We start from the raw sequence: 72,089 nt of genomic DNA on the forward strand, positions 1-72,089 counted from the left end.
TTAGTGCAGCCAGGGATTCCTCTATACGGGGCAAAGGGTATGCATCTTTATGTGTTATGCGATTAAACTGTCTATAATCTACACACATCCTCATGCTACCGTTCTTTTTCCTGACCAGGACCAGGGGAGCTGCCCAAGGGCTACAGCTGTCCCTTACTACCCCTGCCTTTTTCATGTCACGCAACATTTCCTTGGCTTTCTGATAATGTGCTGGTGGTATGGGTCGGTAACGCTCCTTAATGGGTGGATGGTTACCGGTGGGGATGTGGTGTTGTACCCCTTTAACCCTTCCAAAGTCAAGTGGGTGTTTACTAAACTCTTGTTCATATTCCTGAACCACTCTGTAAACACTGTGTTCCTGATGGACAGGAGTGGCGTCAGTCCCAACATGGAGCTGTTGACACCAATCCTCCAGCTGAGCTTCGGAGTCGTTGTCCTCCACTGCATCTGGTGGGGTCAAGGATTCCACTGTGTGTATGGCATCATCATTCACAGTATACAATTTAGCAACAGTGGCATACCTTGGCAATTTGACTTCCTCCTCCCCACAATTTAGGAGTCGTACGGGCATCCTCCCATTGCGTACGTCAACTACTCCTCTAGCAGTTAAGAGTGTAGGTCTGTGCTCTGAGCTAATGGGCTCCAATACCGCCTGGTAGTTCTGTCCCTTGAGATCTATTGCTGCCCTACACCAAATCAGCATCTCACTCATTGGGGGAATCACAATGGGTATCGGGTCTGTCACCCGTACATTACAAATCGCACCACCTGTTAGCTTTACCTGTTGCTGTACAGGAGGGCTCGAATCTCTCTCTGGAGCACCTTCCTCTGCCCTGGTTTGGCAGTGTCAGCAATCTGTTGGAGCAAAAACAACACTTCTCCCAAACAGTTACCAACAATATTTGTACCAAGTATCATATAGTCTGTATCACCAGGGTTAGATTCTATGACAATTAGTCCTTGTTTCTTTAGTTCCACTCTCCCCACCTTCACTGTCACGTCCTTAACCCCTACTAGGTTAAGAGGAAGGCCGTTAGAGGCATACACAGAGAGGTTCGGGGCTGGCGGGTGGAGTTCATCTATGGACCAGTACCTTTTGTAGAGGACATCAGGTATGATCGTCACCTGTGAACCGGTATCCAGTAACGCAGGTGTTGCTATGCCGTCCAGCACGATGGACAGGAAAGGCCTTCCTCCTACGAACCGGTGGTACCAGCTTGATGGGCCTGGTTGATTTACTCCTGGGTGTCGGCCCTCGGTCCCAGGGTTTGCCCGTTTAAAGGACAGTTCCGCGCGGTGTGGCCTGCCTTGTGGCAGCGGTAGCAGATGAAGTCTCCTGGAGGGCGACGTTGGTCGTGGGTCCTCCCACGGGGTGGCGTTGTCCTCCTACGGGGTGGCTTTGTCCTCCTTCTTCTCCTGTCGGTGAGTAGGATCCTTCCTTCCGGCTCGGGCTCTGCCTGTAGCTGCAGGGTGCTCAGGACAGTGGCCAGGGTTTTACTCAGCTGACGTACTTCAGAGCACAGGTTGTCCAGCTCGCTAGGGGGCACTGTTTGCATCTTTGTTTCAGCCGTCAATGAAGGAGCAGTGGGCGCTGCAGCCACTAGGGTGGCCCCACCCTGGTAACGCTGGATAGCAGTTTCCAGGGGCTGTAGACCCTTAATAGCCATGTCCTTCAGGGTGTCAAAGGTGGCGTCTGGATGATCTAAAGCCCACCACCATACAGTTCTGCTCTCCTCCTGGGACCTCAACCCCTGGATGAATTGTTGGGTCAGCATTTTATTCTCATCTTGTATGTTGGCTGGACTAACCTGTTTCAGGGCCCGCAGGGCTTCCTGTAAGCGCCAGGCATAGTCCCGGATACTGTCCTCAGGTTTCTGGGTACAGTGGTAGAACCTCATCCGGAGATCTGTCTCAGTGCGGTTTTCAAAGACAGTTTGCAGTCTCTTAAAGATAGGGCCATGGGTATTAACGGAGTCACAACCCCTGCTGGTGGGGCAGCCGCTCCGGCCTGAGCAGTGCCGGGCGCAAGTTGAGCATCGAGAGTGTTAACCGGTGCTCCGGCGTCTTGCTGGTCGTCGGCCATGGCTGCGCCCCCCTAGTGAACCGTAGCCTACCTCCTGCTTCTTCAATCGGGTAGGCCGCAGCTCCGCAGACGACGGTCTCCTTCCAGGACCTGATGTTTCCTGGTGCTGCGTCAGAGCGCGAGGCGGGGCTTGAGCTTCACGCGCTTCCAGCAGTCACGCCTCTCCGATTCCCGCGGTTACGCGCCCCTTCTTCCCGCGCGGCGATTCGAAAATGGCGGACAATAGCGGGAAACAGCAGCAATTGGTGGGAAAACTTCACAACGGTATGCGACACAGTTCTTTAAGGCGCACAGTACCCGATGGCAACGGGCACGCAATTCTGTTCGTGACGCCAGGAAGAGTATGACGCGCCCATGGGATGGGGGTGACTCGGTACCCGGGCCTTTGCCTGGTTTTGGGGATGTTGTGGTGGTTGGCTCCCGGGCCCGTACCCTGGGGTCACTCTTGAACAAGGGGATTGAAACTTGGATAGAAATAAAAATAAAGTAAATAGTTCGTGACGCCACCTGTGGTACCTGGTAAGGATTACCAGCGCTGGATGGCAGCTGGGATGTTTCTGCTCGCCACAGGCGGAGCGGGCCCCCGGGGCAGTGTGGAGTTTGGTGGGTGGTGATGCTGGGACTTATAGTGCAGGCGGGATGGCACAGCAGGAGTAACTGACAGAGACAGGGGATTCGCTTCAATACCTTTACTGGTGCGGATGTCAGGTACGGTCCAGGGTACTCAGTAGGATGGGTGCACTTCAGGACTTCTCCCCAGTGAGCGGGTATAAGGCCTCCTGGTCCGTGTCTGCCTCTCTGTATGCTCCTGGCCAGCCTGCAACTGGGCCTAGCTTATGTGTCGTGCTGTTCCTTCACCTGTCGCTCGGTAGTGGGACCTTCTGCTGGCAACCATTATCCCTGGTCGCCGAGGCCTTCGTGGTTCCTGGTCCTGTAATGGGTCTAGCTTCAGGTCTGCCAGGGACTTGTAGTCCTCCTGGAATGCCGGTGGTCCCTACTGGGTATAAAGGACCCTGTAGGCGCGGACCCGGTGTCCAGTCTGTATTCCGGGGTGAGCCTATGATGCTCCTCTGACCCTTTCAACTCCGCTTTCCTCTCCTCCTTGCCGTTGGCAGCACTCGGGGCCCTCAGAACTCAGCAGCAGACGTGCTGCGTCTTCGCTGCTCTCAGCGTCAGCACGCACTCCAACAAATAACTGCACTGCCTAGCTCCACCCTCCATATATATATGTCCCTAACGGGCTCCCTCTGCTGGTATGAGGTGGAAGGGTGGAGGTGTTTGTATGTAGTGAGGGCCTCTTGTGGAGAAGTCCATCCATGCACCCTGGGTCCTGTGGTACCTGTGAACAGGGTGCCACACCAGCTCAACAGATACCTAGAGTGAGGGCCCTGATCACAAGCTTACAATCTATGAGGAAATAGGGGGGAGACAAAGGGGAAATGGTAAAAAGTGCTTGTATTGAACGGTCCAGCCATCAGTATAATACAATATTTAATACAACATGGCTCATTTCTAGTTGATAGGGACCCCCCTCCTTCTGGACCCTGGGGTCAGCTGCACCAGCTATATGTCTGCCCCTGGATTAATCCCATATCTGCAGGTAATAGCGTTTTCTTAACATGACAGGTTTCCTTTAAAAATAAAAATATATAAAAGCTGCACCTCCTTTTCCCCCATTTAAAATTGGAAACATTTTATAAAAACGCTTGATATCGTCATGACTAAAAAAGGCCGATCTATCGAAATATTAAATTATTCAGACAATATGTTAAATGTGAAAAAGAAAAAAAAATCAAAATGCTAGAATTGCCATTCTTCTGTCACAGCACTTTCCCCAAAAAAGTATAGCAAAAAGTGAAATGTTATATGTACCCCAAAATGATATCTTTAAAAGCATCAGCTCACAGCGAAAAATAAATAAGACCTCACCCAGCTCCATGGATGAAAAGTTGCAGGTCTCAGAATATCGTGACATAAACCATTTTATTTATATTTTTTCTCCAAGGTCCTGAATTTTTTTTAACTACTGAAATATAAAGAAACCTCATAAGGGTATGTGCACATGTTCAGTATTTGCAGCAGAAAAATCTGCTGTAAGTATTGGGGTATTGGCAGGAAAAGCACTGCTGAAGATGTCCATGTGGTTTCTCACCCATTCATTTGACTAGGTGAAAAATGCTCAAAGAATTGACATGGTGTAGATGTGAAACTGCTTCAAATCTGCAAGGAAAAAATAAGCAATGTGTGCATGAGACTTTAGAATATTCACGTTGCTGGTTTTGTAAAACGCTGCATTTTGTCCACGACAAAAACGTAGGAGACGGGCGATGGGTCTGGGCATTGTGTGACACAAAGAGAACTATTACTTTCCATCTTAAAACTGATCATAACGGAACCCAGAGGCCCCCAATATTAATCAGGGGGGTCCACCTACTTCAATTCATACCAGTTATGCAACGGATTCATTTTGGACATTTGGCCTATGTTCACACGCAGCTGTTTTTTTTGCTGCTTTTTTATGTAAATTAAAAGCTTCTTTTTCCAGAACCAGCAATAGCTATAAGATTTCAGAAATCTCATGCACGCACTTGTTTTTTTATTCCTGAGTGAATTTGAGAACTGCAGCGTTTTTGAAATCTGCAGCATGTCAATTCTGTCAGTTTTTCACCAATAGAAAACAAAGAGTAAGTGCAAAAAATGCTACAAAAAACCTGCATCAAATGGTTTTGCTGCGTCCTTGGTGAATAAAACTAATCGTAATAAACATGTGCTGTAGACAGAACACACGTGTAATCCGCACCCAAAATCGCTGTGGAAGAAAACTCATCAAAAACACCATAAATCGGGTGTTCTGAATGCAATGTTTTTACTGCCAAGAGAGCAGGTTTTGGCTTCTGAAAAAACACTGCATGTGAACATAGCCTAATAATTTCAGAATGCAGGTGAGAAAGTTGTCTATGATATTACATTTAAAGTTTTTGCCAACACGATGCACAATTATGTGGACAGCAGTTTTCAAGCAGCGCACTTTATTCTAACATGTTGCATGTATCTTCACACTTTAGTTTGGTTCTGTTGCCATGTATAATCACTGTGTTATCTGTGGTGTTACATAGGACTGCAGGTGACATCTATTAAAATATCTGTACTCAGTGTTATCAGTGGTGTTACATTTTTTTGTTTGGCGGGGGTGGTAGGCACATACTCTTATACTTCTAAAAAGCAGAGGGTCCGATTTATCATTTTGCTTTTTTTTACTATTGTTAGCATGTGAGTTCCTTACACTAAACCTGCATAACCTTTACTAGAATCCTTGCTGTGCCGTCATAGGGCCCAATTCAACATTGCATTTTTTAAGTCACTTTCTTTTTTATGTCTTTTGGAATCAGTTCCCTTTTTTGTGTCAAATTCCGCACAATTGCACACCTGGTCCATAAATTTTGCACAAAATCAAAAATGTTTTCTTTTTAACTTTAATTTTTTTGCGACTTTTTAGCATAAATGTATGATCGGCCGGGGTCCCGCACGCGGCACCCCGTCGATCAGCTGTTATCAGTGTCGGTGGAGGCCGGAAGTGCTTACCTGTGGTGCCTGGCCGTCAAGTTGCAGTGGCCGGCGCTTGTTATTGCACATCCGCCTCCTATTCAATTAAATGGAAGGCGGATGTGCAGTTACAAGCGGCGGCCACTACAACTTGACGGCCAGGCATCGCAGATAAGGACTTCCGGCCAGCGGCCGCTGATGGCACCGATAACAGCTGATCGGCGGGGGTGCCGCGTGCGGGACCAAGGCAGATCATGCATTGATGTCCTATCCTATGGATAGGGCATCAATGTCAAAGTAGTGGACAACCCCTTTAAGTAAAAATTTAGCAACTTTTTTAAAAGTCACAAATAATGAATCAGCCAGGAACCACACAATGATGAGTGAAAAAAAAGGGAACAGGCTTTAAAAAGGCACAAATTAAAAGAAGAATAAGGTGCAATTGAAAAACACCAAAAGCTAGAAGAAAGAAAGCCGCAAATGTGATAAATGCATTGGCCCATAGTTTCACAACAGTGCCATAATATGTAGCTTGTGTAGGAACACACCCAGTAGTGTAGCTACCGGGAAGGGGCAGAGGGGGCGGTGCTCTCAGGGTCCCACCCGGAGCTACGCTAGTGTAACTGTATAGGCGTATGCAGCACGCGGATACAGTTACACTCCAGGGCAGAGCAGGGAGACTTGATGTCCCTGCCTGGTGGCCACTGTCGGTCTCTTGACCAGGAGGGGGTCCCTCGCCCGTCACCGCAAGTTCAGTGATGAGAGAGGGAGTGCGACGCTCCTTCTCTCATCAGTCCCCCTCTGCGTCTGACGTCACCGACGTCATCACTTGAGGCCTGGCCAGCTTCTCTGTGATATGCGGGCTCTCGGAGCAGCCTGGAACGAGGAGGAGAGGTGAGTATTGTGTTTATGTATTTTTTTCCTATGGGGTGCAATATACTATAGACTGCCTATGTGGTGCATTATACTATACTCTGCCTATGGGGTGCATTATACTATAGTTTGCCTATGGGGGTGCATTATATTATAGTCTGCCTATGGGGTGCATTATACTATAGTCTGCCTATGGGCTGCATTATACTATAGTCTGCCTATGGGGTGCATTATACTATAGAGGCCTATGGGGTACATTATACTATAGTCTGCCTATGGGGTGCATTATACTATAGACTGCCTATAGGGTGCATTATACTATAGTCTGCCTATGGGGGTACATTATAATATAGTCTGCCTATGGGGAGTGCATTATAGTATATGGAGGACTATGGGGAGTGCATTATACTATATGGAGGACTATGGGGAGTGAATTATACTATATTGAGGACTATGGGGGTGCATTATATTATGTGGAGGCTGTAAAATGGCCACCGGACATTTCCCTGAAGGGAGATATGTATCGCTGAGGATGGTAACTTCAGCATGCTCCAGCACAAGTAGAGCTGAGAGGGTTAATTAGGTGTATCAGGGCTGTTTTTTACGAGCAGTCATAAGAGATGGGGGGGATTGGCTGCTCACATATCCCTACCCCAGGGCGTGTGTATAAAATGGATACCGAGTGTCTCATTTAGTGTCTGTGGCTGGAAGTGTGGAGACCTCCAGTGTGTCTGTGCTACAGAACACTGACTGTGAGCGGGCAAACCCGCAGCACTGTATGGACTGTCTATTTTCCTGTTTTGTTACTTTGTGCCAGACAAAGCTGTGTTTTGTTACTTTGTGCCGGACAAGGCTATGCTTCATTTACTTTGAAAGTGCGGTTTATGAAGTCCGAATAAACCTGCCATGGACAATTTAAAGAAACTGACTCCTGTGACTACCTCGAAAGTGGCTGAGTGAATACCTAACCCCTACAAGGCCTATGGGGGTGCATTATTCTATATAGAGTCTGCCTATGGGGGTGCATTATACTATATGTAGGCTATTTATACAGTGTGGGGATAACAGATGGGGTCATACAGTGTGGGAGATAATGTGAGGTCTTTGTATAGTGTGGGGGCCATCAAACAGTGTGGGAAATAATGTGGGGTCTTTGCACAGTGTTGGGGCCATCATACAGTGTTGGAGACATCAGTTTGGAGGCTACTAAGGGATCAGCATACTGTGTGGGGGGTACTATACAGTGAGGTGGTATTATACTGTGTATAAAAGAGCATCACACTGTGTATAGGGGAGCTGTACAGAAGGAGACTCAGAACATTATTAAATGTTAAGTGGGCACTTATGGTTATAGGGGAACTCAGGTTATTGTGACTGTCAAAGGGGCACACAGAGGGCATTATTACTTTATATGGGGCACAATGTGCGCACTGTTTTCTAGGACACTTACACACGGCATTACTATATTCTGGAGGTTTGTTTTACCATTTAGAGGGCACACAGTAGGTGCAGTAATAGGGACACATACTGCAACAGAGGCTCAGTATTGGGGTATCAGCAGGATGAGGCATTTGTGCAGGTTGGGAATAGATGGGGAAGGTACCTGAAATGTAAGGAGCAAAAATATGTCTTTGTTGTTATCTCTGCAGATGAGTCCTGGATGGAGAAGTTGTCGTGTCGGTCTGGGCCAGATGGAAAAGACGGGAAAAGTGAACAATTTTATCAGAAAGAGCGTCAGCTGTAAGTCACTATATATAACTGTGCTGTGATTTCTTATACAGTACAGACCAAAAGTTTGGACACACCTTCTCATTTAAAGATTTTTCTGTATTTTCTTGACTATGAAAATTGTACATTCACACTGAAGGCATCAAAACTATGAATTAACACATGTGGAATTATATACTTAACAAAAAAGTGTGAAACAACTGAAAATATGTCTTAGATTCTAGGTTCTTCAAAGTAGCCACCTTTTGCTTTGATGACTGCTTTGCACACTCTTGGCATTCTCTTGATGAGCTTCAAGAGGTAGTCACCGGAAATGGTCTTCCAACAATCTTAAAGGAGTTCCCAGAGATGCTTAGCACTTCTTGGCCCTTTTGCCTTCACTCTGCGGTCCAGCTCACCCCAAACCATCTCGATTGGGTTCAGGTCTGATGACTGTGGAGGCCAGGTCATCTGGCCTAGCACCCCATCACTCTCCTTCTTGGTCAAATAGCCCTTACACAGCCTGGAGGTGTGTTTGGGGTCATTGTCCTGTTGAAAAATAAATGATGGTCCAACTAAACGCAAACCGGATAGAATAGCATGCCGCTGCAAGATGCTGTGGTAGCCATGCTTGTTCAGTATGCCTTCAATTTTGAATAAATCCCCAACAGTGTCACCAGCAAAGCACCCCCACACCATCACACCTCCTCCTCCATGCTTCACAGTGGGAACCAGGCATGTAGAGTCCATCCGTTCACCTTTTCTGCGTTGCACAAAGACACGGTGGTTGGAATCAAAGATCTCAAATTTGGACTCATCAGAAAAAGCACAGATTTCCACTGGTCTAATGTCCATTCCTTGTGTTCTTTAGCCCAAACAAGTCTCTTCTGCTTGTTGCCTGTCCTTAGCAATGGTTTCCTAGCAGCTATTTTACCATGAAGGCCTGCTGCACAAAGTCTCCTTTTCACAGTTGTTGAAGAGATGTGCCTGCTGCTAGAACTCTGTGTGGCATTGACCTGGTCTCTAATCTGAGCTGCTGTTAACCTGTGATTTCTGAGGCTGGTGACTCAGATAAACATCCTCAGAAGCAGAGGTGACTCTTGGTCTTCCTTTCCTGGGGCGGTCCTCATGTGAGCCAGTTTCTTTGTAGCGCTTGATGGTTTTGCAACTACACTTGGGGACACTTTCAAAGTTTTCCCAATTTTTCGCACTGACTGACCTTTATTTCTTAAAGTAATGATGGCCACTCGTTTTTCTATACTTAACTGCTTTTTTATGCCATAATACAAATTCTAACAGTCTATTCAGTAGGAGTATCAGCTGTGTATCCACCAGACTTCTGCACAACACAACTGATGGTCCCAACCCCATTTGTAAGGCAAGAAATCCTACTTATTAAACCTGACAGGGCACACCTGTGAAGTGAAAACCATTTCCGGTGACTACCTCTCGAAGCTCATCAAGAGAATGCCAAGAGTGTGCAAAGCAGTCATCAAAGCAAAAGGTGGCTACTTTGAAGAACCTAGAATATAAGACATATTTTCAGTTGTTTCACACTTTTTTGATAAGTATATAATTCCACATGTGTTAATTCATAGTTTTGATGCCTTCAGTGTTAATGTACAATTTTCATACTCATGAAAATACAGAAAAATCTTTAAATGAGAAGGTGTGTCCAAACATTTGGTCTGTACTGTATGTTCTGCAGGACTGGTACCTACCACTATATGGTCACCATATGGCGGTAATATTAGTGCTGGTCTTTGTATAGAGATTATTTTCAGTAACAGCACGGTCATCTGCTGAGGTTCTCTTACATCTGCTATCTGGTTGCGCCACTTTAGTTGTAATCAGGGTTACATGGTTAGGGGCCCACTCAAAAGTTTCACCCCCCCCCCGAACCAAAACTCTAGCTACGCCTCTGAACACACCACATTAAAAAGGGGAACAGGACATCTAGTAGTTGGGTGGTCATACATTTCCAGGAACAGCACAATATAGAGGTCACAGAAGATACATGAACTATTGTTTCATAAAGAATATTTTCGAAAATGAACGTGCAGTATTTATATGATATAAGAGAGTCATTTACATGAGGGTCCATGGGGCCACAGCAAACTTGTGGAGGTCCAACAGAGCCTGATTTTCACCCTTTTCAATTTTCAAGGCATACTCCATTCATCGGCCTCAGATTTGTAGAGAAAAAATGGACAAGAAAATTTCATTAATGGCGGATATATAACGACTTCTCTCTACGGATAACGCACAACCTGATGTTACATTCCTCCATGTAGAGGATCTCAGATTATGTGGACACAGAGATAAAAAAGGAAAGGACAAAACAGAAAAGAAAAGAAAGAGATAAAAAAAGATAACGGGGAGAACTTCTTATCAACCAGGGTGAGAAGATGGGAGAAGACCTGAACTCCCACCAAGGATGCCTGTGTCAAAGATATCTTTTGCTCTATTTTCATCATCAGCTTTAATCTCCTCCATGCACATCAATACATTAACCCATAATAGCCTGAAAGAGGGTGATAAAGATTTCCATAGTTTGGGAAAAATGTATTGCACTGCAAGTATAAAGTGCCCCAATAGACCCCTTTTAATTAGTAGGAAAGGATCTAATAAGCTTCATTACTCCTACAGGTGAGCACTTGTCTATGTTTTCGTGTCACCTTACTATTGTTCTTTTTTGTTTGGAGCAATAGATGGCTCTGTGGGCTTTGGGCACACAGCTCTATGACTTCTTTTTCAATTGGGTGAGATTTTCTCTGTAGTAGGTCCAGGGTCAGCTCCAGGTTTTCGTGAGTCTCAGTACACCCCTGTACCACATACCACGATTCCCATATAGTATGGTATAGTATACTCCATACAGTATAATGGGCCCCATATACTGCTCCATGTACTATAATGGAACCCATAAATTGCTCAATTCAGTATAATGGGCCCCATATACTGCTCCAGTCAGTATAATGGGTCCAATATATTGCTCCATTTAGGATAATGGGCCAATATATTGCTCCATTCAGTATAATGGGCCCCATATACTGCTCCATGTACTATAATGGGCCCCATAAATTGCTCCATTCAGCATAATGGGCCCCATATACTGCTCCATTCAGTATAACGGGTCCAATATATTGCTCCATTTAGGATAATGGGCCAATATATTGCTCCATTCAGTATAATGGGCCCCATATATTGCTCCATTCAGTATAACGGGCCCAATATATTGCTCCATTCAGGATAATGGGCTCCATATATTGCTTCATTCTGGATTAGGGGCCCCATATATTTCTCCATTTAGTATAATTGGCCCCATATAGTGCTCTATTCAGTATAATGGGCCCCATTTATTGCTCCATTTAGTATAATGGGCCCCATATATTGCTCCATTCAGCATAATGAGCCTCATATATTGCTCCATTTAGTATAATGGGCCCCATATAGTGCTCCATTCAGCATAATTAGCCTCATACATTGCTCCATTTAGTATAATGGGCCCAATATAGTGCTCTATTGAGTATAATGGGCCCCATATATTGCTCCATTTAGTATAATGGGCCCCATATAGTGCTCCATTCAGCATAATTAGCCTCATATATTGCTCCATTTAGTATAATTGGCCCAATATAGTGCTCTATTCAGTATAATGGGCCCCATACATTGCTCCATTTAGTATAATGGGCCCCATATAGTGCTCCATACAGTATAATGGGCCCCATATATGAGGGTGTGAGAGGAAGAGAGAGAAGCCATGGTCTCCTGTATCGTAGCCACCTCAGATATTGGAGACGTAAGGGATAGGAAGCATTCAATAGGACCAGTTTCAGCCATGAGTGAAGGTTCAATGGCAAAGTTGTTGGAATAATACATATTAATCTGTATGTGTATTGCAACAACTACTGTGCTGTTTCATATGTTGTGCATATTGTGAGGTTGTTAACAAAGTTTAGTTAAAAAAAAACAAAAAAAAACCACAGACAGGATGCCCCCTCCTTCTCTTCCTGTGTTGTTGTTATATATGTATTTGATTTCCTCATGCTGCAGTAACACCAGACTCCATGCTGTGCCTATGCTGGATATGAATAAACCTACATTCTGTGTTCTAAACTCTGGATGTCACGCAGATTAATCCTCTGCTAACAGGTTTTGGGCCCAGATGTACCTGAGTCCCAGAGTCACAGATCCCCAGAACACAGAGGAAAGAAAAGAAAGAAAGACAGCAAACTGAGAAGAAGCAAAGATGGCCACCAGCAGCAGCTCCATGAAATTTACAGTGCCAAGTCTCACTAACCAGAATTATCAATCCTGGAAATTCAAAGTGAAAATGCTGCTGATAAGAGAAGGTACGTGGAAATACACACAGGAGCCTAAACCTGACCCAGTGCCACAGGAGTGGACAGAGATGGATCAGAAAGCGCAAAGTACCATATCACTCAGTATAGATGATGACCAGATTGTGCATGTGTGTAAATGTAATACTGTAAAGGAAATGTGGGAGCAGTTGCAAAAGGTACATGAGAGGATAAATTTAAGCAATAAGCTCTATCTCATGAGAAAGCTGTACCAGTCTAAGCTACAGAAAGGCCAGGATATGCAGGATTACATATGAAGTGTTCTGGAAGTTGTAAAATGCCTGAGAGGCATTGGGGAAGATCTAAAGGACTTTCATGTGGCCGCATTACTGCTTAGTGGCCTTCCAGAGAGCTATGATACGCTTGTAACCACACTAGATGCGCGTCCAGATGATGAGCTTACACTGGAGTATGTCAGGGGGAAGCTCATAGATGAATATAAGCGAAAGGCAGAAGGTGTAAACAGTAGGACATGCAACACAGAATCTGCTTTACAGACACAAAACCTAACTGATAACAGGAAGCACATAAAAGAAACACGTGAATGTTTTGTTTGCAAGAAATCAGGACATTTGAAAGCTGACTGCAGAGTCTGGAAAGCTAGAATGAATCAGCTGAAAAAGCAAAGCAGTCATCAAAGGGTTAAAAGTGCTGTATCTGGAGAAAATGATTCTGTGAATACTGAAACTGCATTTACTGTCAGTGCAAATACATCAAAGCATGCATGGTGTATAGACTCTGGAGCAACTAGTCACATGACTAATAACAGAGACTTCTTTTCTAAGCTTGACCAAAATAAATCAGAGAAAGTGATTATGGCTAATGGTCAGTACATGACTTCAGAAGGCATAGGAGATGGTTATATTGATTGTCAAATCTCACCAACACAAAGCAGGAAGATCCCAGTAAAGGATGTGCTGTATGTGCCTAGTCTTGAAAGTAATCTACTATCGGTGAAGAAACTCACAAAACAAGGAAATGAAGTTACATTTAAGCATGATAGTTGTATCATCTCAAAGGAAGGTCACACACTAGCAGAGGGAAACATCACAGATTAACTTTATCAGCTGAAATGCAAAGAGTGTGTGTATACAGTGCAACAAGAAGAGCATAAAAACTGTATTCATGTGTGGCATAGGCGTCTGGCACACAGAGACCCAGAAGCAATAAGAAAGTTAGTCCAAAAGCAACTAGCTGAGGATATTACAATTGATCTATGTAACCAGACAATGAAGTGTACTAGCTGCATCAAAGGGAAAATGTCTAGGAAAGCTTTTCCTAAGAGAATTAGTACAACAACAGCACAGCCACTAGATTTAATACACACAGATATCTGTGGTCCAATGAGCACTCTGACTCCAGGGAAGAAGAGATATTTTCTCACATTTATTGATGATCATTCAAGATATACAGTTGTCCACCTGCTTCACAGCAAGAAGGAAGTTCCAGAGAAACTTGAAATATACCTAGCTGAAGTATATAATAAATTTGGAAGAATGCCAAAGATTCTACGTGCAGATAATGGGACTGAATATACAAGTAATGAGACACAGAGCATTTTAAAGAAAAATGGAATTCTATTTCAGACCACTGTACCGTACAACCCAGAGCAAAATGGTGTCGCGGAAAGAAGGAACCGAACACTATGTGAAAGTGGAAGAAGCATGTTATTTGATGCAAATCTGCCCACAGCATATTGGGGTGAAGCAATCATGACAGCTTGCTATCTTCAGAACAGACTACCTACCAGGTAAAGCTACAGAGAAAACTCCATTTGAGCAATGGAATAGCAGAAAGCCAAAACTACATCACATAAGAATATTCGGAAGTAAAGCATTTGTACATGTTCCCAAGGAAAAGCGAACTAAGTGGGAATCTCACGCTAAAGAAGGTATCCTGGTAGGCTACAACGAAACCCAGAAAGGTTATAGGATTCTACACCCAGAAACAAACAAGATCACAATAAGTAGAGATGTAGTGATTGATGAGAACTTTGTATCACCCAAGTTTTGTGACATCACGCCAGTAGTCCAGCTGAAGTCACAATTACAAGACAGCAACATGGAGGATGTAGTGGTCTGGCTGGATTCTTCAACTAATGAAGGAACAACAGAAAAATCAGGTGAATCTGAAATCAGGAGATCGTCAAGATCAAATAAAGGTATACCAGCTAAACGTCTATCCTACATTGTCAAGACACTACCTGAGTCAGAGCCGCAGTCATGGGATGAAATCCAAGCACTACCTGTCCATGAAAGAACAAAGTGGATCGATGCCGCTAATGAGGAAATCAAATCGCTTCATCAACTCCAAACTTGGAAACTCACCAAGCTACCACAGGGCAAAAAGCCAATCAAGTGCAAGTGGGTCTTCAAAACCAAATATGACTCTGAAGGTAAAGTCCACAGATTCAAAGCAAGGTTGGTCGCAAAAGGATATTCTCAAAAGTATGGCGAAGATTACGATGCTACATTTGCTCCAGTCGCTAAACAGACCACGTTCAGAGCTTTGTTAGCTGTAGCTGCTGTACAAAAGATGTATGTCAGACATTTGGATATAAAAACTGCCTTTTTAAATGGTGACATTGAGGAGGACTTATACATGACTCAACCTGAAGGTTATGTAAAAAGAGGTGAAGAGAATCTTGTTTGCAAACTACAAAAATCTCTCTATGGTCTTAAGCAATCAGCAAGAGCATGGAACACCAAGATGAATAAAGTCTTGTTGGAAGAAGGATTTAAAAGAGGTCAAGCAGATCCGTGCTTATACACAAAATATACAGATGGAAAGTGGATGTATATTCTCTTATATGTGGACGACGTGATTGTTGTTCATCAAGACGACGCAGAAATTGGAAAAATGACTGAAATTCTGAATCAGCACTTTGAAACAAAAGACCTTGGAAGTGTGACATATTATCTAGGAATCCAAATCCAGAGAGAGGAAGATGGAAGTTTTCTTCTAAACCAAAGTGCAAAAATTAATTTGATTCTGAATCAGTTTAAAATGTCAGAGGCCAAAGGTATATCAACCCCAATGGAACCATCCTACCTGAAGCTGGAAGGAGAAGATGACCTGTTGCCTAACAATGAGAAATATCATCAGGCAGTGGGGGCACTTCTATACATATCAACTATGACTCGACCGGATATCACAACAACAGTTGGAATCCTTTGCAGATATGTGGAAAAAACGCGCCAAAGAGAGTGGAATGCTGTTAAGAGACTTCTCCGATATTTGAAAGAAACGCAAGATGTAAATTTAAAACTATCTGCAGCAGGAGATCTAGAACTTACCGGCTATGTAGATGCAGATTGGGCTGGTGATTCGCGTGATCGTAAATCCACAAGTGGATACTTGTTTAAAGTTGGAGAAAGTTCAATCTCCTGGTCTAGTAGGAAACAAATGTCTGTTGCCTTGTCATCTACAGAAGCGGAGTATGTGTCCGCAGCCTATGCAAGCCAGGAGGTTGTTTGGCTAAGACAATTGATGGACGATCTTGGCAAACTGACAACTCAGCCGACGGTGATTTATGAGGACAACCAAGGATGCATTAAACTTGCATGCAGTGAAAAGATCAGTGCTAGAACCAAGCACATTGACGTCAGACATCATCTACGTGATTTGATAGACCGTGGGATAATTCAGTTTGTCTATTGTGAAACTGATAAGATTCTCATAATTGACATTATGACAAAGCCATTGCCACGAGCTAGGTTCCAAGAATTGAGAACCACAATGGGACTAAGAGGATAAGTAGTTGTTGAGTGGGGGTGTTGGAATAATACATATTAATCTGTATGTGTATTGCAACAACTACTGTGCTGTTTCATATGTTGTGCATATTGTGAGGTTGTTAACAAAGTTTAGTTTAAAAAAAAAAACAAAACCCCACAGACAGGATGCCCCCTCCTTCTCTTCCTGTGTTGTTGTTATATATGTATTTGAATTCCTCATGCTGCAGTAACACCAGACTCCATGCTGTGCCTATGCTGGATATGAATAAACCTACATTCTGTGTTCTAAACTCTGGATGTCACGCGGATTAATCCTCTGCTAACAAAAGTTCATCTATGTGAGGACAAATGCCTGAAAAAGCCAGCTAGCTGTATTGTGTTTTGTGGAATTTGAGGGCTTGGAGGGGAAAAACTTAATCTGTCATCGTCAATTCCCCTCTCCTTAGAGTCCATTAAAAGGGCACTTATAGATCTTTATATTTAAATAGTACAAATCCAACCCAATTAGTGGATTTTTTCAGTTGAGGTTGTAGAAGTTGGACACAGGACCCTCCAGGACCTGTTAATAGGTGGTCCTTTGTATGTAGTGTCAGTAAGAGCATTGTGGATGGGTTGTAGCTGGGTCTTCCAGCATGACAATGACCCGAAACACACAGCCAGGGCAACTAAGGAGTGGCTACGTAAGAAGAATTTCAAGGTCCTGGTGTGGCCTAGGCAGTCTCCAGAACTGAACCCAATAGAAAATCTTTGGAGGGAGCTGAAATTCAATGTTGCCCAGTGACAGCCCCGAAACCTGAAAGATCTGGAGAAGATCTGTATGGAGGAGTGGGCCAAAATCCCTGCTGCAGTGTGTGCAAACTTGGTCAAGAACTACAAGAAACATCTGACCTCTGTAATTGCAAACAAAGGTTTCTGTACCAAATATTAAGTTGTTTTTCTGTTGTATCAAATACTTATTTCATGCAATTAAATGTAAATTAATTATGTAGAAATCATACAATGTGATTTTCTGGTTTTTATTTTTAGATTCTGTCTCTCACAGGTGAAGTGTACCTACGATAAAAATTACAGACTTCTCTCTTCTTTGTAGGTGGGAAAACTTGCAAAATCAGCAGTGTATCAAGTACTTATTTTCCCCACTGTAGGTTAATGGGAATCTGTCACCAGGATTTTGTCACCTAATCTGACAGCAGCATAATGTAGAGACATAGACACTGATACCAGTAATGTGTCACTTACTGGCCTACTTGCTGTTGTTTTGACAAAATCACTTTTTTATCAGTAGGAAATCACTAGAGGACTAGTAAACTAGTACTAGTAAACCTGCTATCAGGTAGTCCTCCATATACATGAGCTCTGTATAAACCCACCCCCAACACTGATTGTGGATGGGCTCATACACAGCTCAGCATTCTGAGCTCTACAAGATCTGCAGAAGAAAAAACAATGATTTCATAAAATCTGCAGCAAGCAGCCCAGTAAGTGAGATATAGCTGGAATCAGGGTCCCTACCCCTTCATCATGCTGCTCTCAGAAGGGGTACCAAAAACCTGGTGACACATTCACTTTAAGTTAATTGGTTGTATTTTTGGTCCTTGAGCCACCATACTTGTAGTACTGACAATTAGCTGGTAATATAAAGTGCACGCACCACCAAGCTTCATCAGGAGATGACAGAAGAGAACTGCTTATAGTAAAATGCTGCTATATGACAGCAGGATGATGATTTTGCTTGTATTATTTGGACAGTAAGGTTGGGTGGGTGCAACCTAAATAAAGACCAGTGTGCCAGCCAAAAATGTACAGTTATAGTATGGTCAACACGAAAGAAAGGATCGGGCATCCAAGGAAATAATAGGATATCTTTATTGTGAACGCTATATAGAAAAAAGCAGAACAAATCCACGGATTACAAAAATCAAAAATACACATCAACGTATGAAAAATGACCAATCAATGTCCCAAGTCAAGGACAGAAAGGACAATCCTCCCCATACTCAAACTAAGAGCAAGATTCCCAGGAAAGATAGAAGAATAGTAGAAAATACTCAATAAGTACAACAGACTCTTATATCAATGTAACAGAGGAAATAGACCACGAAAAGAGAATTATTAAAGAATTGCAGAAAATGGCCAGCAATACATTAAAAAAGTATTCATACCCGTGAACGTTTCCACATTTTTTCACGTTACACCCATTAACTTAAATGTATTTTATTGGGAGTTTATGTGATACCAACACTAAGTAGCAAGTATTTGTGAAGTGTAAATTAAATGATACATGGTTTTATAAATATTTTTAATACATAAACTCTAGTAACTGTGATATATGAGAAATAGTATTAGAACATGAAAGATAAAAGTAATAACTTTTTAAATATATGGAAACCAAAGAATTACTTTGGTAATGGGGAGAGCTGGTATTTTATAGCATGTTAGGTTATTTAATGTATTCTTGGCATATTATTACGTCTCTGTATATGTGGATAAAAAGAATGTTATATGAAACTAAAAAAACAGCATTAGAAGCCTCCATGAAGTTCTCTGCCGTTCCTCTGAACCATAAACTGTCACCCATGATGCCCACATCAGTGTATAGGGCAGAGCAGGTCCATGAGCCGCTGCCTGGCTGGTGTCACCTGAGGGTTCTATCACCTCTAACCTCACGTCACCTGCACACGACCAACTGCCGTTTACTTTCAACTGTCGGCTGAAGTGAATGGACGGAAGTCTACAGACTGGAAGATATATGTGAGAATGGCGTCTACTGGACACAGAGAAGGAAGCCAGGAGAAGAAGCGAGAAGACAAGAGGAAGAGAGAAGACTACAGTGATACCACTGGATTTAAAAATATCACTAAGAAGAGGAGAGAGGCTGAAGACAATGGATTGGAGGATGAAAAGCCAACACCTGGATGTAGCAGGGACCCCGGAACATCCAGCCCCTACCCCACGCTTATCATGAGCAATTTTACCATCCATAAAATCTTGGGTAGGGGCAGCTTTGGCAAAGTAAGTATTTATATATTTCTCTTTACCAACCTATATTTGCCATTTTATCTCCATTATCTTCTTTAGGTAGATGTTAACTGAAGTGTTCGGCTTAGTGCCCACGATGCAGAAATAAAGCAGAAATTTTCCTGAGCATTTCTGTATCTCCTTGGCAGAAAAACGTATGCGGTTTATACATGCGTATTTGACGCGTATTTGACATGTTTTTGCATGCGTATTTGCCATGTGTTTTTCCAATGCATTGTATAGGCAAATACGCATGCAGAAACGCACAAGAATTAGTCATGTCCGTATTTTTTCTGCGAGTAAAATCTGCGTAGAAAAAATCCTGACCATGTGCACAGAACTTGCAGAATGTCATAGGAAGTCATAGGATAAGGTATGCAATGCGTTTCTGGAGCGTTTACGCGCTGCAAATACGCACCAAAAAACGCACCAAAAATGCATCGTGGGCACACTGCCTTCTTCTGTGGAATGACTAAAAAAACATCCAGGGACATGGTTTGTAAAAGTTTTGGGCACCCCTGGTCAAAATTACTGTAACTGTGAACAGTTAAGCAAGTTGAAGATCTAATGATATCTAAAAGGCCTAAAGTTAAAGATGACACATTTCCTTTGTATTTTAGGCAAAAGAATATATTTGAATCTTTTACATCTTAAAAATTACAAAAAGGAAACTGAACCGATGCAAAAGTTTGGGCACCCTGCATGGTTAGTGTTACGGATCCGGTTGGTGGAACCTCTGTGCTGCGGTGCAAGGAGGGACCAGAGGGGCGTAACTATGTATCAACTCGGACTGACTAAGGTCGCAAGGCGGCTCAATCGACTCCGTGAACCAGGGAAGGACCGAGCAGAGAGACCAGGTGCTACTCTGGGCCTGTCCTTGTATGAGAGTAGGTGACTCCCACGGGTAACTGGCAGGAGCCTCCGGGTAGGCACGGCAGGTAACTGACAGGAGCCTCCAGGTAGGCTGACAGATAGGCACGGCAGGTAACTGGTACGTTCTCCGGGTAGGCAGGCAAGCCAGGCTCATAGACAGACCGGCAAGTTTGGATCGTAGGCAGACCGTCGGGCTGGAGAGTACACTTGGCAGACGGAGACAGGTAGTCAGGCTGGAGGACAGGACTGATAGTCAGGCTGGCTGACTCGACTGGTAGTCAGGCTGGCGGACTGGACTGGTAGTCAAGTTGGCGGACTGGACTGGTAGTCAGGCTGGCGGACTGGACTGGTAGTCAAGCTGGCGGACTGGACTGGTAGTCAAGCTGGTGGACTGGACTGGTAGTCAGGCTGGCGGACTGGATTGGTAGTCAAGCTGGCGGACTGGACTGGTAGTCAGGCTGGTGGACTGGACTGGTAGTCAGGCTGGCGGACTGGACTGGTAGTCAAGCTCGCGGACTGGACTGGTAGTCAGACTAGCAGCGGGACCTGGGGGCTGAAGCAGAGTTTAGGACACAAAGCTACAACCTTGCACGGCACCTCCATTTTGGAGGAGGTGCCTTTTATATGAGAGGTCCTCCGGCCATTGGCCGGGGACTCCTTAGGACTGTGCGCGCGGCCCCTTTAAGAGGGAGGGAGCGCGCGCGCCCTAAGCACAGTGCCCGGGAAGTTGCGCGCGACGGCAGCAGCAGGAAAGCCGGAAGATGCCGGGCCGGGAGCGCAGCGGTAGGAGGGACGGCGTCTCTGCCTATCAGGAGGCAGAGACGCCGATACTACAGTTAGTACCTATAGCACCCTTTTTTGAAAGTATCACAGCTTGTAAATGCTTTTTGTAGCCAGACAAGAGTCTTTCAATTCTTGTTTGTGAGATTTTCATCCATTCTTCCTTGGAAAAATCTTTCAGTTTTGTGAGATTCCTCGGCCATCCTGCTTGGTCTTCCAGACCTTATCTTGACCTCCACTGTTCCTGTTAACTGACATTTCTTAATTATATTTCAAGATAATGTATGTAAAGCGCTGCGGAATATGTTAGCGCTATATAAAAAATAAAGATTATTATCATTATTATTAAACTGAGGAAAGGGCAACTTGAAAACACTTTTCTATCATCTTATGGCCTTCTCCTGCTTTGTGGGCCTCCACCATTTTCATTTTCAGAGTGCTACAGAGCTGCTTAGAAGAACCCATGGCTGCCGTTTTTTGGCACAAGGTTACAGGAGGCTGGGTTTTTTTTAAATCTGGGAAATTTGCATCACCTGGCCTTTCCTAACGATGATAGTGAAGAAGCCATTACCCTAACAAGCTAATTAATCGCTGAAACCTTAGTCAAAGTTATATGAGCACACAAATCCTCAAGGGTGTCCAAACTTTTGATTCGGCCCATGTTCCTTTTTGTAATTTGTAAAATGTAAAAGATGACAATATATAATTTTTATTTCCCTAAAATACAAAGGAAATGTGCCCTTTTAGAGATCATTTCATTTTCAACTTGCTTAACAATAACAGTAATTTTAATCAGGGGTGCCCAAACTTTGACCTCTATGCTTCAATTAACTTTAAATAAGCTGCATATTGATATAAAACCAATACTGACCCCAACCAGCTCACAGTGGTGATAATGGATTACTCCTTTAAGTTCTATCCATAGAGCAGACAGTGCAGTATGCTGATTGCTTTGCTCCGCTATAAGGTCCAGAGTACTAGCAGACTCACAAACCACTCAGTCCACCCATTTCTTGTGCAGTAGATAGACTAGATGTTTTCCACCTCCCATACACATTTTCTAAGCGTTGTCTATTTCTTTCCTCAGGTGGTCCTGGCATCAATCCCCATTCGAAACATCCATATGGCGGTAAAGATTATCCAGAAAAGGGAGGTCAAGGAACGCATCATTAAGAGAGAGCGGCGGATACTCCTGGCAGCCAGAGACTGCCCGTTCTTATGTCACCTCTATGCCGCACAGCAGTCTCGTAAGCTCGCTTATTTCATCACGGAGTATCTGTCCGGAGGCAGCCTGGAGGCTTTGATTAAGATGTGCGGCTACTTGAACATCGACACTGTAAGGTAAGAAAGAGGAAAATATACCAAAAAGTGAGTAGAGGGGCGGAAATAAAAGCGGAGGTTGGGATGTAGCAGAAAGAGGGCTGACAGGGAAAATAGCCCAGGTGGGAAGGAGGTGTCAGCGATGGCATTGATACTACACTCTGTTCTCTCCATCAGATTCTACACAGCAGAGATTGTATGTGGCCTCCAGTTCCTCCATGGACACAACATCGTCCATCGGTAAGCAGAACTTTCCTCCTTCTCTTTGTTCCCTTTACGTGCTATAAATATTGCCCCCAACTTTCCTGGGCTCCTTTCTGCCTATTCTACCTAATCTTGCAGTGACCCATTCTCCATCTCTTGTATCACTGGGCAGATTTCTTACTCTGTTCTCTTATTTCATTGCAGAGATCTTAAGCCGGAAAACATCATGTTGGATGCAGATGGCCACATCCGTATTATCGACCTGGGGCTTGCCCAAGATGGCGTCACCTCCTCCAATAACATCTCTGGAGTGACGGGCACTTTCCATTTCATGGCCCCCGAGGTGCTTCTAAAAAAGGATACGGCTCAGCAGTGGATTGGTGGAGCCTGGGGATTGTAGTGTCCAAGATGGCAACTGGATCCTCCCCATTTTACACCGGCTACGACAGCAAAATGGCTTACAGAGCTATAACCAAAGGAAAGCCTGAAATTCCATCTTGGCTTCATGCTGCCTTGAAAGATCTTCTCAAGAAGCTGCTGTGCAAAAATCCTCAGAAGCGATTGGGTGTGTGCGGGAACATCAGGCAGCATCCATTCTTTACCAACATCGGCTGGGAGGATCTGGAGAAAAGGAGAGCACAGCCACCATTCAAACCATTCAGGCCAGTTCTGGAGAACCATCTGATGCAGTGGCCGGAGGAAAAGAAAGCCCGTAACCCCGTGCCCGGATTTAATTACGTGTCACCAAGCTGGGCACGGTAAGGGATGAGGATAAATCGCATCACATGTTCTTCTCACCTTTTGGCCATTATCACTGTCCTTGTCTTCTCCCACTCTTTCTGCCAATGACTGCGTCTCTCTTATTCTTAGGTGGATGAGAATATCTGGGCTGTGAAAGAATCCACGAACATCTGGTGAGTGATAGCTGTACACACAGGATACCAATCATTATATATGTACATTATATCTGATGTTACATAGGGGAATGGTTCATTATAATGACCATTGCTCTAAGATAAGATCCATGAGATAGAAGTTGTTGAAATGTCTTCCTCTTATGTCTTGCAGGATGACCCCGTGCCAACTGCCCAGAACTTTTTGCCTCCTGACCCGTACCTCATATCTCTGCTGCTGTTTGTCACCTCGGCTGCCCTAAAACATCATCTCTCTCCATAACATCTTTGTGCCGGACCCCTGCCATCATGTCGCTGCACCAGGACCTTGACTTGGCATCCTCCAATCCTGGGCTGGCGATTGACATCACTCCAGCCCGAAGATCTTCTGCGCCCCCGGGAGCGGCCTGTGCTTAGTGTCCATCTGGTGAGTTAAGGAACAATAGTGTAATATAGGCCCATTATCCCTGAACTCACTCAGCACAGGCCGGGTAAGTATTTCACCCATCACATCCACATCACCCACACTACATGATAGGTATAGGCCGCACACTACACTATAAGTATAGGTACACACACATAGACACATGGCACGAAGATAGAGATTTTGGCTTTTGATCCTGGGATTTAATCTGATCGCCATATTTGGGGTCAGGAAGGAATTTTTCCCCCTAATATGAGGACAATTGGCCTATTCCTCATGGGGGGTTTTCGCCTTCCTCAGGATCTACACGGCCTTAAATAGGTTTAGTTATATATCAATAAGTAAGATTCACACATTCACAAAATTTTAAAAATGTTTTCAAAAATAGTTTATTTTACAACAAAGAAAAACATTTTTTAGTCTAAATACATAACAATTAATTAAAATATTTTTTAAAAATCTCACTTCCACTACTTACAGGTTAGGTACGAGCCTTTGATCCTGGGATTCTCCACGATCACCATATTTGGGGTCAGGAAGGAATTTTCCCCCCGTCACGAGAACAATTGGCACATTTCTCACGTGGGGTTTTCGCCTTCCTCTGGATCAACACGGCCTATAAATAGGTTTAGTAAAATAAAATAAGTAGGTTCTCAGATTTCTAACAAAAAAGTATTTTAAAAAAATAGAATTTATATTTTGGTTTTAAAAAAATAGTTAACATAAATATAAAAATAAAATAGTCCAAAAATAGAAAATAATTAAATAAAAAATTTACACTTATGTATCACACATTAGCTATAAGCCCTTGATCCTGAGATTCATCCCGATCACCATAACAGGAAGGAATTTTCCACCTTTTTCTGGATCAACACGGCCTTAAATAGATTTAATGTGATAGTTGTATAAGTAAATCACAGATTAATAGCTCATTATAAATACATAAAAAAAATTTTTAAATATTGGCAGGCTTTCAGATAATTTATAGCTGACACACATAATATATATAGTAGCTTAGTACAAAAATAAGAAAAACATGAATAGTTTATTACATTTTTAGAAGTGAATTAAATTCCACAGGTTCGGTATCAGCCCTTGATCCTGGGATTTATTCTGACCGCCATGTTTTATTTGGGGTCAGGAAGGAATTTTCCCCCCTGATATGAGGAGAATTGGCCTGTTCCTCACAGGGGGTTTTCGCCTTCCTCTGGATCAACACGGCCCATAATTAGGATTATTCTGATAGATAAATAATTAGCACATATACATAATAGTAAAATATATAATAACCGCCATCTAGAAATAAAATCTCCCTTTTACCCCCTACATCGTTGTTCTTGTCTTTATTTCCTCCATGTCGTGAATGTGGGTTTAGCCCCTGATGCCACGGCCCCACTATCAGTATTTGGTCAGTATTCGGTCAGTATTTTTTCTTAGGATTAGGAGCCAAAACCAGGTGAGGAACAATCAGAGCAAAGGTATAATAGAAACAAGTCACCAATTTTGCATTTATCACCCACTCCTGGTTTTGTCTCCCACTCCTGAGAAAAAATACTGACCGAATACTGACCAAATACGGATAGTCGGGCCGAGTCTTATTCACCAGCACTATGGACCTTGATGGGGTCGTCCAGTCTTATGTTAGGTTTCTCCATATGGGTCAGAGGTAAAGCTCCAATGTGCTGTGAATAAAGACCAAATTGATCCCTTCTGCACAAACCTCCTGCAGTAAGCGAGTACTCGGCAGCAAGTGCTGAATTTCCCTACAGCGCCTCCAAAGAAGAAATGAAGTATTGCACGTGGTCATCTGTAATCACTGGGCAATCCATAGAAATCGCTGAAGTATTGGGTCCTCCAGAGCAGATGACGCTGTTTTTTTGGTCGTCTCCATTCTGACTAATTACTGAAAATACACAACGGGGTCCTTCCTGTTTCTTCAGATTCCCATAAAACGGCATTTGGATACTGGGTTTCTCTAAACTGGTCATGAACATTAAAGGTTCCAACGCAACATCAGTCACCGCTCAGTATATAGTGAGCGCCAGCTGTAACCGCGCCCCGGCACTGACTGACAGCCGACTCAGCAGTGTATCAGTACAGGTCCTGCTGTCAGTCAATGCCAGGGTACAGTTACAGGGACCGCTCACCAGAGTCGTCAGTAGGCTCTTACATGTGGGGCCAGGAACATGAGTGCATCTCCCTGAATCTCCAGTTAGCTTTTTAAAAAAAAATTTAAATTGAATAAACTTTATAATCTGTACAGGCACGCACACACGCAGGATTTGCCTGACACAGCCCTGTGATCACCTTGTAGCTCCTCCTCACACACCCTGGTCCTCCTCTTTGGCACCAGCTACAGAAGAGGATTTATCCGTGCATGTGCAGAGAGAATGCACAGCATCGTGAGGAGGTAGAGGAAGGAGGTGGGTGGGCTAAGGCTGTGGAGGACAATAATGCAGCCGGCCCTGAGGAGAGGGGAGACAAGTGCAGCCCTCTCCCATCTGTGGCTGCTGTTCACACACAGTAGCTTCCTCCCTCTCCTGTAACACCACCTCCAGCTCAGCATTAGGGCCGGCTGTCAGTCAGTGCCAGGGCGCGGTTACAGCTGCCGCTCTCTATACACAGAGTAGGGATTGAAACTGCGCCATCACTGCCCCCGTGACTGAAAGAGTGAGGCTGCCAGGGGGAATAAAGTTAATTTCCTCCCGGCAGCGGGGCTCTCAGTGCAGGCACCGCACATTGTCAGAACGCTATTAACCTGCAGAATAACCCCATATCTGCAGGTTAATAGTGTTATTTTACATGACAGGTTCCGTTTAACCTATGATTTAGTCAGTCACGTACAGGCAATGGCCACGCCACTGCTATGGGGCCAGTGAGCAGGGGGGCCCAGTGTCTCCACATGCACTGGGCCCCCCCTCCACCCGTCATCAACCTCACTGCCCACTGCCTACAAAATCATGGGGATGAAGCGTTTGCTCTCTCCTCTATGATCATTGTACGTTAAAGCGAACAATGATAATGGAGAAGGGAGCGTCAGCTGATGCTTCCACCCCCATCATTCTGCCTCGGCATCTGACGAGTCAGAGCAGCGGGCGTGATGATGTCATTATACCATGCCCGCTGTTCTGACACATGCGGCATTCACACAACAAGCTCAGTAGACTGGAGCATCAGGTGGAATCAGAAGAGGGGAGTATTGTATTTTTCTTTTTAAATCAGTGACTGGTGGCCATAATAGAGTATGGAGGACCATTTGGGGTGCATTATATTGTATGGCGGACCATGGGGAGTGCATTTTATTGTATAGAGGACCACGGAGGGGTGCATTATATTGTATAGAAGACCATGGGGAGTGCATTATATTGTATAGAGGACCACGGAGGGGTGTATTATATTGTATAGAGGACCATGGAGTGCATTATATTGTATGGAGAACCATGGCTAGTGCATTATATCGTATGGAGGACCATTGGGGGGTGCATTATATTGTATGGAAGACCATGAGGGGTGCAATATATTGTATGGAGGACCATGAGGGGTGCATTATATTGTATGGAGGACCGTGGGGGTTAATTATATTGTAATAGAGGACCATGACGAGTGCATTATATTCTATGGAGGACCATGGGGAGTGCATTATACTATACGGAGGATTATGGGGAACCCATTATACTATATGGAGAATTATGGGGGATGAATTATACTATGTGGAAGGTTATGTGGGGCCATTATAATATTTGGAGGGCCATCATACTGTATGCAAGAAATTATAGAGTGTTAAGGTTTGTGTGGGGTCCATCATACTGTGTGGAGGGCTGTATGGGGGTCATTATACTATTTGGAGGGCTAGTGCGGGCCATTAAACAGTGTGGGGTCATTATACTGTATGTAGGCCCATTATACTGGATGGAGGGCTGTGTGGGGGGGTCACAGTTGGGGGATTATACTGTGTTGGGGGTCACCATACTTTGCCTTTGGAGTTGAGGTGGGGTACACTAGGGTCATTATACTGTGCATGTACAGGCTAATCTGGAGGAATTCACCATGGGGGTATCATACTATGCTTGGGGGGCACTTTTGTTGGCATCATACTTTATGGGGACAATGAAAGAGGAATCTAGGACTTCAGCAAGAGGAAAATTACTATGTAAAGGCTGGAAAGTTGTGAGATATGCTCTTCTGTGACCCCGACAATTATTATTTTTTTTTTTGGGTGGGGGGAGAGTGCATTTCATATGCGGCAGATGCTGGCTGTGCTACAAAGCTAAAAACTGCCTGTAACTGCAGCAACCGGAGCTCGCTCTGATCGCTGAAGTTTATCCATTTAAGTGCCTCAATAACTGAATGGCGATTACAGGGAGCTGATGGGTTACCTTGGCAGCCAATAAGTATAGAATACACAATCAAACCATTGCAGTTTAAGATCCTTGCCTCATGTACCCCTACATACAATCTCCGCCCCTTATGTACTCCTACATAAATTCTACACCCCCCACATGTACCCTGCAACCCATTGCACCCCACATAGCCTACATCTCTTGTACCCCTGTTCCCTAATGACCTATAATCAGTGCCTCTCCTGCTGCTTCCTGCCTGGGAAAACATTTCATGTGCAAGCTGTTGCATGGCTCCACCAAGAGTCACATGGGCATGACGTCATCACAGGTCCTTCACCTCTATGATTTATCTTCCTTGGTTGGGGCAGGGAGCTGATTGGTGCTCCTGTGCCCATGTACACCATCCCCCCCCCCCCCCCAATAAAGATGACGATCTTCATACTCTGTTCAGCAGAGGTATGAAAAAGGAGGAAAATAAAAAACATATATATATATTTTTAAATGTTCCTTCATGGTGGCGTCGCTCTAGAAGGGGCAGTGGCGTACCGCCAATGGCGGTAGGCTACGCAACTGCTATGGGACCGTGAGCTGGGGGGGCACGGTGTCAGCGCCCCACCCTCCGGCCAGCCAGCGCCGCTCCCCCCATCTATTCAACTATATCGGAGCAGGAGGAAAATTACTATGTAAAGGCTGCAACTTTGTGAGATCTGCTCTTCTGTGACCCCAACAAATATTTAATTTTTTTTGGGAAGGGATGGAGAAGCAATTGCAACTTCTGCAATGGGGCCCCATGACTTCTACGTACGCCCCTGTGAAGGGGTTAATTATATAGGAACTACTGAATACATTACTACTTTTTCTCATTAAGGCCACGGCCCCACTATCAGTATTTGGTCAGTATTCGGTCAGTATTTTTTCTCAGGAGTGGGAGACAAAACCAGGATTGGGTGATAAATGCAGAATTGGTGACTTGTTTCTATTATACCTTTTCTCTGATTGTTCCTCATCTGGTTTTGGCTCCCACTCCTGAGAAAAAATACTGACCGGATACTGACCAAATACTGATATTGGGGCCGTGGCCTAACTGTAATTATCCTTTAAAATGTGTTTGGCTCTTCTAAAAATATTTAGTAGTGTCCTCAGTGTTTTCTCGTTGTGAATTATACCCTACATGTAATTGGGAACTACTTTTGAGGCACAGTGCAAAGCTCAGAAGGGAAGGAGCGCCATATTGTAATGCAGATTTTTCTTTTGTGGTTTACAGGTGTCATGACCCACTGGAAGAGCCCTTGAGGTGCCAAAACAGCAGAAACCCCATAAGGACCCCATTTTACAAACTACACCTCTCAATGAATTCATCTAGGGGTGCAGTGATTATATTGACCCCATGGGCGTGTCACAGAATTTTATACCATTGGGCAGTGAAGAAAAAATAATTACATTTTTTCCACAAAAAATTAGTTTTAGCCCCATATTTTACATTTTCACATGGGGAAATGGGTAAAAATGGCATCAAAATTTGTCACACAATTTCTACTAAAAGTGGCAATACCCCATATGTGGCTGTATGGCACTGCTTAGCCACACGGCGAGGCTCAGGAGGGAAGGAGCGCTATTTAACTCTCAGAGTACAAATTATGGTAGAATAGTTTGCGGACTCCATACACAGAGCCCTCAAGTGCAAGAAGAGCAGAATCCCCCTCAAGATACCCCATTTTGGAACTGATACCCCTCTAGGAATTTATCTACAGGTTTAGTGATGATTTGACTCCATGGGTATAGTGATGATTTGACTCCATGGGTGTTTTCCAGAAACAAACAGCAGTGAATGTTGCTGAGTAAGAATTGCATATCTGCCATTGTAGTGCCCAGGACATTGTAGTGCCCATATATTCTGCTCAGCTCATGCTTCTGGAGACATGGACCCCATAAATTAAGTGGCTCTCATCGCTACACAAATGCCAAACATGTGGGTGCTAAATGAGGTTTAGGCACACTGTAGTAGGGAAGGGGCATTTGGAATTGGGAGCAAAGAATTTGCTAGATCTCTTTTGGGGGGCGAGGAACCATAGAGCTTTTCCAGAGCCTTTGTGCTAGCAGTAACGTGGAAGCCCGCTATATTTCCGTTAACAGATGACAGACCTGAGTGGAGGCTTTTTTTGTGGATTAAGTTGAAGCTTTTGTTAGAAATATTTTATATAACATTTTGGACCACATTTATCCTGCGCTCTACGCTGAGCACTGATATCTGGGTTTCTATCCAAGTCTCCGAATTACGTAATTCACGAACCCACGGGGAATCCGTTTACTATAATGAGGGAACAGAGTTACTCTCGACTCACTATGGCTTGTGTTCGGTGGTATACGCCTTTTCAGAAGTGCACAAAACTGTGGCAGACCGCACTTTTATGCACATTTAAAAAGATGGGCACCGCTGGATCATAGGCCAGCAGCATCCATAGTGTCTCCATCTGCCTCATTATAGGGAATCTTCTGCCAGGGGTTCCATTTGAATTACGTTTTTCATAGATTTACACGGAAACCCCGGTGTAAGCGCTAAGCGTAGATTGCAGGATAAATGTGAGCAGAGCTATACTGTGATCTTTGGGAGGCAGAATGAACAAATAAATGGCAGGTGAAGAATAGGTTTTATTAATTTTTTTTTACGCTGCTCCTCATGCGGTATAAGTGATTAGATGACTTTATTCTTTGGGTCAGTGCGATTAAAACAATACCAGATTTATATCAGTTTTTTATGTTTGGCTGCTGTCACAAACTAAAAGACGCTTTTTTTTAAAAAACACGTTTTTGCATCGCCATATTTTGCTAGCTATCATTTTTTCATATCTCTACTGAGTCGTGTGAGGACATCTTTTTTTGCAGAACAAGTTGACATTTTTATTGGTACCATTTTCTGGCATATACGTTTTTTGATCACTTTCTATTCTGATATTTGGGAGGCAAAATGAACAAAAACCAACAATTCAGTTGGCCGTATGGCCATTGAACTTTTTGATTGCGTTTTATTCCTTTTTTTGTTCGGCAGTATGATGAAAAAGCATCGTTTTTGCCACGTTTTTTATTTTAATTTTTTCGGTGTTCACTGAAGGGGTTAATAGTGTGACAGTTTTATAGGGCGGGTCATTCTGGATGCAGCAATGACAAATCTGTGTACTTTTTTTTGTTTATTTTTTGTTTTTATATAAATATATTTATTAGTATAATATTTTTTCATTTTATATATGTATATAAAATGGAAAAATATTATACTATAAAGCAATGAGAGTCCTTGCTTTCTTTTTTAATGTTGGGTGCAATAGAAGAAATTGAATGTATGACAGCATTCACTGGAGGCGCTGGTTCAGACAAGACTCATTCTTCTTCGGAAAAGTTGGGATCCGCTACCACTGCCATTGTTTTACGGAGTCGAGAAGGACAATTGACGAGAAAGTGGTCAGTCTTGCCACAATAAAAACACTGATTTTCCCAAAGTCTCCGTTCTTTTCTCTCAGCACTTTCACGTTTTAACAGGCTGTCGACCTGCATGGATTCAACTTCAGATATGTGAGGACTCTTTATCTCAAAGTCTCTGGGTCTGGTGGTTGAAACAGGGGGATAACGATTACTGTTGCGGGACCAGTTTGAATTCCACTTTTCCAATCTTCTCTCTGACAATCGGTTGTCTATACGAATACAATGGGGAATGAAGTAATCAAAATTTGTGGGAGCATCGGCCCGGGCTAGTTCATCTTTGAGTGTGCTGGAGAGTCCGTTCTTAAAAAAATAGTTTTGCAGCATTATTCCATTCGGTATCCATCACCCACTGTCTGAATTCTGTGGCGTACTCTGCAACACAGCGTTTACCCTGACGTAGCGCCATCAGTGTAGCTGAAGCTGTTGCACAATGATTAGGGTCATCAAACACCTGGCTCATGGCTGCTAGGAAAGCCTCCAGATTATTAAGTTGATCATCATGAGTTTCAATAAGGGGGGTGCCCATGCCAAAGCTTTATGTGTCAGTAGCATAATGATACACAATACTTTTTATCTGTCAGTATGGAAGTGAGCAGGGTGTGCACCAAAGTACAATCTGCACTGGTTGATGAATCCACAAAATTTGTCACGGTCTCCACCAAACCTGAAAGGTGGGAGTGGAAGGATGGGTGGAGGGGCCGGAGCAATATGTTGATTTTGTAATTGAAGGATCTGTTCAGACTACAGTGCAATCTTATTGCTTAGTTCTTGCACAATATTCTATAGATCCTGTGGTGCTTGTCCAAAAATTTGACCATTATGAGATGTCTGAGTTTCAAATGCCGTGTATTTTGGTTTTAGTGTTTACATATCTGCATAGATGTTGGTAAGCAAACAGTTCATCTTATTTACACGAAACTCCAAATTTCACTCGGCGACATCCATGATGATGGCTTGAGTATCCTGTTACGATACTGGCGCAGTACTGCTGGAAACCAGTGGCCAAAGGAACACGAGCAGGAACAGCAAGCGGTAGTAGAAGTTCTTGTAGTTAGCAAAAGGAGTTGTAGGAAACAATCTAAGTAAGAATGTTCAGGAGCTTGGAGGTTGGAAACTAGGCTAACAGCTAGACACAATACTCAAGCAATGAGTGAGAGATCCACGCGGCTTTAAGTAGGCGCAAAGAGGAAACAAGATGGATCCCGCAGGTTCAGAATCTGCCATCTTAGTAAAGAGCAATTGCAGAACACAACAGCAGCCTCCAGTGGTAAGGAGTTGGGACTGCAGCACAATTATTAAGGTGAACAATAGCAGCCACTAGTGGTCAAACTGTAGAAGGACAACTGCAATTCTGACAGTAGCCCAACATATCCGATTATCTCTTACATTCTGAAATTTCAAGCCAATCTTGAAAACCAATGTCTTCAGAACAGAATACAGCCTGCAATGACCTCGCTGCCACCTCACCAACACCATAGCTGCTGCAGCCCTCAAACCTACTATCCCATTACCCATTATCCTGTAGAATGTAAGACTGCAAGGGTAGGGTCCTCTCCCCTCTGTACCTGTCTGTCACTATTAATTTGTTCATTTTAATTTCTATGTGTTTTGTATGTAACTTTTCCTCGTGTACAGCATCATGGAATAAATGGTGCTCTAAAAAATTTAATAATAATAATTCTCCGCATGATGTTCCACCCAGTCCTCCCCCCTGCCCTCCTTGCCAGAATACAAACAGCAGAAAGCTGCAGCATTTGGCACCTGTGTTTCATCATCATCAGGGATGTGCTGCGGTGGTCCACTGACCGTTCACACTGCCCCTCCCACATACTCATACTCCAACAGAACAAGTGGTTGGACATCAGTGCAATCAATTTCTTCCAATTGTTGGCCAGGAGACTCATCAAAAAGCAGAAGTGAGTGCGGCACGCCTTGGAGCTCAGACTGCTTGCCTGATTTGCGAGGAGGAGATGCCCATGGGCCGCGGGTGCAAAATCTGCGCTTTCATCAGGGAATTTGGTGGAAGACAAAACGAAGGACCTCAAGGCACTCTCATCCAACCAATCTAAAACCACCTCTACTTGTTGTGGCATCACAGCGGTACTCGTGCCTATGAAATTACGCAGGACATCTTGTCGCCTGGCGTGCAGCCGAGGAAGGTGTTTCATTTGGCCACGTAGCAGGCAGAGCTGTGGAGTCGCTAATCCAAACCTCCAATTCGTCAATTTCCCTCAATCCCGACTCGACAACTCCGACTCCACAGCACTGCCTCACTACTGAGCGTGTACATAAAGTGCAGCACAGATTCATCTCAACTAGAAGCCTAAATCCTTGGATCAGTAATAGAACAGAGATTTATAGGACATTTCATAGCTTTCCCAAATTCTTATGAAAAAATGTACAGCTCATACTGCATTGTACTACTGTACCCAATTTATTATATATTTTAGGAGTGGGAGTTGGTCCATTTTATACCGACACCTACTCCACAAAAATGGCCACTGACTCCACGACTTTGACTCCACAGCCCTGGTAGCAGGCACAGATCGACCATGTCCTCTCTCTCCCTGCAGCAGCTACACCACCACCAGCAGCAACACGGCCACATCCCCTATTTGATGCTCTCATTATTTTCAAACCAAAAAAGTGCAGAGTATTACACGGCCGGTATACAGACAGACAGTGTCCCGCTGATTATTACACTGAATGTTTTCAGATCACTCCCCCCAAAAAAAAGAAAGAAAAAGAAAACAAAAAAACAAAACCAGTGTTGGCTACCTCCTCCTACTACGCCTCTTCCACCTAAGCCTCCACCTCAGCCTCCTCTACCACTTGGACCTCCTCTTCCTGGTTCTAGAGTGTTATTTTTTTTAATTCTATGTTCTTTTAAATCAGTTCCCTAACAAAAAACAACAACACACAAAACCAGTGTTGGATACCTCCTCCCCTGCTTCTTCCACCTACACCGCCACATCCACTTCCTCCACCACCTCCACTTGGACGTTCGCCTCCTGGTTCAAGATTATTATTTTTCTTCTTTTCTTCTTTTTTTTTATTCTGTATTATTTTAAATTATTTCCCTATCCACATATGTTTGCAGGGCAATTGTACTGCTCTTATCTCCATTTTACTTCCTTTTGCAGCCCCCTCGCCCTGACTATGACCATTTTACAGCTTTTTTAAAGCACCATAGTTTAGGTTCCCATTGACTTGTATTGGGTTCGGGTCCAGGGTCAAGTCTGAGGTCAAGTTCATACCCAAACCAAACTTTTTATTGAATGTTCGTAGAACCCAAACATCCAACTTTGGGAATATGTAGAAGAGACTGGTGATCACATTTCGGTTGTGACATGCTTGAATCTGATCTAGAACATAACCAGAAGGATTCAGGCAGTGTGGAAAGCCAAAGGTGGATTTACAAAATACTAACAAACTAAAATAAAAAAAAAATAGATTTTTAGAAGCCAAACAGTAACAATGCAGTGACATGTCAAGAATCGGCATAACTAATCATATGCTAAATAGTTAAAAGACAAAGTTATGTATGAGATAGCCAAGATGATTGCTTATAAAATGATGGTAATCTCACGTTGGAAGCAGGAGTGGATGGTGAGATATGGAGCCTGAAAGTCAAAAGTTCTAAACATTTTTAACCTTTTGCTCGTCAGTGTGAATAACAAAAGACCGACCGTCACTTCCAAACAGAACACTGGTCTGAACAGGAGGATACTAAGAGTAACCATAACTAGCAAATAAAGTTGCACACTGAATTTTTTTTTTTACAATAAAGCATGTAAATATGAAAATACCGCATTTTGCAGATTATAAAATGCACGGGACCATAATATGCACCACAATGTTTTGGGAGTAAAATAAGAAAAACGTTTTTAATAAAACGGTGGTGCGTCTTACAGTCCGCTTTTACAGTAGCTTACCAGGGGGTGGCGGCTGCGGTGGAGCGGGGTCCCAGGAGGCAGGGTCACTGCGGCAGGAAGCTTGCGGCGGCAGCAGAAGTGGAGCGATGCTGCGATCCCCCCCGCTGGCAGGAGGGGGTGTTCGGTGGTGCAAGGTTGCGGTAGGCTCCGATCTTTCATAAGATGTCGGTGGAGTACCTGCATTTCCCATAGTTTTCACTAAAATGGCCTTCGGGAAAATGGCCGCCAGAGGGGGAACATGCGCAGCTTGTGGTTGAGAGCACTTATGTGCTAAGCATGTTTGTTTTTTCCTATTTTCTAGAGCAGTAATGCAATTCAAATTTCATATATGTCATTTTTACATGCTTTAGCACAAAAAAAAAAAAAGTACAGAGTGAAACTTTGTTAGTTATTGCTCACTGTGAGCATTCTCCGGTGCCAGCGCCAGAAGTGTGACTGCAAGAATGGGATTTGCATACTTATGGCCACATTCTGACTAGACGTGTCTCGCCTTGCTGTATACACTTGCATTGAGCAAGGCCATGCACATTTATGCAGCATGTGACCACATGTATGCTAATCACAAACTTGTGGTCACACGCCCGCTGCTCCTGGTGCCGGAACCGGAGAATCCTCACAGTGAGCAGTACGCGTGAGTCTGTAGTTACATTGAGTCACATAGAGTGACTGCGGATTTGTAACTTAAGGCCGGACAACACCTTAACCCTTAAAACAAACCAGTATCTTATTCAAATCAGTACAATGTTGTAATTTGCTCACTGATGGCAGCTTTTTTGATCAGTAACCAGTAACCACTCCGTCAGCATTAAAAAAAATTATTTGGATGTGAGTCTTTCTGTTTTGTGCTGGTGCTGAAAGACCAGTGGCCCAAGGTCATTTAACAATTTAAAAACACCAGTTACTTATTCAAATCTTGGAAAATTTGCTATTTGCCCGCTTTGATACCAGTTCTGATGCCCAGAACCCATTTGCGCCAGGCTGGAGTGACTGGAATTTGATGCTGGGCAGCACTATCTATGTAATGGTGGTGTGATATCATTGGCCAAAGTCATTTAACCCATTAAAAACACCAGTTAGTTAATCAAATCTGGAAACATTGCTATTTTCCCACTTTGATGCCAGCTCTGATGCCCAAAGCCCGTTAGGGCCAGGCTGGAGTGAGCTGAATTTGATGTGTGGCATCACTATCTATGTAATGATGGCCAGGAGAATTTGTGGCTACCTCCCATGCTGCCGATTATTGAAGACGTCAATCCAAAGAAATTTATTAACTTGCAGTTTTTATTCAATGCGTTTCAAAGTGACAGTCACTTTTTCTTCAGGAAACAACCACATACCATGCCATGCCAGTGACGCGCCCAGGGGATGGGGACGACTCGGTACCCGGGCTTTTGCCTGGTTTTGGCGATGTCGCGGTGGTCGGCTCCCGGGCCCGTACCCTGGGGTCACCCTTGAAAAAGGGGATTGGAACTTGGATAGAAATAAAAATAAAGTAAATAGTTCTTGACGCCACCTGTGGTACCTGGTAAGGATTACCAGCGCTGCTGCAGACCTCCGGGGGGTGATGGGATGGCAGCTGGGATGTTTCTGCTCCCCACAGGCGGAGCGGGCCCCCGGGGCAGTGTGGAGTTTGGTGGGTGGTGATGCTGGGACTTGTAGTGCAGGCGGGATGGCGCAGCAGGAGTAACTGACAGAGACAGGGGATTCGCTTCAATACCTTTACTGGTGCGGATGTCAGGTACGGTCCAGGGTACTCAGTAGGATGGGTGCACTTCAGGACTTCTCCCCAGTGAGCGGGTATAAGGCCTCCTGGTCCGTGTCTGCCTCTCTGTATGCTCCTGGCCAGCCTACAACTGGGCCTAGCTTATGTGTCATGCTGTTCCTTCACCTGTCGCTCGGTAGTGGGACTTTCTGCTGGCAACCACTATCCCTGGTTGCCAGGGCCTTCTTGGTTCCTGGTCCTGTAATGGGTCTACCTTCAGGTCTGCCAGGGACTTGTAGTCCTCCTGGAATGCCGGTGGTCCCTACTGGGTATAAAGGACCCTGTAGGCGCGGACCCGGTGTCCGGTCTGTATTCCGGGGTGAACCTATGATGCTCCTCTGCCCCTTTCAACTCCTCTCTCCTCTCCTCCTTGCCGTCGGCCACACTCGGGGCCCTCAGAACTCAGCAGCAGACGTGCTGCGTCTTCGCTGCTCTCAGCGTCAGCACGCTCTCCAACAACTAACTGCACTGCCTAGCTCCACCCTCCATATATATATGTCCCTAACGGGCTCCCTCTGCTGGTATGAGGTGGAAGCGTGGAGGTGTTTGTATGTAGTGAGGGCGTCTTGTGGAGAAGTCCATCCATGCACCCTGGGTCCTGTGGTACCTGCGAACAGCAGGGTGCCACATTCCCCCCTAGTACAATTCAGTACTCCTGGACTGAAGCATTTTGTAAAGCAGGTTAACAACAATAACAAAAATAATTATAATAACAATTATAAAGTTACAGTATGTCCTGTAACCAGGTGTCCATTTCACCGAAAATGGTATAACAAGTAAAATGAGGGACCCGCCTGAAAACCCTCAACGTAGGCCCTGGGCGTGGCTACAGGGCATGGGTGATCCAGGTGCTGGACCACGTCTTCGGCCACGCCAAACGGGTTTTTGTTCTGTGGTCACTTAAGGGGCACTTTTGATGAGTGCAACTATTTACAGGACAGTTTTTGGCTGCTCACAGTCCTCAGCCTACAAGTCTCTGTACCCTGACGGGTATCTAAAGGCACACATTAATTTCAGTTTACAAAATAAATAATAGGCAATACCCAACTGGGTAACTATTTACAATTTAGGCACTTCATGCTTATTCCCTAAACCTGGCAGGGATTTGTCCTTGTGTGCTGCGTGTGGACCTTCGTAGCACTGGGGTGTCACTAGTGTCTGTGCGTACCCTTTCTGTTAATCTAGCAGGTGTACGTGCTGGTAGATTATATAACTGCCTTAATCTCTCTATGGGACTGGCAAGTACACTGTCCACTGGGCCTTCAGGCTCTGTTTCAACTGGTGATCCTCCTCTTACTGTGGACTCTTCCTGTTCTTGAGCAGGTTCTTCCAGAGCGCTCACAGATTCTTCTTGTGGCTGATAGAAGTGTATTACGGGTATAATCACTGCTCCATCAAGTTGAGGCCAGTCCGCAGGGAAATCTCCTAGAACTGTGTGAAGCACGTCGTCCTTGGGTTCTTCTGGTGCTATAGGAGGCACTTCTTCTTCCGTTGTCTTCAGTAGACTTGGGCACACTTTCAGATGGTCTCTTGAGACGGTTGCAGTTGTTTTACCTCCATCTTTGCTAATCAGGCAGGTTTTACTGTTGTCAAATTAGGAGTTCAGCACTGTGTAGGGCTCTCTTTCCCACTGGTCATCGAGCTTGTGACTTCTTCTCTTCCGCTTTAGCACTATCTCTCCAGGTGCCAAGGGTTCTGCTGGTGCATGTTTATTGTACTGTTCTTCCTGTCTCTCCCTTACTCTGTTCAGACTGTCTTCGACACAGGCCTGTACTCTCCTGTACTGCTCTTGCCGATTTGTATCCCAGTCTTCAGTGGACATATCTGCTTCCGGTTCTACCACTCCGAGTTCCAGGTCCATGGGCAACTTTCCGGGTCTTGCTCTCATGAGGTACGCTGGGGTACAATTTGTAGAACTCACAGGTATGTGATTGTACAGAGCTACCAGGTCAGGTAGTTTGTCTGGCCACTGATTTATTTCTTCCAAGGGTAAGGTTTTCAGCAGGTCTATGACGAGGTTGTTCATTTTCTCACACAAACCATTGGTCTGAGGGTGGTACGGCGTAGTTCGGATCTTTTTGCACCCGTACAGGTGGCAGAATTCTTTAAACAGCTCGGCTTCAAAGGCAGGGCCTTGATCTGTCAGCACTTTGTCCGGGTATCCATGGGGCCTGCAGAAGTATGCTTGGAACGTTCTTGCTGCAGTTTCTGCTGTCAGATCCTTGACAGGGGCTACCACCAGGAACCGGGAATAGTGATCCACCATGGTCAGTGCATAGGAATAGCCTGACCTGCTGGGTGACAGCTTGACGTGATCGAGAGCGACGATCTCCAGGGGCTGGGTTGTCTTGATGGACTGCAAGGGTGCTTTCTGGCTGCCGTAGTCTTTTCTTGTGAGGCTACAGGGCCCACAATTCCGACACCACCTCTCTATGGAGCTCCGCATTCCAACCCAGTAGAACCGGTCCTTCAACAAGGTTTCCATCTTCTTCCAGCCAAAGTGACCTGCTTGATCTTGGTAGGCTTCCAACACCATCTGGATATCCATCCTGGGTACAACAATCTGCCACACCATTTCATGGGTCTTGGGGTTGACATATCTTCTGCACAGCTTCTCTCTGTAGATGAACAGCCGGCTTCTTTCATACCCACAGTTGCTTGGCTTGTGGAGGAGAATACTTCTCCAGGTGAGAACCTTCCTGGGTGATCAGTCTTTTGATAAGGCTGACAACCGGGTCACTGTCCTGGGTCTCCTTCCATCTGTGGTGGGGTAGAGGATTCAGCGTCCTTCCCTGATGTCTTCTGGTGACGTGTTGCTCATGGACCACTCCGCTTCGGTGAAAAGAAGGTTATTCAACTTCCTCTAAATCATCCACTTCATCCTCGGTTTCTGACTGGTGAAGCATCCTTGACAGGGCATCAGCATTGGTGTTCTTGTGACCTGCCCGGTACTTGATGGTTAACTGATAATTTGACAGTCTGGCCACCCAACGCTGTTCCATGGCTCCCAACCTGGCTGTCTCCAGGTGTGTCAAGGGATTGTTGTCAGTAAAAGCTGTAAACTTAGTTGAGGCTAGGTAATGCTTGAACCTTTCAGTGATAGCCCAGACCAAGGCCAGGAACTCCAGCTTGAAGGAACTGTAGTTCTCCGGGTTCCTCTCAGTAGGGCGTAGCTTCCTGCTGGCATACGCAATTACCTTCTCTCTTCTATTTTGCTTCTGGGACAACATGGCTCCCAGTCCCTCGTTGCTGCATCGGTGTACAGCAGGAAAGGCTGGCTGTAGTCAGGGTAAGCCAGGATTTCTTCACCAGTCAGGATTTCCTTCATTACTGCAAAGGATTCGGCCTGTTCTTTGCCCCACTGGAATGGGGGACTCTTTCCTCTTTTGGACTGTCCTACCAGGTGGTCTTGTAGAGGTGCTACCTTTTTGGTATAGTCCTTTATTAACCTCCTGTAGTACCCGACCAGTCCCAGGAATTGCCGTACTTCTTTGATGCTTCTCGGTTCAGGCCACTTCTGGAGGGCAGTGACCTTCTCTGGGTCTAGTGCTACTCCCTCCAAGTTGACTACATGCCCCAGGTACTGAACCTTCTGCTTGAGCAAGTGGCATTTAGAAGGCTTTAGTTTCATCCCATACCGGGACAATGCTTCAAATACCTCCGCCAGGTTCTTCATATGGTCCTTGTTAGAACTCTCCTGTTAGGTTTTTTGACCTTTTTTGCCTATTTAATCCTGCTCCGCCCTTCTGGCCATGCTGGACTTCATTGTAATTTCTACTCTTAAGCTAGCCAGGTGCTTTGTAACCTTTCTCAGTCAGTTTAGCTAGGTCTTTTGACCTTTATGTTCTATGTTGTTTGTTTGTCTTTTTACTGCTACAATTTCTGCTAGGAGGTGTCCATCTTTCTCCCAGTCCCTAGTTCTTGTAGGGATCCCTCCCTCACATCTATAGGTCTTCGTTCAGACTAGCTGAGGACTTTAGCGGGTCTGATCGCAGGATCAGGTTCCCCGTTACATCGTAGGGATCTACCTTAGTTCTATTGTAGGGACAGATCTCCTGTCTTTCCTTAGTGCTTGTAGCATATCATAACAGTAAGTCCAGCCTAAAAATATCTCTAAGGAAAGACCTCCAGTTTCCATCATGGTGTCGGTTCAGGATTTGGCTCAACGCCTGCAGGGACTCTCTCTGGAGGTGGCCGAGCTCCAACAACACGTGAGTAGCTGTTCTGGAGCGCATTTTGTGGAGCCAAAGGTACGATTGCCTGATTTATTTTTTTGTGAACAACAAGATTTTTTTTCCTTTAAAAATGCTTGTTTATTGTATTTTCGTTTGAGACCCAGATCCTCTGGTGATGAATCACAGCGCATAGGGTTCATAATGTCACTTTTGCGCAAAGAACCTCAGGGATGGGCCTTTTCTCTCCAACCTAGTGATCCGTGCTTTAGATCAGTGGATAGTTTTTTTTCTGCTTTGTGGTTGTTGTATGATGATCCTGATCGTGTCTCATCAGCTGAGACGGAATTGAGACTTTTGAGGCAGGGATCAGGTAATGTGGAAAATTATTGTACTCACTTCCGTCGGTGGTCTGCTCAGGTGGGGTGGAACGATTCAGCTCTGAAAAGTTTGTTTCTTGCTGGGCTAGGTGAAAGGGCTAAGGATCTGCTTATTGCTTATCCTACACCTGGAAACTTGCAGGAGGCAATGCAATTAGCTGTACGGGTGGACAGGAGACTGCGTACAAGGGTTGATGAGAGTAAATCCTTTGCCATGTCAGCTCCTTGTCTTGAGAGGGTCTGTACTGACATTGGAGAGCCGATGGAGATTGGGGCGATGTCACCCCGCTCTCAGGAAAAAGACTGCAGGTTTTCTGAAGGTTTGTGCTTTTATTGCGGAAAATCTGACCATTTCATTAAGAACTGTGTGCTTCGTATGAACAAAGAAAAAAAAAAAAAAGGGTCAGTTACGCCCGTATAGCCTGTTTAAACACTAAGGGGGTATTTCTTTCTGCTACTACTGCAGCTCAGGAAGAATTAATTGAATTTCGGGTATTTGTGGATTGTGGTTCTACTCTGAATGTGATTGATGGGGGATTCTTGGAAAAACTTAAATTAAAACCCAAACCTTTGTCATCCACTATTGCCGTGGTTTCTGTCATTGGCTCTCCCTTGAAATGTGTTACTCACAAGGTTTATGAATTTCCCCTCACTATTAATGGTATTCACCAAGAAAATTTGGATTTGGTAGTATTAAATAATTTGCCTTCTCCAGTAGTTTTGGGGTTACCCTGGTTAAAATTGCACAATCCTGTACTGGATTGGTCTACTAATGAAATTAAGTCCTGGAGCCCTAAGTGTTATGACAAGTGTTGTAACGGGCGCATTGCTGCTGTGGATAAAGGGGAATTACCTGTACCTATTCAGGATTTTTGGAAAGTTTTTTCTGAGGAGGAGTCGCAAATTTTGCCTCCCCATAGAGACTATGATTGTACCATTGAATTTGTCCCTGGAGCGACTCTTCCTAAAAGTCGTTTATTTAATCTTACTATTCCTGAGAGAAAGGCTTTGGAGGAATACATACAGACGAGCTTGGCCGCCGGTCATATCAGACCCTCTAAGTCACCTGTGGCTGTTGGATTTTTTTTTGTTAAAAAAAAGGACGGCGGTTTACGTCCTTGTCTGGACTTTCGCGAGATTAATAGAATTACTGTACGTAATCCCTACCCACTGCCATTGATTCCTGATTTGTTTAACCAGTTAGTGGGGGCCAAGTGGTTCTCTAAAATTGATCTCCGGGGGGCATACAATTTGTTGCGTATGAAGGAGGGTGATGAATGGAACACTGCTTTTAACACTCCTGTGGGTCATTTTGAGAATCTGGTTATGCCTTTTGGTCTTACCAATGCACCAGCATTTTTTCAGAATCTTATTAATGACATCCTTAGACCTTTGATCGGCAAAAATGTGGTTGTGTATTTGGATGACATTTTGATTTATTCGCCTGATCTGGAGTCTCATTGGCGGAGCGTACGTGAGGTATTACAGTTAGTAATTGACAATTCGCTTTTTGCTAAGCTAGAGAAATGTGAGTTCGCTGTACAGAGAATTAGTTTTTTGGGCCACATTATCTCCAGCGAGGGCTTTGAGATGGACCCGGTGAAAGTTCAAGCTGTGCAGGAATGGCCTAGGCCTATTGGTTTGAAATCGATACAGAGGTTTTTGGGTTTCGCCAATTATTACAGAAAATTCCTTAAAAATTTTTCTATTATTGTTAAACCACTGACCGATCTCACCAGGAAAGGTGCTAATACGGTTCAGTGGACTACTGAGGCCATTGAAGCGTTTGTGTTTCTAAAGGAGAGGTTCAGCTCTGCCCCCATCCTTATGCAGCCTGATGTGACTAAGCCATTTTTGGTTGAGGTTGATGCTTCTTCTGTGGGGGTCGGTGCGGTGTTGTCTCAGGAAAACAAGGATGGAGTACATCCCTGTGCCTTTTTTTCAAAAAAATTTTCTGAGACTGAACTTAATTACGATATTGGTAATCGGGAATTGCTGGCTATTAAACTCGCATTTGAACACTGGCGTCATCTCTTAGAAGGTGCTGAATTTCCCATTCAGGTTTTCACTGATCATAAAAATCTGATCTATCTTGATGCTGCCAAGCGCTTGAATGCCCGTCAGGCTAGGTGGGCACTTTTTTTTTCGCGGTTTAATTTTTTCGTTACTTACATCCCGGGTACCAAGAATGTTAAAGCTGATGCGTTGTCTCGCAGCTTTTCTCCCATGGTCGGTGCTGAGGAGGAGGAGAGCATTTTACAAGAAGGTGTTGTGATTGCTGCATTGGACTCCGTTTTGGAAGATGAGATTCTTAAAGCACAGGAGAATGCCCCAACTAACACTCCCCATGGGAGGTTGTTTGTGCCTAGGACCTTTAGGAGAGATTTGTTTGTTGAGTGTCATGAGTCTCGGTTGGCAGGTCATCCAGGAATTTCTGAGACCAAGAGACTTGTGGGTCGCAGTTTTTGGTGGCCTGGATGGCAGAAGGAAGTCATTAAGTGGGTGCGTCAATGTACTGTGTGTGCTAGATCTAAGTCTTCTCATACTCCTGCTGCGGGGTTGCTTTGCCCTCTGGAGGTTCCTAGTGCACCTCCGACACATCTGGCTATGGACTTTATTACTGACCTTCCCTCCTCTGAGGGTTTCACGGTCATCTGGGTGGTCGTGGACCGTTTTAGCAAGATGTGTCACTTGGTTCCCTTCATCAAACTGCCCTGCGCTAAGACACTCGCTAAAGCCTTTGTCAAGGAAATTGTCAGACTCCATGGTGTTCCTACTGACATTGTTTCTGATAGGGGACCTCAGTTCGTGGCTCGTTTTTGGCGTGCCTTTTGTGACAGGTTGGGAGTTCATTTGTCGTTTTCATCTGGATATCATCCTGAGTTTAATGGCCAGACAGAAAGGAAGAATCAGGATGTTGAGCAGTTCTTGCGTTGTTTTGTGGCAGACAATCAAGAGGGGTGGTCTGAGTTTCTGCCGCTTGCTGAATTTGCTCTTAACAACCATACATCCTCTTCTGCTGGGTGTTCGCCTTTTTTTTTGTTGTTCTGGGAGACATCCGTCTTTTGGGTCATTCTCCAAATTGGTATCGGCTGTGCCTGAGGAGGAGAGTTTTTCCGGTGATTTGGAGAGAGTTTGGACGGATGTACGTGGTAATCTTCAGGAGGCTAACAAAAAATCTAAGAGGTACTTTGACAGGAAACGTCAAGAGGTTTTGTTTACGGTTGGTGACATGGTTTGGTTGTCCTCTAAGAATCTGCGGTTGAGGATTCCTTCTAAAAAATTGGGTCCCAAGTTTGTAGGGCCCTTTAAGGTGCTTCAGGTAGTTAACCAATCTGCTGTTAGGTTGGAGGTTCCTACCTCCTGGAAGATTAATCCGGTGTTTCATGTTTCTCTATTGAAAAAAGCTGATGTATCAGATAGAGACGCCACTGCCACTGTTCCTCCGGTGGTGGAGGACGGGGAATATGAAATTTTCCGCATCCTTAATTCTAGACAGTATAGGGGGAGTTTGCAGTATCTCGTCGCTTGCAAGGGTTTCGGTCCCGAGGATAACTCATGGGTGAGGGCGGATGATGTTTCTGCTTCCAGACTTGTCAGAGCGTTTCACAAGAGGTTTCCTGATAAGCCTGGGCCTAGGGGATCCGGAGGATCCTCATAGAAGAGGGGGTACTGTTAGGACTCTCCTGTTAGTTTTTTTCTATTTTGCTGGTCACATGACCTTTTTTGCCTATTTAATCCTGCTCCGCCCTTCTGGCCATGCTGGACTTCATTGTAATTTCTACTCTTAAGCTAGCCAGGTGCTTTGTAACCTTTCTCAGTCAGTTTAGCTAGGTCTTTTGACCTTTATGTTCTATGTTGTTTGTTTGTCTTTTTACTGCTACAATTTCTGCTAGGAGGTGTCCATCTTTCTCCCAGTCCCTAGTTCTTGTAGGGATCCCACCCTCACATCTATAGGTCTTCGTTCAGACTAGCTGAGGACTTTAGCGGGTCTGATCGCAGGATCAGGTTCCCCGTTACATCGTAGGGATCTAGCTTAGTTCTATTGTAGGGACAGATCTCCTGTCTTTCCTTAGTGCTTGTAGCCTATCATAACAGTCCTCATATGTCATCGAGTACACGATAACGTCATCCAGGTACAGCAGCACTGTCTCGAAGTTCTGGTGTCCCAAGCAAAACTCCATCAGCCTCTGGAACGTTCCGGGTGCATTGCAGAGTCCAAACGGCATACTGTTGAACTCGCACAGTCCCATCGGGGTGGTGAAGGCCGTCTTCTCCCGGTCTTCCTCAGCAACAGAGACTTGCCAGTACCCGCTAGTGAGATCCAGTGTAGAGAAGTAATTGGCAGATTTTAGTGCAGCCAGTGAATCCTCTATACGGGGCAAAGGGTATGCATCTTTATGTGTTATGCGATTAATCTGTCTATAATCTACACACATCCTCATGCTACCGTCCTTTTTCCTGACCAGGACCAGAGTAGCTGCCCAAGGGCTACAGCTATCCCTTACTACTCCTGCCTTTTTCATGTCACGCAACATTTTCTTGGCTTTCTGATAATGTGCTGGTGGTATGGGTCGGTAACGGTGGGTATGTGGTGTTGTACCCCTTTAACCCTTCCAAAGTCAAGTGGGTGTTTACTAAACACTTGTTCATATTCCTGAACCAACCTGTAAACACTGTGTTTCTGATGGACAGGAGTGGCGTCAGTCCCAACATAGAGCTGTTGACACCAATCCTCCAGCTGAGCTTCGGAGTCGTTGTCCTCCACTGCATCTGGTGGGGTCAAGGATTCCACTGTGTGTATGGCATCATCATTCACAGTATACAATTTAGCAACAGTGGCATACTTTGGCAATTTGACTTTCTCCTCCCCACAATTTAGGAGTCGTACAGGCACCCTCCCATTGCGTACGTCAACTACTCCTCTAGCAGTTAAGAGTGTACAGAGTGTAGGTCTGTGCTCTGAGCTAATGGGCTCCAATACCGCCTGGTAGTTCTGTCCCTTGAGATCTATTGCTGCCCTACACCAAATCAGCATCTCACTCATTGGGGGAATGACAATGGGTATCGGGTCGGTCACCCGTACATTACAAATCTCACCACCTGTTAGCTTTACCTGTTGCTGGTACAGGAGGGCTCGAATCTCTCTCTGGAGCACCTTCGTCTGCCCTGGTTTGGCAGTGTCAGCAATCTGTTGGAGCAAAAACAACACTTCTCCCAAACAGTTACCAACAATATTTGTACCAAGTATCATATAGTCTGTATCACCAGGGTTAGATTCTATGACATTTAGTCCTTGGTCCTTTAGTTCCACTCTCCCCACCTTCACTGTCACGTCCTTAACCCCTACTAGGTTAAGAGGAAGGCCGTTAGAGGCATACACAGGTTCGGGGCTGGCGGGTGGAGTTCATCTATGGACCAGTACCTTTTGTAGAGGACATCAGGTATGATGGTTACCTGTGAGCCGTTGTCCAGTAACGCAGGTGTTGCTATGCCGTCCAGCACGATGGACAGGAAAAGCCTTCCTCCTACGAACCGGTGGTACCAGCTTGATGGGCCTGGTTGATTTACTCCTGGGTGTCGGCCCTCGGCCCCAGGGTTTGCCCGTTTAAAGGACAGTTCCGCGCAGTGTGGCCTGCCTTGTGGCAGCGGTAGCAGATGAAGTCTCCTGGAGGGCGACGTTGGTCGTGGGTCCTCCCACGGGGTGGCGTTGTCCTCCTACAGTGTGGCGTTGTCCTCCTTCTTCTCCTCATCCAAGGGACATCCTCAGGACTGTCGGCGAGTAGGATCCTTCCTTCCGGCTCGGGCTCCGCCTGTAGCTGCAGGGTGCTCAGGACAGTGGCCAGGATTTTACTCAGCTGATGCACTTCAGAGCGCAGGTTGTCCAGCTCGCTAGGGGGCACTGTTTGCATCTTTGTTTCAGCCGTCAATGAAGGAGCAGTGGGCGCTGCAGCCACTAGGGTGGCCCCACCCTGGTAACGCTGGATAGCAGTCCCTGATGTTTCCAGGGGCTGAAGACCCTTAATAGCCATGTCCTTCAGGGTGTCAAAGATGGCGTCTGGATGATCTAAAGCCCACCACCGTACAGTTCTGCTCTCCTCCTGGGACCTCAACCCCTGGATGAATTGTTCGGTCAGCATTTTATTCTCATCTTGTATGTTGGCTGGACTAACCTGTTTCAGGGCCCGAAGGGCTTCTTGTAAGCACCAGACATAGTCCCGGATACTGTCCTCAGGTTTCTGGGTACAGTGGTAGAACCTCATCCAGAGATCTGTCTCAGTGCGGTTTTCAAAGACAATTTGCAGTCTCTTAAAGATAATACTGATTCCTGGTCTGCGGCTGGCCAGGTTTCAATTCCTCGCTCTGCAGCATCAGTCAATTGTCCCAGCACAACAGCGGCTCTCTGTTTACCAGTCATTGAATACATATCCAGTACACCGCATATTTTCCTTTTGAATCCAGACAGGGTGTCTGGTTTGCCATCATACTGGGGAAGCCATTTTGCTCCAGGGATATACGGCAGGGCCATAGGTATTAACGGAGTCACAACCCCTGCTGGTGGGGCAGCCGCTCCAGCCTGAGCAGCGCCGGGCGCAAGATGAGCATCGAGAGCGTTAACTAGTGCTCCGGCGTCTTGCTGGTCATCGGCCATGGTTGGGCCCCGCTAGTGAACCGTAGCCTACCTCCTGCTTCTTCAATCGGGTAGGCCGCAGCTCCGCAGACGACGGTCTCCTTCCAGGACCTGACGCTTCCTGGTGCTGCGTCAGAGCGCGAGGCGGGGCTTGAGCTTCGCGCGCTTCCAGCAGTCACGCCTCTCCGATTCCCGCGGTTACGCCCCTCTTATTCCCGCGCGGCGACTCGAAAGTGGCAGGCAATAGTGGGATACAGCGGCAATTGGCGCGAAAACTTCACCACGGTATGCAACACAGTTCTTCAAGGCGCACAGTACCCGGTGGCAACGGGCACGCAATCCTGTTCGTGACGCCAGAAAGAGTATGACGCGCCCATGGGATGGGGGTGACTCGGTACCCGGGCCTTTGCCCTTTTGGGGATGTCGCGGTGGTCGGCTCCCGGGCCCGTACCCTGGGGTCACTGTTGAAAAATGGGATTGGAACTTGGATAGAAATAAAAATAAAGTAAATAGTTTGTGACGCCACCTGTGGTACCTAGCAAGGATTACCAGCGCTGCTGCAGACCTCGGGGGGGGGGTGATGGGATGGCAGCTGGGATGTTTCTGCTCCCCACAGGCGGAGCGGGCCCCCGGGGCAGTGTGGAGTTTGGTGGGTCGTGATGCTGGGACTAGTAGGGCAGGCGGGATGGCGCAGCAGGAGTAACTGACAGAGACAGGGGATTCACTTCAATACCTTTACTGGTGCGGATATCAGGTACGGTCCAGGGTACTCAGTAGGATGGGTGCACTCCAGGACTTCTCCCCAGTGAGCGGGTACAAGGCTTCCTGGTCCGTGCCTGCCTCTCTGTATGCTCCTGGCCAGCCTGCAACTGGGCCTAGCTTATGTGTCGTGCTGTTCCTTCACATGTCGCTCGGTAGTGGGGCCTTCTGCTGGCAATCATTATCCCTGGTCGCCGAGGCCTTCGTGGTTCCTGGTCCTGTAATGGGTCTAGCTTCAGGTCTGCCAGGGACTTGTAGTCCTCCTGGAATGCCGGTGGTCTCTACTGGGTATAAAGGACCCTGTAGGCGCGGACCCGATGTCCGGTCTGTATTCCGGGGTGAGCCTATGATGCTCCTCTGCCCCTTTCAACTCCTCTCTCCTCTCCTCCTTGCCGTCGGCCACACTCGGGGCCCTCAGAACTCAGCAGCAGACGTGCTGCGTCTTCGCTGCTCTCAGCATCAGCACGCCCTCCAACAACTAACTGCACAGCCTAGCTCCACCCTCCATATATATATGTCCCTAACGGGCTCCCTCAGCTGGTATGAGGTGGAAGGGTGGAGGTGTTTGTATGTAGTGAGGGCCTCTTGTGGAGAAGTCCATCCATGCACCCTGGGTCCTGTGGTACCTGTGAACAGCAGGGTGCCACATTCACCCCTAGTACAATTCAGTACTCCTGGACTGAAGCATTTTGCAAAACAGGTTAACAACAATAACAAAAATATTTATAATAACAATTATAAAGTTACAGTATGTCCCGTAACCAGGTGTCCATTTCACCGAAAATGGTATAACAAGTAAAATGGGGGACCCGCCTGAAAACCCTCAACGTAGGCCCTGGGCGTGGCTACAGGGCATGGGCGATCCAGGTGCTGGACCACGTCTTCGGCCACGCCAAACGGGTTTTTGTTCTGTGGTCACTTAAGGGGCACTTTTGATGAGTGCAACTATTTACAGGACAGTTTTTGGCTGCTCACAGTCCTCAGCCTACAAGTCTCTGTACCCTGACGGGTATCTAAAGGCACACATTAATTTCAGTTTACAAAATAAATAATAGGCAATACCCAACTGGGTAACTATTTACAATTTAGGCACTTCATGCTTATTCCCTAAACCTGGCAGGGATTTGTCCTTGTGTGCTGCATGTGGACCTTCGTAGCACTGGGGTGTCACTAGTGTCTGTGCGTACCCTTTCTGTTAATCTAGCAGGTGTACGTGCTGGTAGATTGTATAACTGCCTTAATCTATCTATGGGACTGGCAAGTACACTGTCCACTGGGCCTTCAGGCTCTGTTTCAACGGGTGATCCTCCTCTTACTGTCGACTCTTCCTATTCTTGAGCAGGTTCTTCCAGAGCGCTCACAGATTTTTCTTGTGGCTGATAGAAGTGTATTATGGGTATAATCACTGCTCCATCAAGTTGAGGCCAGTCCGCAGGGAAATCTCCTAGAACTGTGTGAAGCACGTCGTCCTTGGGTTCTTCTGGTGCTATAGGAAGCACTTCTTCTTCCGTTGTCTTCAGTAGACTTGGGCACACTTTCAGATGGTCTCTTGAGACGGTTGCAGTTGTTTTATCTCCATCTTTGCTAATCAGGCAGGTTTTACTGTTGTCAAATTTGGAGTTCAGCACTGTGTAGGGCTCTCTTTCCCACTGGTCATCGAGCTTGTGACTTCTTCTCTTCCGCTTTAGCACTATCTCTCCAGGTGCCAAGGGTTCTGCTGGTGCATGTTTATTGTACTGTTCTTCCTGTCTCTCCCTTACTCTGTTCAGACTGTCTTCGACACAGGCCTGTACTCTCCTGTACTGCCCTTGCCGATTTGTATCCCAGTCTTCAGTGGACATATCTGCTTCCGGTTCTACCATTCCGAGTTCCAGGTCCATGGGCAACTTTCCGGGTCTCGCTCTCATGAGGTACGCTGGGGTACAATTTGTAGAACTCACAGGTATGTGATTGTACAGATCTACCAGGTCAGGTAGTTTGTCTGGCCACTGAATTCTTTCTTCCAAGGGTAAGGTTTTCAGCAGGTGTATGACGATGTTGTTCATTTTCTCACACAAACCATTGGTCTGAGGGTGGTACGGCGTAGTTCAGATCTTTTTGCACCCGTACAGGTGGCAGAATTCTTTAAACAGCTCGGCTTCAAAGGCAGGGCCTTGATCCGTCAGCACTTTGTCCGGGTATCCATGGGGCCTGCAGAAGTATGCTTGGAACGTACTTGCTGCAGTTTCTGCTGTCAGATCCTTGACAGGGGCTACCACCAGGAACCGGGAATAGTGATCCACCATGGTCAGTGCATAGGAATAGCCTGACCTGCTGGGTGACAGCTTGACGTGATCGAGAGCGACGATCTCCAGGGGCTGGGTTGTCTTGATGGACTGCAAGGGTGCTTTCTGGCTGCCGTAGTCTTTTCTTCTGAGGCTACAGGGCCCACAATTCCAACACCACTTCTCTATGGAGCTCCGCATGCCAACCCAGTAGAACCGGTCCTTCAACAAGGTTTCCAGCTTCTTCCAGCCAAAGTGACCTGCTTGATCGTGGTAGGCTTCCAACACCATCTGGATATCCGTCCTGGGTACAACAATCTGCCACGCCATTTCATGGGTCTTGGGGTTGACATATCTTCTGCATAGCTTCTCTCTGTGTTGCTTGGCTTGTGGAGGAGCATACTTCTCCAGGTGAGAACCTTCCTGGGTGATCAGTCTTTTGATAAGGCTGACAACCGGGTCACTGTCCTGGGTCTCCTTCCAACTGTGGTGGGGTAGAGGATTCAGCGTCCTTCCCTGACGTCTTCTGGTGACGTGTGTCTCATGGACCACTCCGCTTTGGTGAAAAGCAGGTAATTCAACTTCCTCTAAATCATCCACTTCATCCTCGGTGTCTGACTGGTGAAGCATCCTTGACAGGGCATCAGCATTGGTGTTCTTGTGACCTGCCCGGTACTTGATGGTGAACTGATAATTTGACAGTCTGGCCACCCAACGCTGTTCCATGGCTCCCAACCTGGCTGTCTCCAGGTGTGTCAAGGGATTGTTGTCAGTAAAAGCTGTAAACTTAGTTGAGGCTAGGTAATGCTTGAACCTTTCAGTGATAGCCCAGACCAAGGCCAGGAACTCCAGCTTGAAGGAACTGTAGTTCTCCGGGTTCCTCTCAGTAGGGCGTAGCTTCCTGCTGGCATACGCAATAACCTTCTCTCTTCCATTTTGCTTCTGGGACAACGCGGCTCCCAGTCCCTCATTGCTGGCATTGGTGTACAGCAGGAAAGGCTGGTTGTAGTCAGGGTAAGCCAGGATTTCTTCACCAGTCAGGATTTCCTTCATTACTGCAAAGGATTCGGCCTGTTCTTTGCCCCACTGGAATGGGGGACTCTTTCCTCTTTTGGACTGTCCTACCAGGAGGTCTTTTATAGGTGCTAACTTTTTGGTATAGTCCTTTATGAACCTCCTGTAGTACCCGACCAGTCCCAGGAATTGCCGTACTTCTTTGATGCTTCTCGGTTCAGGCCACTTCAGGATGGCAGTGACCTTCTCTGGGTCTAGTGCTACTCCCTCCGAGCTGACTACGTGCCCCAGGTACTGAACCTTCTGCTTGAGCAAGTGGCATTTAGAAGGCTTTAGTTTCATCCCATATCGGGACAATGCTTCAAATACCTCCGCCAGGTTCTTCAGATGGTCCTCATATGTCCTCGAGTACACGATAACGTCATCCATTTACAGCAGCACTGTCTCGAAGTTCCAGTGTCCCAAGCAAAACTCCATCAGCCTCTGGAACGTTCCGGGTGCACTGCAGAGTCCAAACGGCATACTGTTGAACTCGCACAGTCCCATCGGGGTGGTGAAGGCCGTCTTCTCCCGGTCTTCCTCAGCAACAGAGACTTGCCAGTACCCGCTAGTGAGATCCAGTGTAGAGAAGTAATTGGCAGATTTTAGTGCAGCCAGGGATTCCTCTATACGGGGCAAAGGGTATGCATCTTTATGTGTTATGCGATTAATCTGTCTATAATCTACACACATCCTCATGCTACCGTCCTTTTTCCTGACCAGGACCAGGGGAGCTGCCCAAGGGCTACAGCTATCCCTTACTATCCCTGCCTTTTTCATGTCACACAACATTTCCTTGGCTTTCTGATAATGTGCTGGTGGTATGGGTGGGTAACGCTCCTTAATGGGTGGATGGTTACCGGTGGGTATGTGGTGTTGTACCCCTTTAACCCTTCCAAAGTCAAGTGGGTGTTTACTAAACACTTGTTCATATTCCTGAACCACTCTGTAAACACTGTGCTTCTGATGGGCAGGAGTGGCGTCAGTCCCAACATGGAGCTGTTGACACCAATCCTCCAGCTGAGCTTCGGAGTCGTTGTCCTCCACTGCATCTGGTGGGGTTAAGGATTCCACTGTGTGTATGGCATCATCATTCACAGTATACAATTTAGCAACAGTGGCATACCTTGGCAATTTGACTTCCTCCTCCCCACAATTTAGGAGTCGTACGGGCACCCTCCCATTGCGTACGTCAACTACTCCTCTAGCAGTTAAGAGTGTAGGTCTGTGCTCTGAGCTAATGGGCTCCAATACCGCCTGGTAGTTCTGTCCCTTGAGATCTATTGCTGCCCTACACCAAATCAGCATCTCACTCATTGGGGGAATCACAATGGGTATCGGGTCTGTCACCCGAACATTACAAATCTCACCACCTGTTAGCTTTACCTGTTGCTGGTACAGGAGGGCTCGAATCTCTCTCTGGAGCACCTTCCTCTGCCCTGGTTTGGCAGTGTCAGGAATCTGTTGGAGCAAAAACAACACTTCTTCCAAACAGTTACCAACAATATTTGTACCAAGTATCATATAGTCTGTATCACCAGGGTTAGATTCTATGACAATTAGTCCTTGGTCCTTTAGTTCCACTCTCCCCACCTTCACTGTCACGTCCTTAACCCCTACTAGGTTAAGAGGAAGGTCGTTAGAGGCATACACAGGTTCGGGGCTGGCGGGTGGAGTTCATCTATGGACCAGTACCTTTTGTAGAAGACATCAGGTGTGATGGTTACCTGTGAACCGGTGTCCAGTAACGCAGGTGTTGCTATGCCGTCCAGCACGATGGACAGGAAAGGCCGTCCTCCTACGAACTGGAGGTACCAGCTTGATGGGCCTGGTTAATTTACTCCTGGGTGTCGGCCCTTGGCCCCAGGGTTTGCCCGTTTAAACGACAGTTCCACGTGGTGTGGCCTGCCTTGTGGCAGCGGTAGCAGATGAAGTCTCCTGGAGGGCGACGTTGGTCGTGGGTCCTCCCACGGGGTGGCGTTGTCCTCCTACAGGGTGGCATTGTCGTCCTTCTTCTCCTCATCCAGGGGACATCCTCAGGACTGTCGGCGAGTAGGATCCTTCCTTCCGGCTCGGGCTCCGCCTGTAGCTGCAGGGTGCTCAGGACAGTGTCCAGGGTTTTACTCAGCTGACGCACTTCAGAGCGCAGGATGTCCAGCTCGCTAGGGGGCACTGTTTGCATCTTTGTTTCAGCCGTCAATGAAGGAGCAGTGGGCGCTGCAGCCACTAGGATGGCCCCACCCTGGTAACGCTGGATAGCAGTCCCTGATGTTTCCAGGGGCTGTAGACCCTTAATAGCCATGTCCTTCAGGGTGTCAAAGGTGGCGTCTGGATGATCTAAAGCCCACCACCGTACAGTTCTGCTCTCCTCCTGGGACCTCAACCCCCGGATGAATTGTTTGGTCAGCATTTTATTCTCATCTTGTATGTTGGCTGGACTAACCTGTTTCAGGGCCCGCAGGGCTTCCTGTAAGCGCCAGGCATAGTCCCGGATACTGTCCTCAGGTTTCTGGGTACAGTGGTAGAACCTCATCCGGAGATCTGTCTCAGTGCTGTTTTCAAAGACAGTTTGCAGTCTCTTAAAGATAATGGATACTGATTCCTGGTCTGCAGCTGGCCAGGTTTCAATTTCTCGCTCAGCAGCACCAGTCAATTGTCCCAGCACAACAGCGGCTCTCTGTTTACCAGTCATTGAATACATATCCAGTACACCGCATATTTTCCTTTTGAATCCAAACAGGGTGTTTGGTTTGCCATCATACTGGGGAAGCCATTTTGCTCCAGGGATATATGGCAGGGCCATGGGTATTAACGGAGTCACAAGCCCTGCTGGTGGGGCAGCCACTCCGGCCTGAGCAGCGCCGGGCGCAAGTTGAGCATCGAGAGCGATAATCGGTGCTCCGGCGTCTTGCTGGTCGTCGGCCATGGTTGCGCCCCCCTAGTGAACCGCAGCCTACCTCCTGCTTCTTCAATCGGGTAGGCCGCAGCTCCGCAGACGACGGTCTCCTTCCAGGACCTGACGCTTCCTGGTGCTGCGTCAGAGCGCGAGGCGGGGCTTGAGTTTTGCGCGCTTCCAGCTGTCACGCCTCTCCGATTCCCGCGGTTACGCGCCTCTTCTTCCCGTGCGGCGACTCGAAAATGGCGGATAATAGCGGGAAACAGCAGCAATTGCCGGGAAAACTTCACCCCGGTATGCGACACAGTTCTTTTAGGCGCACAGTACCCGATGGCAACGGGCACGCAATTCTGTTCGTGACGCCAGGAAGAGTATGACGCGCCCATGGGATGGGGGCGACTCGGTAACCGGGCCTTTGCCTGGTTTTGGGGATGTTTGGGTGGTCGGCTCCCGGGCCTGTACCCTGGGGTCACTCTTCAAAAAGGGGATTGGAACTTGGATAGAAATAAAAATAAAGTAAATAGTTTGTGACGCCACCCGTGGTACCTGGTAAGGATTACCAGCGCTGGATGGCAGCTGGGATGTTTCTGCTCCCCACAGGCGGAGCGGGCCCCCGGGGCAGTGTGGAGTTTGGTGGGTGGTGATGCTGGGACTTGTAGTGCAGGCGGGATGTTGCAGCAGGAGTAACTGACAGAGACAGGGGTTTCGCTTCAATACGTTTACTGGTGCGGATGTCAGGTACGATCCAGTGTACTCAGTAGGATGGGTGCACTTCAGGACTTCTCCCCAGTGAGCGGGTATAAGGCCTCCTGGTCCGTGTCTGCCTCTCTGTATGATCCTGGCCAGCCTGCAACTGGGCCTAGCTTATGTGTCGTGCTGTTCCTTCACATGTCGCTCGGTAGTGGGACCTTCTGCTGGCAACCATTATCCCTGGTCGCCGAGGCCTTCGTGGTTCCTGGTCCTGTAATGGGTCTAGCTTCAGGTCTGCCAGGGACTTGTAGTCCTCCTGGAATGCCGGTGGTCCCTACTGGGTATAAAGGACCCTGTAGGCGCGGACCCGGTGTACGGTCTGTATTCCGGGGTGAGCCTATGATGCTCCTCTGCCCCTTTCAACTCCTCTCTCCTCTCCTCCTTGCCGTCGGCCACACTCGGGGCCCTCAGAACTCAGCAGCAGACATGCTGCGTCTTCGCTGCTCTCAGCGTCAGCACGCTCTCCAACAATTAACTGCACTGCCTAGCTCCACCCTCCATATATATATGTCCCTAACGGGCTCCCTCTGCTGGTATGAGGTGGAAGGGTGGAGGTGTTTGTATGTAGTGAGGGCCTCTTGTGGAGAAGTCCATCCATGCACCCTGGGTCCTGTGGTACCTGTGAACAGGGTGCCACACCAGCTCAACAGATACCTAGAGGAGTGAGGGCCCTGATCACAAGCTTACAATCTATGAGGAAATAGGGGGGAGACAAAGGGTAAATGGTAAAAAGTGCTTGTATTGAACGGTCCAGCCATCAGTATAATACAATATTTAATACAACATGGCTCATTTCTAGTTGATAGGGACCCCCCTCCGTCTGGACCCTGAGGTCAGCTGCACCAGCTATATGTCTGCCCCTGGATTAATCCCATATCTGCAGGTAATAGCGTTTTCTTCACATGACAGGTTTCCTTTAAAAATAAAAATATATAAAAGCTGCACCTCCTTTTCCTCCATTTAAAATTGGAAACATTTTATAAAACCGCTTGATATCATCATGACTAAAAAAGGCCGATCTATCGAAATATTAATTTATTCAGACAATATGTTAAATGTGAAAAAGAAAAAAAAATCAAAATGCTAGAATTGCCATTCTTCTGTCACAGCACTTCCCCCAAAAAAGTATAGCAAAAAGTGAAATGTTATATGTACCCCAAAATGATATCTTTAAAAGCATCAGCTCACAGCGAAAAATAAATAAGACCTCACCCAGCTCCATGGATGAAAAGTTGCAGGTCTCAGAATATCGTGACATAAACCATTTTATTTATATTTTTTCTCCAAGGTCCTGAATTTTTTTAACTACTGAAATATAAAGAAACCTCATAAGGGTATGTGCACATGTTCAGTATTTGCAGCAGAAAAATCTGCTGTAAGTATTGGGGTATTGGCAGGAAAAGCACTGCTGAAGATGTCCATGTGGTTTTTTCACCCATTCATTTGACTAGGTGAAAAATGCTGAAAGAATTGACATGGTGTAGATGTGAAACTGCTTCAAATCTGCAAGGAAAAAATAAGCAATGTGTGCATGAAACTTTAGAATATTCACGTTGCTGGTTTTGTAAAACGCAGCATTTTGTCCACGACAAAAACGTAGGAGACGGGCGATAGGTCTGGGCATTGTGTGATACAAAGAGAACTATTACTTTCCATCTTAAAACTGAACATAACGGAACCCAGAGGCCCCCAATATTAATCAGGGGGGTCCACCTACTTCAATTCATATCAGTTATGCAACGGATTCATTTTGGACATTTGGCCTATGTTCACACGCAGCTGTTTTTTTTGCTGCTTTTTTATGTAAATTAAAAGCTTCTTTTTCCAGAACCAGCAATAGCTATAAGATTTCAGAAATCTCATGCACGCACTTGTTTTTTTATTCCTGAGTGAATTTGAGAACTGCAGCGTTTTTGAAATCTGCAGCATGTCAATTCTGTCAGTTTTTCACCAATAGAAAACAAAGAGTAAGTGCAAAAAATGCTACAAAAAACCTGCATCAAATGGTTTTGCTGCGTCCTTGGTGAATAAAACTAATCGTAATAAACATGTGCTGTAGACAGAACACACGTGTAATCCGCACCCAAAATCGCTGTGGAAGAAAACTCATCAAAAACACCATAAAACGGGTGTTCTGAATGCAATGTTTTTACTGCCAAGAGAGCAGGTTTTGGCTTCTGAAAAAACACTGCATGTGAACATAGCCTAATAATTTCAGAATGCAGGTGAGAAAGTTGTCTATGATATTACATCTATTACAGTCACAGTTTTTGCCAACACGATGCACAATTATGTGGACAGCAGTTTTCAAGCAGCGCACTTTATTCTAACATGTTGCATGTATCTTCACACTTTAGTTTGGTTCTGTTGCCATGTATAATCACTGTGTTATCTGTGGTGTTACATAGGACTGCAGGTGACATCTATTAAAATATCTGTACTCAGTGTTATCAGTGGTGTTGCATTTTTTTGTTTGGCGGGGGTGGTAGGCACATACCCTTATACTTCTAAAAAGCAGAGGGTCCGATTTATCATTTTGCTTTTTTTTACTATTGTTAGCATGTGAGTTCCTTACACTAAACCTGCATAACCTTTACTAGAATCCTTGCTCTGCCGTCATAGGGCCCAATTCAACATTGCATTTTTTAAGTCACTTTCTTTTTTATGTCTTTTGGAATCAGTTCCCTTTTTTGTGTCAAATTCCGCACAATTGCACACCTGGTCCATGAATTTTGCACAAAATCAAAAATGTTTTCTTTTTAACTTTAATTTTTTTTGCGACTTTTTAGCATAAAACATGGCATGTTAAAAAGTCACAAAGTTTGTGCAATAAAACTCTATGGCTTCAGGGCATAAAATCACTTAAGAGGGACCAAAGTACATTTAAAGAAGCTGTCCACTACTTTGACATTGATACCCTATCCGTAGGATAGGGCATCAATGTATGATCGGCCGGTCGATGGAGGCCGGAAGTGCTTACCTGTGGTGCCTGGCCGTCAAGTTGCAGTGGCCGGCGCTTGTTACTGCACATCCGCCTCCTATTCAATTAAATGGAAAGCGGATGTGCAGTAACAAGCGGCGGCCACTACAACTTGACGGCCAGGCATCGCAGATAAGGACTTCCGGCCAGTGGCCGCTGCTGGCACCGATAGCAGCTGATCGGCGGGGGTGCCGCGTGCAGGACCAAGGCAGATCATGCATTGATGTCCTATCCTATGGATAGGGCATCAATGTCAAAGTAGTGGACAACCCCTTTAAGTAAAAATTTTGCAACTTTTTAAAAAGTCGCAAATAATGAATCAGCCAGGAACCACACAATGATGAGTGAAAAAAAAGGGAACAGGCTTTAAAAAGGCACAAATTAAAAGAAGAATAAGGTGCAATTGAAAAACACCAAAAACTAGAAGAAAAAAAGCCGCAAATGTGATAAATGCATTGGCCCATAGTTTCACAACAGTGCCATAATATGTAGCTTGTGTAGGAACACACCCAGTAGTGTAGCTACCGGGAAGGGGCAGAGGGGGCGGTGCTCTCAGGGTCCCACCCGGAGCTACACTAGTGTAACTGTATAGGCGTGCGCAGCACGCGGATACAGTTACACTCCAGGGCAGAGCAGGAAGACTTGATGTCCCTGCCTGGTGGCCACTGTCAGTCTCTTGACCAGGAGGGGGCCCCTCGTCAGTCACCGCAAGTTCAGTGATGAGAGAGGGAGTGCGACGCTCCCTCTGTCATCAGTCCCCCTCTGCGTCTGACGTTATCGACGTCATCACTTGGCGCCTGGCCAGCTTCTCTGTGATATGCGGGCGCACGGAGCAGCCTGGAACGAGGAGGAGAGGTGAGTATTGTGTTTATTTATTTTTTTCCTATGGGGTGCAATATACTATAGACTGCCTATGGGGTGCATTATACTATAGTCTGCCTATGGGGTGCAATATACTATAGACTGCCTATGGGGTGCATTATTCTATAGTCTGCCTATGGGGTGCATTATACTATAGTTTGCCTATGGGGGTGCATTATATTATAGTCTGCCTATGGGGTGCATTATACTATAGTCTGCCTATGGGGTGCATTATACTATACAGGCCTATGGGGTGCATTATACTATAGTCTGCCTATGGGGTGCATTATACTATAGTCTGCCTATGGGGGTGCATTATAATATAGTCTTCCTATGGGGAGTGCATTATAGTATATGGAGGACTATGGGGAGTGCATTATACTATATGGAGGACTGTGGGGAGTGCATTATACTATATTGAGGACTATTGGGGTGCATTATATTATATGGAGGCTGTAAGATGGCCACCGGACATTTCCCTGAAGGGAGATATGTATCGCTGAGGATGGTAACTTCAGCATGCTCCAGCACAAGTAGTGCTGAGAGGGTTAATTAGGTGTATCAGGGCTGGTTTTTACGAGCAGTCATAAGAGATGGGGGGGATTGGCTGCTCACATATCCCTACCCCAGGGCGTGTGTATAAAATGGATACCGAGTGTCTCATTTAGTGTCTGTGGCTGGAGGTGTGGAGACCTCCAGCGTGTCTGTGCTACAGAACACTGACTGTGAGCGGTCGAACCCGCAGCACTGTATGGACTGTCTATTTTCCTGTTTTGTTACTTTGTGACAGACAAAACTGTGTTTTGTTACTTTGTGCCGGACAAGGCTATGCTTCATTTACTTTGAAAGTGCGGTTTATGAAGTCCGAATAAACCTGCCATGGACAATTTAAAGAAACTGACTCCTGTGACTACCTCGAAAGTGGCTGAGTGAATACCTAACCCCTACAAGGCCTATGGGGGTGCATTATTCTATATAGAGTCTGCCTATGGGGGTGCATTATACTATATGTAGGCTATTTATATAGTGTGGGGATTACAGATGGGGTCATACAGTGTGGGAGATAATGTGAGGTCTTTGTATAGTGCGGGGGCCATCAAACAGTGTGGGAAATAATGTGGGGTCTTTGCACAGTGTTGGGGCCATCATACAGTGTTGGAGACATCAGTTTGGAGGCTACTAAGGGGTCAGCATACTGTGTGGGGATACTATACAGTGAGGTGGTATTATACTGTGTATAAAAGAGCATCATACTGTGTATAGGGGAGCTATACAGGAGGAGACTCAGAACATTATTAAATGTTAAGTGGGCACTTATGGTTATAGGGGAACTCAGGTTATTGTGACTGTCAAAGGGGCACACAGAGGGCATTATTACTTTATATGGGGCACAATGTGGGCACTGTTTTCTAGGACACTTACACACGGCATTACTATATTCTGGAGGTTTGTTTTACCATTTAGAGGGCACACAGTAGGTGCAGTAATAGGGACACATACTGCAACAGAGGCTCAGTATTGGGGTATCAGCAGGATGAGGCATTTGTGCAGGTTGGGAATAGATGGGGAAGGTACCTGAAATGTAAGGAGGCAAATATGTCTTTGTTGTTATCTCTGCAGATGAGTCCTGGATGGAGAAGTTGTCGTGTCGGTCTGGGCCAGATGGAAAAGACGGGAAAAGTGAACAATTTTATCAGAAAGAGTGTCAGCTGTAAGTCACTATATATAACTGTGCTGTGATTTCTTATACAGTACAGACCAAAAGTTTAGACACACCTTCTCATTTAAAGATTTTTCTGTATTTTCTTGACTATGAAAATTGTACATTCACACTGAAGGCATCAAAACTCTGACGTAACACATGTGGAATTATATACTTAACAAAAAAGTGTGAAACAACTGAAAATATGTCTTATATTCTAGGTTCTTCAAAGTAGCCACCTTTTGCTTTGATGACTGCTTTGCACACTCTTGGCATTCTCTTGATGAGCTTCAAGAGGTAGTCACCGGAAATGGTCTTCCAACAATCTTAAAGGAGTTCCCAGAGATGCTTAGCACTTGTTGGCCCTTTTGCCTTCACTCTGCGGTCCAGCTCACCCCAAACCATCTCGATTGGGTTCAGGTCTGATGACTGTGGAGGCCAGGTCATCTGGCGTAGCACCCCATCACTCTCCTTCTTGGTCAAATAGCCCTTACACAGTCTGGAGGTGTGTTTGGGGTCATTGTCCTGTTGAAAAATAAATGATGGTCCAACTAAACGCAAACCGGATGGAATAGCATGCCGCTGCAAGATGCTGTGGTAGCCATGCTGGTTCAGTATGCCTTCAATTTTGAATAAATCCCCAACAGTGTCACCAGCAAAGCACCCCCACACCATCACACCTCCTCCTTCATGCTTCACGGTGGGAACCAGGCATGTAGAGTCCATCCGTTCACCTTTTCTGCGTTGCACAAAGACACGGTGGTTGGAACCAAAGATCTCAAATTTAGACTCATCAGAAAAAGCACAGATTTCCACTGGTCTAATGTCCATTCCTTGTGTTCTTTAGCCCAATCAAGTCTCTTCTGCTTGTTGCCTGTCCTTAGCAATGGTTTCCTAGCAGCTACTTTACCATGAAGGCCTGCTGCACAAAGTCTCCTTTTCACAGTTGTTGAAGAGATGTGCCAGCTGCTAGAACTCTGTGTGGCATTGACCTGGTCTCTAATTTGAGCTGCTGTTAACCTGCGATTTCTGAGGCTGGTGACTCAGATAAACTTATCCTCAGGAGCAGAGGTGACTCTTGGTCTTCCTTTCCTGGGGCGGTCCTCATGTGAGCCAGTTTCTTTGTAGCGCTTGATGGTTTTTGCAACTACACTTGGGGACACTTTCAAAGTTTTCCCAATTTTTCGTACTGACTGACCTTTATTTCTTAAAGTAATGATGGCCACACGTTTTTCTTTACTTAACTGCTTTTTTCTTGCCATAATACAAATTCTAACAGTCTATTCAGTAGGACTATCAGCTGTGTATCCACCAGACTTCTGCACAATACAACTGATGGTCCCAACCCCATTTATAAGGCAAGAAAAATCTTTAAATGAGAAGGTGTGTCCAAACATTTGGTCTGTACTGTATGTTCTGCAGGACTGGTACCTACCACTATATGGTCACCATATGGCGGTAATATTAGTGCTGGTCTTTGTATAGAGATTATTTTCAGTAACAGCACGGTCATCTGCTGAGGTTCTCCTACATCTGCTATCTGGGTGTGCCACTATAGTTGTAATCAGGGTTACATGGTTAGGGGCCCACTCAAAAGTTTCACCCCCCCCCCCGAACCAAAACTCTAGCTACGCCTCTGAACACACCACATTAAAAAGGGGAACAGGACATCTAGTAGTTGGGTGGTCATACATTTCCAGGAACAGCACAATATAGAGGTCACAGAAGATCCATGAACTGTTCTTTCATGAAGAATATTTTCTAAAATGAACGTACAGTATTTATATGATATAAGAGAGTAATTTACATGAGGGTCCATGGGGCCACAGCAAACTTGTGGAGGTCCAGCAGAGCCTGATTTTCACCCTTTTCAATTTTCAAGGCATACTCCATTCATCGGCCTCAGATTTGTAGAGAAAAAATGGACAAGAAAATTTCATTAATGGCGGATATATAACGACTTCTCTCTACGGATAACGCACAACCTGATGTTACATTCCTCCATGTAGAGGATCTCAGATTATGTGGACACAGAGATAAAAAAGGAAAGGACAAAACAGAAAAGAAAAGAAAGAGATAAAAAAAGATAACGGGGAGAACTTCTTATCAACCAGGGTGAGAAGATGGGAGAAGACCTGAACTCCCACCAAGGATGCCTGTGTCAAAGATATCTTTTGCTCTATTTTCATCATCAATACATTAACCCATAATAGCCTGAAAGAGGGTGATAAAGATTTCCATAGTTTGGGAAAAATGTATTGCACTGCAAGTATAAAGTGCCCCAATAGACCCCTTTTAATTAGTAGGAAAGGATCTAATAAGCTTCATTACTCCTACAGGTGAGCACTTGTCTATGTTTTCGTGTCACCTTACTATTGTTCTTTTTTGTTTGGAGCAATAGATGGCTCTGTGGGCTTTGGGCACACAGCTCTATGACTTCTTTTTCAATTGGGTGAGATTTTCTCTGTAGTAAGTCCAGGGTCAGCTCCAGGTTTTCGTGAGTCTCAGTACACCCCTGTACCACATACCACGATTCCCATATAGTATGGTATAGTATACTCCATACAGTATAATGGGCTCCATATACTGCTCCATGTACTATAATGAACCCCATAAATTGCTCCAAATGGGGCCCATTATTGCTCCAAAATAATGGGCCCCATATACTGCTCCAGTCAGTATAATGGGTCCAATATATTGCTCCATTTAGGATAATGGGCCAATATATTGCTCCATTCCGTCTAATGGGCCCCATATACTGCTCCATTCAGTATAACGGGCCCAATATATTGCTCCATTCAGGATAATGGGCTCCAAATATTGCTTCATTCTGGATTACGGGCCTCATATATTTATCCATTTAGTATAATTGGCCCCATATAGTGCTCTATTCAGTATAATGGGCCCCATATATTGCTCCATTTAGTATAATGGGCCCCATATAGTGCTCCATTCAGCATAATGAGCCTCATATATTGCTCCATTTAGGATGTTGAAACAGTTGAAATTACGATACTGGGGGAGGGCCCGATGTCTGCACTGAGACCGGGACATAGCAGCCGCGTGATCTGCCGCCATAGGCACTTGCGCCGAGTGGTAAAACCGGCCCTGAGTAGGTCACCAAAAATACTTCTGTGCCCATTCCTCCAATTGTGCTGCTCCAATTTCTTCTGATAGCCCTCAAATTTGAAGATTGTTCTTCCTGTGTCTCTTTTCGTTATCATTGAGGTGTCTGACGATGTCTGCAATTTGTGAAGAACGTTTCTGAATGACTGTCCTGTGTAACTCCAGAATCTTTGACATGTGGTCTTGTGCCTCTTCTATATCAGTGACTCTTTGGCCCACATTTCTTATTTCTCTTTAGGTTTTCCTTGTCTTTTTGTGTGAGATGCTTCAATCCCCCATCCATGTCCTTTTTAGAAGGCGCATCTTTCCAGTCCCAGTCTTCCATTGCTAAATGTTGGAGAGGTCCTTTGCCATTTTTTATAGGAATTGGATGATGGATTTGGTTGGACATATCAGGTGTTGACAAAGTGGGGCCAATATTATTCACTAGGTCAGATGCTTAAGCAGGTTAAGATGTCGGTTCCAGAGGTAAGTGAGAGGAAGAGAGAGAAGCCATGGTCTCCTGTATCGTAGCCACCTCAGATATTGGAGACGTAAGGGATAGGAAGAATTCAATAGGACCAGTTTCAGCCATGAGTGAAGGTTCAATGGCAAAGTTCCTCTATGTGAGGACAAATGCCTGAAAAAGCCAGCTAGCTGTATTGTGTTTCGTGGAATTTGAGGGCTTGGAGGGGAAAAACTTAATCTGTCATTGTCAATTCCCCTCTCCTTAGAGTCCATTAAAAGGGCACTTATAGATCTTTATATTTAAATAGTACAAATCCAACCCAATAAGTGGATTCTTTCAGTTGAGGTTGTAGAAGTTGGACACAGGACCCTCCAGGACCTGTTAATAGGTGGTCCTTTGTATGTAGTGTCAGTAAGAGCATTGTGGATGGGTTGTAGCTGGGTCTTCCAGCATGACAATGACCCAAAACACACAGCCAGGGCAACTAAGGAGTGGCTACGTAAGAAGAATTTCAAGGTCCTGGTGTGGCCTAGGCAGTCTCCAGAACTGAACGAAATAGAAAATCTTTGGAGGGAGCTGAAATTCAATGTTGCCCAGTGACAGCCCCGAAACCTGAAAGATCTGGAGAAGATCTGTATGGAGGAGTGGGCCAAAATCCCTGCTGCAGTGTGTGCAAACTTGGTCAAGAACTACAAGAAACATCTGACCTCTGTAATTGCAAACAAAGGTTTCTGTACCAAATATTAAGTTGTTTTTCTGTTGTATCAAATACTTATTTCATGCAATTAAATGTAAATTAATTATGTAGAAATCATACAATGTGATTTTCTGGTTTTTATTTTTAGATTCTGTCTCTCACAGGTGAAGTGTACCTATGATAAAAATTACAGACTTCTCTATTCTTTGTAGGTGGGAAAACTTGCAAAATCAGCAGTGTATCAAGTACTTATTTTCCCCACTGTAGGTTAATGGGAATCTGTCACCAGGATTTTGTCACCTAATCTGACAGCAGCATAATGTAGAGACATAGACACTGATACCAGTAATGTGTCACTTACTGGCCTACTTGCTGTTGTTTTGACAAAATCACTTTTTTATCAGAAGGAAATCACTAGAGGACTAGTAAACTAGTACTAGTAAACCTGCTATCAGGTAGTCCTCCATATTCATGAGCTCTGTATAAACCTACCCCCAACACGGATTGTGGATGGGCTCATGCACAGCTCAGCATTCTGAGCTCTACAAGATCTGCAGAAGAAAAAACAATGATTTCATAAAATCTGCAGCAAGCAGCCCAGTGAGATATAGCTGGAATCAGGATCCCTACCCCTTCATCATGCTGCTCTCAGAAGGGGTACCAAAAACCTGGTGACACATTCACTTTAAGTTAATTGGTTGTATTTTTGGTCCTTGAGCCACCATACTTGTAGTACTGACAATTAGCTGGTAATATAAAGTGCACGCACCACCAAGCTTCATCAGGAGATGACAGAAGAGAACTGCTTATAGTAAAATGCTGCTATATGACAGCAGGATGATGATTTTGCTTGTATTATTTGGACAGTAAGGTTGGGTGGGTGCAACCTAAATAAAGACCAGTGTGCCAGCCAAAAATGTACAGTTATAGTATGGTCAACACGAAAGAAAGGATCGGGCATCCAAGGAAATAATAGGATATCTTTATTGTGAACGCTATATAGAAAAAAGCAGAACAAATCCACGGATTACAAAAATCAAAAAAACACATTAACGTATGAAAAATGACCAATCAATGTCCCAAAGTCATGGACAGAAAGGACAATCCTCCCCATACTCAAACTAAGAGTAAGATTCCCAGGAAAGATAGAAGAATAGTAGAAAATACTCAATAAGTACAACAGACTCTTATATCAATGTAACAGAGGAAATAGACCACGAAAAGAGAATTATTAAAGAATTGCAGAAAATGGCCAGCAATACATTAAAAAAGTATTCATACCCGTGAACGTTTCCACATTTTTTCACGTTACACCCATTAACTTAAATGTATTTTATTGGGAGTTTATGTGATACCAACACTAAGTAGCAAGTATTTGTGAAGTGTAAATTAAATGATACATGGTTTTATAAATATTTTTAATACATAAACTCTAGTAACTGTGATATATGAGAAATAGTATTAGAACATGAAAGATAAAAGTAATAACTTTTTAAATATATGGAAACCAAAGAATTACTTTGGTAATGGGGAGAGCTGGTATTTTATAGCATGTTAGGTTATTTAATGTATTCTTTGCATATTATTACGTCTCTGTATATGTGGATAAAAAGAATGTTATATGAAACTAAAAAAACAGCATTAGAAGCCTCCATGAAGTTCTCTGCCGTTCCTCTGAACCATAAACTGTCACCCATGATGCCCACATCAGTGTATAGGGCAGAGCAGGTCCATGAGCCGCTGCCTGGCTGGTGTCACCTGAGGGTTCTATCACCTCTAACCTCACGTCACCTGCACACGACCAACTGCCATTTACTTTCAACTGTCGGCTGAAGTGAATGGACGGAAGTCTACAGACTGGAAGATATATGTGAGAATGGCGTCTACTGGACACAGAGAAGGAAGCCAGGAGAAGAAGCGAGAAGACAAGAGGAAGAGAGAAGACTACAGTGATACCACTGGATTTAAAAATATCACTAAGAAGAGGAGAGAGGCTGAAGACAATGGATTGGAGGATGAAAAGCCAACACCTGGATGTAGCAGGGACCCCGGAACATCCAGCCCCTACCCCACGCTTATCATGAGCAATTTTACCATCCATAAAATCTTGGGTAGGGGCAGCTTTGGCAAAGTAAGTATTTATATATTTCTCTTTACCAACCTATAGTTGCCATTTTATCTCCATTATCTTCTTTAGGTAGATGTTAACTGAAGTGTTCGGCTTAGTGCCCACGATGCAGAAATAAAGCAGAAATTTTCCCGAGCATTTCTGTATCTCCTTGGCAGAAAAACGTATGCGGTTTATACATGCGTATTTGACGCGTATTTGACATGTTTTTGCATGCGTATTTGCCATGCGTTTTTCCAATGCATTGTATAGGCAAATACGCATGCAGAAACGCACAAGAATTAGTCATGTCCGTATTTTTTCTGCGAGTAAAATCTGCGTAGAAAAAATCCTGACCATGTGCACAGAACTTGCAGAATGTCATAGGAAGTCATGGGATAAGGTATGCAATGCGTTTCTGGAGCGTTTACGCGCTGCAAATACGCACCAAAAAACGCACCAAAAATGAATCGTGGGCACACTGCCTTCTTCTGTGGAATGACTAAAAAAACATCCAGGGACATGGTTTGTAAAAGTTTTGGGCACCCCTGGTCAAAATTACTGTAACTGTGAACAGTTAAGCAAGTTGAAGATCTAATGATATCTAAAAGGCCTAAAGTTAAAGATGACACATTTCCTTTGTATTTTAGGCAAAAGTATATATTTGAATCTTTTACATCTTAAAAATTACAAAAAGGAAACTGAACCGATGCAAAAGTTTGGGCACCCTGCATGGTTAGTGTTACGGATCCGGTTGGTGGAACCTCTGTGCTGCGGTGCAAGGAGGGACCAGAGGGGCGTAACTATGTATCAACTCGGACTGACTAAGGTCGCAAGGCGGCTCAATCGACTCCGTGAACCAGGGAAGGACCGAGCAGAGAGAACAGGTGCTACTCTGGGCCTGTCCTTGTATGAGAGTAGGTGACTCCCACAGGTAACTGGCATGAGCCTCCGGGTAGGCACGGCAGGTAACTAACAGGAGCCTCCAGGTAGGCTGACAGATAGGCACGGCAGGTAACTGGTACTTTCTCCGGGTAGGCAGGCAAGCCAGGCTCATAGACAGACCGGCGGGTTTGGATCGTAGGCAGACCGTCGGGCTGGAGAGTACACTTGGCAGACGGAGACAGGTAATCAGGCTGGCGGACAGGACTGATAGTCAGGCTGGCGGACTGGACTGGTAGTCAAGTTGGCGGACTGGACTGGTAGTCAGGCTGGCGGACTGGACTGGTAGTCAAGCTGGCTGGCTGGACTGGTAGTCAGGCTGGCGGACTGGACTAGTAGTCAGGCTGGCGGACTGGACTGGTAGTCAAGCTGGCGGACTGGACTGGTAGTCAGACTAGCAGCGGGACCTGAGGGCTGAAGCAGAGTTTAGGACACAAAGCTACAACCTTGCACGGGCACCTCCATTTTGGGGGAGGTGCCTTTTATATGAGAGGTCCTCCGGCCATTGGCCGAGGACTCCTTAGGACGGCGTGCGCGGCCCCTTTAAGAGGGAGGAAGCGCGCGCGCCCTAAGCACAGTGCCCGGAAAGCTGCTCACGCCGGCAGCAGCAGCAGGAGAGCCGGAAGACGCCGGGCCGGGAGCGCGGCGCAAGAGAGACGGCGTCTCTGCCTATCAGGGGGCAGAGACGCCGATACTACAGTACCCCCCCCTTTACGCCCCCTCTATTTTAGGCCAGAAAGAAATTTTTTAAGGAGAAGCGGGGCATGGATGTTCTCCCTGGGTTCCCAAGTTCTCTCCTCTGGGCCAAACTCCTTTCAATCCACCAGAAAAAAGGTTTTTCCTCTTACCCTCTTAGTGGCCAGAATGTTCTCTACCTCATAGACGTCCTCAGCAGACACTGGAGCTGGGGAGGTACCTGGATTGTCGGAAAAAGAATTAAGCACAACTGGTTTGAGGAGAGATACGTGGAAGGAGTTGGGAATCCGTAAGGTGGCCGGGAGTTTTAACTTGTAGGCTACTGGGTTGATTTGCTTGAGGACATTGAATGGACTGATGAACCGTTGACCCAACTTATAGGAGGGTATTTTGAAGTGAACATGTTTGGAGGCGAGACAAACCTTGTCCTCCGGATGGAATTGAGGCGGATCCAGATGCCTCTTATCAGCATGTTTCTTCATCCGCTCGGAGGATTGAAGCAGTGCGGACCTAGTGTCTTCCCAAATGGTGGAAAATTTGCCGACCATAAACTACGCGGCGGGGTTGTCCACTGAAGCGAGACGGGAAACAGAATCCGGGGATGTTGACCGTAGACCACAAAGAACGGGGACTTGGAAGAAGATTCGCTCTCATGGTTGTTATAGGAGAACTCGGCCCATGGTAGGAGCTCCACCCAATCGGTATGTTGAGCGTTGACGAAGTGCAGGAGGAAGCTGGTAAGGATCTGGTTTATATGTTCCACTTGGCCATTGGACTGCGGATGGTAAGCAGAGGAGAAATCCAGGGTGACATCCAGCAGTTTACACGTAGCTCTCCAGAAACGCGAAGTGAACTGGCCCCTCGATCAGACACAATGTGAAGGGGTAGGCCGTGGAGACGAAAGATGTGATGGATAAAATCCTTAGCCAGCACAGATGCAGACGGGAGACCAGGCAGAGGGATGAAGTGGGCCATTTTAGAAAAGCGGTCAGCGACCACCCAAATGACCGTACAACCGGCAGAAACAGGGAGATCAGTAATAAAATCCATAGCAATGTGTTGCCACAGGGCAGCAGGTATGGGAATAGGCAGGAGGCGGCTGGCTGGAAGATGTCTGGGAACCTTGTTCCGGGCACAGGGCGAACAGGCCGTGACGAAGTCTACCACATCCTTGTGCAGGGTAGGCCACCAGTAATGCCGGATATGAGCAGGAAGGTCTTCTTCTGGCCAGCAAGGCCGGCTAGTTTAGATGAATGACCCCAGTGAAGAACCTTCTTAGGATCCGGAACCGCTACAAACGTCTTACCGGGTGGGAGACGAGACAGGTCCAAGGGGGCGACATTCATCACTTTGGAGGGATCGATGATATACATAGGCATAGTCTTCATGATCGGAAGACAGGAAGGATCGGGACAAGTCGTCGGTTTTAACGTTCTTGTCCGCCGGGCGGTAATGTAGGGTAAAGTTGAAGCCGGCGAAAAACAAAGACCACCGGGTCTGACGCGAATTGAGTCTTTGGGCATTCTGTAGATATGCCAGGTTTTTGTGGTCAGTATAGATGACCACCGGGTGCAGAGCCCCTTCAAGCAGGTAACGCCACTCCTCCAGCGCCAATTTGATGGCTAGCAGTTCTTGGTCTCCTATGGAGTAGTTGCGCTCAGACGAGGAGAAGATCTTGGAGAAGAAGCCGCAGGTTACCATTCTCCCGGACGGAGATTTCTGGATGAGCACCGCTCTGGCTCCGGAAGAGGAAGCATCAACCTCCAGAAAGAACTGTTTGTTGCTATCCGGACGGTGCAGCACTGGGGCAGAAGAGAAGGCTTGTTTTAAGGAGAGGAAGGCCTCCTCCGCTTCGGACGGCCATTCCTTAGGATTTGCTCCCTTTCGGGTGAGCGCAGAGATGGGAGCAGTCCGGGAAGAGAAATGTGGGATGAAGAGACGGTAATAGTTGGCGAAGCCCAGGAATCGCTGAATCGCCTTCAACCCCTCCGGATGGGGCCACTTTAAGATGGCAGAGACCTTCTCGGGGTCCATCCGTCGACCAGTCTTAGAGATAATATAGCCCAGGAACGGAAGAGAGGTCTGCTCGAAGAGGCATTTCTCAAATTTTGCACATAGGTGATTCTGCCTGAGCCTAAGCAGGACCTGTCGAACATCTCTCCGGTGTGTGGGAAGATCCGGAGAGAAGACCAAGATGTCGTCCAGGTACACCACCACGTAAGAATATAAGAGATCACGGAAGATGTCATTAACTAATTCTTGGAAGACGGCTGGTGCATTACAGAGACCGAACGGCAT

The sequence above is a fragment of the Phyllobates terribilis genome, unplaced genomic scaffold, assembly GCF_046119375.1.
Source record: "Phyllobates terribilis strain yellow unplaced genomic scaffold, ASM4611937v1 Scaffold_2__4_contigs__length_985480577, whole genome shotgun sequence".
Classification (NCBI taxonomy): Eukaryota; Metazoa; Chordata; class Amphibia; order Anura; family Dendrobatidae; genus Phyllobates; species Phyllobates terribilis.